At 36.3% G+C, this 72,089-nt stretch overlaps 1 protein-coding gene across 1 annotated transcript; it reads left to right on the top strand.

Moving 5' to 3' along the window:
* Positions 1-42,118: 42,118 nt before the first annotated feature.
* LOC131039416 (phenylalanine ammonia-lyase) lies at positions 42,119-46,637 on the top strand. The gene is made up of 3 exons (XM_057972169.2): positions 42,119-42,273; positions 42,369-43,460; positions 45,286-46,637. Exons 2-3 carry the CDS (start codon positions 42,379-42,381, stop codon positions 46,376-46,378), a joined length of 2,175 nt encoding a protein of 724 aa, XP_057828152.2. The 5' UTR covers positions 42,119-42,273; positions 42,369-42,378; the 3' UTR covers positions 46,379-46,637.
* Positions 46,638-72,089: the final 25,452 nt, after the last annotated feature.

Here is a 72,089-nt window from a genome sequence, read left to right as displayed (position 1 = left end):
TTCCATTTGGCACACGGAAAATGTATTTCACAATATTTTCTCATCTTGGGATGCATAAAGTGTTCTCTCTCTTGGAATATATACATAAAATATAACATTTAAGTTATATTTTATGTATATATTGTCAGGATGTTTGAGAGTGGTTCTAGATCTCTAGGAGTTATAATGTAGATTCTAGTTTTTTGAGTATTCATATAAATTTCAGACAGTCAAATTTTAGTAATCAACATGCTCGTATCAGCATTATATCTCTAGTCTCTTCCTTGCATTCCCCCTCTCACTTCCTTAACCCCTACCTCTCTCTCTCTTAGGTCTCTCCCTCTCTAGTTCCTTCCCTCTCTTAGGTATCTCTCCCTCTCTTTCCCATCTCCCTCACCCTATCTCTCTCTTTAGTATATCCCTCTCTTTCCCTCTTTCACTTGGGCTCTCTCTGTCTCCCTCTCTCAAGTATCTCTATATCTCACTCTCTCCAATTCTCTCTCTCTTCCTCTCCCTCCCTTTCTCTTCCTCTCCCTCTGCATCCCTTTCTCTTCTTCTCTGAAGCCTTTCTTTCCTTCTTTCTCTCCCTCTTTCTCCCTTTCTCTTTATCTCAAGTCTCTCTCCTCTCTATCAAGTCTCTCTCTCTCAACCTTTATCTATCTATATCTCTCTCCTCCTCTCTCATGTGTCTCTCTCTCCCATTCTTTCTCACTCCTTCCCTCTAACTCTTTTTCCCTCTTCATCTTGTTCCCTCTCTCCCTCTCCCTCTCCTGCTCTCTCTAACTCTCTTTCCCTATCTTTCTCTCTCATTCTTTCTCTCTTAAGTATCTCTCCATCTCTACCTCTATCTCTCTATCTCACTCTCCTCCTCTCTCAAGTGTATCTCTTTCTCTCTCTCTCACCCTCTCTCTTTCTCCCTCCCCCCTCTCTCTTTCTCCCTCCCCCATCCTATCTCTTCCCTCTCCCTCTCTCTCTCACACCCTCTCTTTCTCTCTCTCCCTCTCTTCACATCTCTCTCTCTAGTCTATTTTATGAGCTCCTTCCATCCCTTCCTCTCACTCAGGATCTCTCTATCTCTCACTCTATCTTTCTCTCTCTCTCACCATCCCTTTCTCCACCTCTTAGGTATCTCTCTCACATTGCCTCCCTCCACCTCTTAGCTCTCTCTCTCACAATCCCTCCATCCACTTCTCAAGTCTCTCTATATCTCCCATACTCACTATTTCTCTAAAGTATCTCTCCTTTCTATAAAATCTCTTATTCTCAACCTTATCTATCTATATATCTCCTCCTCTCCCAAGTGTCTCTCTCCTGTTATTTCTCTCTTGTTCCCTCTAACTATTTTCCCTCTCTTCATCTCATTCCCTCTCTCCCTCTCTCCCTCTCTCTCTAACTCTTGTTACCTCTCTCTCTCTGATTCTTTCTCATTTATGTCTCTCTCCCTCTCTACCTCTATCTCTCTATCTCACTCTCCTATCTCAATTATATCTCTCTCCCAATCTCTCTCTCTCTCTCTCTCTCTCTCTCTCTCTCTCTCTCTCTCTCTCTCTCTCTCTCTCTCTCTCTCTCTCTCTCTCTCTCTCTCTCTCTCTCTCTCTCTCTCTCTCTCTCTCTCTCTCTCTCTCTCAAGTCTCCCCCACTCAACCTCTATCTCTATATCTCACTCTACTCCCCTCTCAGGTGTGTCTCTCTCCCAACCTCTCCCTCTCTCCTCCCCCTCCCTCTCTCCCTTACTCATTATATCTCCCTCTCTTCCCCCTCCCTCCCTCTCTAGGGTCATATGGTGTCCCAAGGGGCTACGCATAAGTTAGAACACCATATGACCCACTACCACATCAGATTGTCCTAAGGGGTCATATGGTATTCTGAGGGGTCATATGGTGTTGTCAGGGGTCATATGGGGTCCTAAGGGCCCAGGCATCTGTTAGAACACCATATGACCCCTTAGGACACCATATGACCCCTTAAGCCACCATATGACCCATTAGGACATCATATTGTCCTAAGGGGTCACATGGTGTCATAAGGGGTCATGTCATGTACTAGGATATTAAAAGGGGTCATATGGGGTCCTAAGGGCCCAGAAACATGTGTTATAAGAGCATATGACCCCTTGAGACATCATATGACCCCTTAGGACACCATATGGCCCATTAGGACATCATATTATCCTAAAGAGTCATATGATGTTATAAGGGGTCATGTCATGTACTAGGATGTTAAAAAGGGTCATATGGTGTTCCTTGACATATGGTGTCCAAAGGGGTCATATGGGGTCCAAAGGGCCCACACGTGTTATAGCACCATATGACCCATTACAACATCATATTGTCCCAAGGGGTCATGTCATGTAATAGAATGTTAAAAGGGGTCATATGGTGTCCTCCAGAGATTACTTTAGTGGTGAATATTTGCCAATGATGAATTTTTCACATCGGCCATGTCGGAAATGGAAAATATTTTGTACCGTCTGGGGGTGGCCATGTTGCCAGAACATTATCAATTTCCATCAAAGTCATGGCCTGATCACCATATGTTTTATGCAATTAAATATTTATATGCGATGATTTTGCCAATACAATATATGGTGGACACGGTAAATTTAATTGTTTCACCTACACTCTCTGAGGTTGCCTTAATAGATGACCTTAATTCTCCTATAGGCATGTGAAGATTTGTTAGCCACGGGGACCCAATTCACCTGACATCTTGCCGATGTGTGTCTCCATTCACCCCAACTTTCACCAACTATATTGTATTCGACTATTATTTGGATGACCTATAATCGCCTTGAAATTTACATGTCATGTTATAGTTACACGGGATTCGCCAAATATTTTTATACCATATAAAATTCCCATGGAATTTGCCATATAAGGATTGGTATAAATACATGAAAAGATCAGATCTATCTCAACACAATCTGGTGGATTCTAGGCTCTGAATTCTTATCAATAGCAAAGTTTTAGACCAAGGAAAATCATTGTTGTTGACTGTGTTGGTGACTGCTAGTGACCTAAAGCCTAAAGGTGAGCGATCATATTTTTGAAGTGGTATATTATACATTATAGTCTATTATTGCTTCTTCAGCAAATTGATATTTTTTTGGCAGCCTTTATTTTGTTCGAGATGTCGAACAGGAAGAGGGGTAGGAAACCTGAATGTGGGGAAGGCCAGGAGAGGCCAACAAAAAGAAGAATGTTGTCTTCATACTTTGGCATTGGAAAATATTGTGGTACTGGTGAAAATTAGGAAGGTACATCATCACAAGTACAAGTACAAAATTTTCCACCTGAACTCCATGTTGAAGACGGCGGTGAACCGGATATCTCAGATGAGGATGATCTTGAAGAAGATTATCTGGTAGATACCCAAGTTAGCCGGAATGATATAATCGACTTGGGTGATAATGCCATTGATGATAATGCACGGAAGGGGAAAAGAAAAGCCATATCAAAAAAGGGTGAACCACAATCAAAAAAGGATCGGGAGTGGGATATGTCAGTGAGGAATTTTCAAATTAATTGGGCATCAAAGTATCCATTCATTGAACTAGTGGAGAATCCAATTGAAGGCAAGCCTCCAATAGAATGCAGGTGTAAGATTTGCACTTGGAAACATAACAAGGAAATTAGGTTGCAGCTAAAATTTGACACCATAGAAAAGCATATGGGTAAAGTTTATGAAAAACAAATGATAGACGGGGTTGAAAAATCAGTGATAAGATGGAAAACAAAGGATGAATTTAAGCATGTGAGGAATGCTGAAGAATATTATTTTCATGAGAAATTAGAGACGAAGCTTGCTGAAATTAAAGGTTCTATTGAAGCGTGCTATGACAGATTTCCCATCAATTAGTGGTTTATTATAGTTTTTGAAAGTTCCTAACTATCCTAATAACTACTAGTCAGTAAACAGTGGATGGGAATGGGCAAGTTGTCTTGCTGAGGTTGAAAAAGAAGATGTACAAGAAAAAATAAGAGAGTCAAACTTCATTGCATTTTCTTTAGACGATGTTATGGTAGTAGACAATACTTCATGGGTATGCATGCATGTTTATACTGTAGATAATCATACCCGCCAACCTCATCTACTATCTGTTGTTAAAATGAAGGAAAGTGCGACAGCAGAAAATTTATTTCAACTAGTAAAGAGAAGTTTAATTGAATATGAAGGTATGGATGACATGACGGTAGCCAAAAAATTGGTTTTTGTTGGAGCAGATGGAGCTTCAATAATGCAAGGTCACAGGAATGGTCTTTGTACAAAGATTTAAACTTAATTTGCACCGTACATTACTGCAATTCACTGCATGGCTCATAGAATGAATCTAGCTTTTGGAATTGTGAGCAAGTTTGCTCTGGTTAAAAAAATTGAAATTTTAATCAGAGAGCTCTACTCACACTTCTATCAAAGTCCCAAGCGATTTATGGAATTTCAACACTTTATTGATGGATTAACTGATGGGAACAAGCTTCTCAAGGATAATGATACCAAATGAATCTCTTTGGATGGTCCAGCGCATTGAGTGTTTTCAGAATATCCATCCTTGATTGGACTATTTCACACAACTCGCGACGAATCAGATCAACCAAAATTTCCTAAACTTCTTGGCAGGTTAAGTAATTTAGAGACACTCTTAACTTTAGCAGCTCTTCTGCCCATGCTAGAGGAAATGAGGAATATTATGAAGGCTGCCCAAAAAAGAGCTCCGTATATTGCAGAATATGCTACACTGCATAAGATGACATGCATGACCCTCGACAATCTCTATCGAAATCAACCAACACTATCTGATGAAAAATTTGTTAAGTGGCAAACACTCACAGATTTGAACAATCCTGATAACTTTTTACAAATCGGTGCAAACGGGGAGGTATGTGCCAATGTATGGGGAGTTGAGATACCAATGCACTTCTATGCCACGGTCGACCCTGAGGAACCAGGAAAGCGCCCCAGGAAGAAACTAGCAAGAGTTACAAAGGAAGATTTTGACAAGATTGTTGAGACTATAACTACTTCTATGAAGAAAATTGCATATGATCTTTCCTCACAAATTAGAAGTAGATTCCCTCCTGAAAACCTACTCGAAGCCATGTCTATTGTGTTTCCTCATTATTGGAGCCTCAATAGTGCATCTGATTTTCAAAGTAAGCTACTGACTTTGGTAAAACAATTTTGCATATCCAGAGAATTTAATGGAGTAACTATAAATGGAATATTAGATGAAACTCATCTTCGAAAGCAATCATCTCATTTTTCATACACTATGAAAGAAAAATATGCCAAAATAGAGAACCCACGCGAAGAGGGATCAGTAACAAGGCTTTGGAAATATATAGCTAAGAACGCATCCTTGCGTGATTCAATGCCAGAATATGTGAAGCTTGCTGATTTATGTCTTACCATGATATTGGGTTCGGTGGAAGATGAGAGAGTTTTCAATGCTTTGGGGTTCCTAAAATCAAAGCTAAGAAACAAGCTAGACAAAAATTTGGAAAATTGCTTGAGACTCTATACATCTAGGTATGATGCCCACAATTTTCCTTACGATAGGGCACTGCAAATCTGGAGGTCCAAATGTGAAAGAAGAGGTTTGGGAAACACTTCAAACCAAAATGCTAGTGGGACTACTGGACTTACTGGTAGCATTGAGATGCAGTTCAGTGAAGATATGCAGACTCAGACTGAGAGTGAAGAAACCATAGACGAGAATCAAGAAAGCACTGAATTTGATGAGGATGAATGGCAACTGTAAGAGATTGGTATTTATTAATCTTATTATTGATGAATACTAAGAGGGGGGGTGAATTAGTATACCAAAAATCTTTGCACTCAAACACTTAAACAGTCTAGTGATAAACTGGTAAAATAGTTTAACAGACAAACCGGTTAACACACATGCAAACCAAAATGCAAATAAGACATTCACCCACAAAAGCAATACCACCATAACACAAGATATTTGACATGGAAACCCAAATGGGAAAAACCACGGTGAGATGGAACTCACAAGTAACTATCTGCAGAATAGGAACCAGACCGATTAAGGTCTTACAATGTTCTTTACCATAACAGATCCTGTTAGGAATCTCAATCTCTGTTAGGAGATAAGTCCGATTAAAGGCTACCTTGCTAGAGGATTGTAGATCCACAGATGTGAACCACCTTGTTAGAGGATTTAAAAAAGGCCTTTTGGGCCTACCTGGTTAAGGGCTACAGACTTGTCGAAGATGTGAGTAATCAACAAGTGAGTGATCTAGCAAATAGCACTGATTGTTTGGTTAGATCCTTGATAGCTCATTCCTAATGCATTCCAGTATTAATTCAGTCTTCTATACATTCATACTCTCTCTGATTCCTCAACCACCTTAAACCCTAGCAACAACATCAACCTCAACAACAATAATAGCAACAACCTAAAACCCTAGACATGATGTCCTTATAAAGGAATCTGATTTCATGTCGGTCCAATAGGATTGCAATACAATTTCCTAGGTTCAATGCATCTAGACATATTTGGTAACACGACACAAAAAGCACCGTTAAAGTGTCGGCACCGTCAAACAATCAGTAGATGGTAACTCATCACAAAATGTCAGTTGGTAACTCATCACAGAGTATTACTGGTTCATACAAAATACCGGTTCAAGCAAAATGTCGGTTCCTGGTTTGACAAAATGAAGACTAGGAAATATGTGTTATGTCGCTTTGATCCTTTGTACCGCTTGAGATCCTCAAACCCCTTGGGGTTAACATACCGCTTTAGATCAGTAAACACTTTCTGCAAAACACAAATAGTCTAAGGACTATTATGCTTCATACCGGTTGGAACATGTACAAGCTTTAACTAATACATACAAGAATGTTCTCAATGCAAGTGTGTCCATGAATGACAATCACATCATAAACATCAAAAATGCCAACAATCTCCCCCTTTGGCATTGATGGCAACACTTAGGACAATAAAATTTTGACATCTAAGTGTTTTACAACACAATCATGCCATTAGCAAAATTGCTCCCCCTAAGCATATACACTATCCCTTTAACAATACAATGTATAACTATTTTACACATAGAGATATCAGAGCATACATCAAAATTTTAAATACCAGATACTTCTCCCCCTTTGCCAACAATGACACAGTACAGCTGAACAACCCCTGTTTTCATTTGGTATTAAAATAATAAAAGTTTATGACAATAAAGAATAAAACTTGTCAAAAATAGATTTAAAGTCCTGCAAGAATTGTTTCATAGATAAAGACCAGGACTCAAGTAGGGAGGTGGCTACTTCTTTCTCTGTTTGCATCTGGGAGACATGTTCTTCCATGGCATCAATTGTGCTCATCTCCTGTGTCACTATTAACGCATCCAGATTTAGATAGCACTTCTGAAGAAATTGCAGATGTGGGAGTAGAACCAGCTGTAGCTCCTACAAATCTCGTGACCGAGTGCTAATCTCATGCTCCATTTTTGCTGTCTAGATGTGAAACTGGTGAACGGTTTGCCCATAGGCTGTAAAGGAGTCATACAGCGGCTTGAATGTGCTCATGTAGGACTACAAGTTAGATTGAAGCTTTTTCTTCTATGCAAGCACATCATCACAGAACAGATGGGGTTGGAAAATATTGCTAAGTAGAAGATTCCCCTCATCCAGAGCATCCCTTATATCCTTTTGTGCTTTTTGGAGTTCAGTCTGGAGCTCATTTAACTTCTTCACCAGAGCAATATTTAGAGCCTTTTGATGCTCTTTCTTAGCATTTGCCTCTGCTACCTCATCTAAGCTCTACACTTGATCATCTACTACTGTGCATAGGAGCTTCAATTGGGCTAATGATGAGTTAGTACTGGGGAGGTTTGTACCGGGTAATAGACTGGTAAGAGTGTCCACCACCGCTTGGATCACATCTTCCTCCTTCTTCCTCCTTAACACCTCAAGGTGTTCTTGAGCAACCTTGATGCTCTGCAGTAGCTCCATTTCACTTGCAGACTAGAGGTCAATGGGACTAGTGAGGTCAGCCGATTTGGCTTGACTACCGATTGTCTTAGGTGTCTCCATCTGCGTGTTCTTTAATGCTTCTCTTCTCTTTTCCTCTTCCTTCTATTCCTCTTCCCTCTTCCTTTTCTTTGTTTCCTTCTGCTTCTCCTCTTCCTTATCGTCCTCTTCCTTCTGCTTCTCCTCTTCCTTTCTCTTTTTCTCATCCTCTTCCTCTTTCTTCTTCCTTGCATCTTCTTGTTTCCTTTTCTCTTATTCCTCTTCTTTTCTTTTCTTCTCTTCTTCTTTTCTCTTTTATTCATGTTTTTGTTTCTCCTCATCTTCTTCCTTTTTCTTCTTCTCCTCTTAATCCTTCTTCTTCTTCTCCTCTTCATCTTTCTTCTTCTTCTCCTCTTCATCCTTCTTTTTCTTCTCCTCTTCATCTTTCTTCTTCTTCTCCTCTTCATTCTTCTTCTTCTTCTCCTCTTCATCTTTCTTCTTCTTCTCCTCTTCATTCTTCTTCTCCTCCACTTGCTTCTTTGCTTCCTCCTTTTTGTCCTTTGTTTCCTTTTGCTTTACTTCATTTTCTGTCTGCTTCTCTTGACCTGTAGTTTCTGATGGTGTACCTTGAGAAATATCTTCTCCATCCAGAGCATCGACATCAATAGTGTCGATAGGTTCAACAACCAGGTTTCCTTCATCATCAAACACTTCATCCGGTTTTGTTATTTCCAGTTCTTGTTCAGCCTTCCTGTTGGCTTCAGCCACTCTATGCATCTTTAGGGCTTCTAGAGCAAGGGTGTGTGTATTCTTGAGCACTTCTTTACCCTTCCCTTCAAGTAACAGGAGTCTTCTTCTTCTTATGAAGAAGAGGCCTTTGTATTTATTCATTACTTCAAACAGTTCTGAATTTGATACATCAGGAAAGTGTTCAGCAAAAACTTTTTATCTCATTTCTTGTTCCTGCTCTATGGCAATGCGCCGTTTATTGTCTAAGGACTTATACAAAGAATCCAGTGTCTCAGATCTAATTTCTGAAGGTGACCGGTCATTAACACATAAATACTGAATGATTTCTTTTTCAATTGCTTCCTTTTCACTGTCATTAAATTCATCAAAACAATCAATCAAATCATTTAGCACTTTTCTCCTAATGTTTTTGATAGTTCTTTGACAATGTGTCAAAGGTTTGTAGGAGGAGATGTCAATATTTACCAGTGTCGATGATGTCGATTCATTCTTTGTCTTTTTCTTTGCTTGATGTGTCTTCTTAGGTTTTTCTTCAGACACAGTTTCTTCTGAGTCTGGTGAGGCATTCCTTGTCTTCCTCTTTCTCTCGAACAGTTTAGCAGGTTTTTCTTTAGGTTTCTTTTTAGCCAGTGACCGCTTGGTCACTGTAGGACTGGCTGTAGTAGCTGGTGCTGATGTTGAAGGCACTGCTTTTGCCTTCTTCACTGAAGGTTCTTTTCCTTTCTTTGTTGAGGGTTCCTCAACTGGTGTTATCCTTTCTAGGTATGTACTAGTTCTCTTTGCCTTTGGATCAAGTGGTGAGGCAATAAGGGTAGAGGCATATCCTTCCAGCATATCATTCATTACCTCGTAGCCCATAGGCTCCACTTCCTCATGTCTGGGATCAACAGCCTCCATTATGCATTGATCCACTTTAATGGTGAAACAGATATCATCTTCATATTTCTTGACAATATCACCTGATATTCTCACCCTCTGACTCATTTTGCATCTGAACTCATCAAAGTACTTATTCAGAAATTCAAGATAACCGATTCCAACTGCTTGAAGGCTTTCCTTGATTTGCTTGGTTACCGGTTGGTCAATAGACCACTGGACATCACCTGCTCCTGGAAAGTATCCTTGGAAGTAAAAGAACAACCCAACCAATAGTTGTCCAAACTTGAACCTCAATGCATTATCCTGTTTGATCGATTTAAGATTCAACAGGAGTTGCCTTTGCATACCGGTGCATAGGTCGAATGATGCATCTTCCTTGATCATCTGGTAAGTGGCATTTATCACTGCAGCAAATACAGAGTTAATTCTGCTGGCTGAGAACGTCCGGTATCCAATCACCATACATGCATATTTCACCAGATCGTCCTTGATTGAATTGACGGGCATACCTCGTGAGTCACTCACTGAACCGGTGAGCTTGGACATTTTAGTTTTTCTTACCATCCTTAGGGCTGGCACTTCCCATGTATTGCAGAAATCGGGGACGACATGAATTGCTTGTGGTGTTATATCATGTGTTCTTTCTAGGTACATTTTGTCACCATGAACTCTACTCAGAATGATCCTAATGTGATCATCTGTGAAATCCTCCAGGAAATAAACAACATTGTGGAGCTTCTTCTTCTCCAAAATACTATACTCTGGTTTGATCTTTTTATCTTGTCCACAAAATAAACCTAGTTGTGAGTGAATTGTTACAGACCCTAGGTCTTCGATTTTACAATCTATGTAATCTGAGATTCCCTCTTCTACTATCACACCAGCTAGAACTTGTGATAGGGGATTATATCTAGACTTGCATTTAATAAAGCTTGTTGAATCTACAGATGTACTAGAGCTAGTATGGGATGCAAAAGCCATGATAGAAACTGAAAAACTTAAAAAATACCTTTCGAAAATCATGAATTTAGGGCTTTCAGATTCTTCTACACCTCCCACTCTGTTGGATGTAGAATCACTGCTTTGCATTCTTCACTTGACCATTTGCATTTTGAATTTGAATCTCCTTCAAGGTTCCTTAATTTCTCAGAATCGCAGCACAAATCGCTTTTCTTCGCTCTGCACTTGAAAACCTTCTTCGCTCGAAAACTGATAGTGAGAAATGATTTGAAAATTTTCTTTTAAACATATTCTGCACCTACCGCAATTAATGCTCCACCATTAGGGCGTAAACCCTAATTTGCCTTTTACCATTTCTGGTCTTCTGCCAAATGACAGGTATCACATACTAGTTAAGGTCTTTTACCGATGTAAACTGGGGGTTCAAAACATTACGCCGTTTGCTCCCCCTAAGCTTTTTTGAAGCTTAGTTTGCCAGTTCCGTGATTTCCACACTAGGTGTAGAAACCAGTTGCTGTTGTAACATCACTAGTTTCTTCTTCCAGGTCTTGTTCATATCCGCTTGAACAGTGTCAACATCAATCTTTCCTTCCGGAGTGACCGGTATATCATCAGATATGTTCTTTCTTGACCTATAGAATCTGGCAATGTGACCCGGTTTGTTGCAGTGATAGCAAACCAATCCAGGTGCTCTCCAAGGTCCATTGTTCATGTTTCCATTCTTCCTTCTGCATGTTGCAGCAGTGTGACCATGACCATGACAAATCCAACAGTTTTCTCTCCATCTAGTTGCCGCTTGATAGCCATCTCTTCTTGGCTGATGATTGAAGGCATTAAACCGGTTGTGATTCCAGTTCACAAAAAGTTTAGGACCAACTCCTTGGGTCCTCTGAGGATATCTTCCAGTGTTATTCATAACAAACCTACATTCAGATGCTCTATGCCCAAACTTGTTGCATGCATAACAGCTACCATTGAATTTATAGGATCTAGGCTTATCATTTAGAAAATAAGGAAAATTATTGTAAGCCTTACTCCTACACACATTGGCAGTATGTCCTTCTTTGAGACAGTTAAAGCAAACAGGTTTAAAATTTTGCTTACCTTTATCCTTTGATGCCAGTTGATTCTTTGATGTTCCAACATTTGTACCAGAGGTCTCACCTTCCTCATGACCGGAATAACCAAGTCCATTGGTATTCTTTGCTGGTTTGGCAGATTCAAGCTTTTGCTCTAGCTTGACAGTACTCTTGTTGAACTTAGCAAGTATTTCCTTTGACTCAAAGAGTTCTTTGGAAATAGTAGCATTTGTTTCCATCAGGTTTTTATTCTCAGAGATGGCAATGTTCAGTTCTCCTTGCATGTCTTCCTTTTCCGCTTTGCTCACATGGAGTTGAGCAGTTAGGGCACTGATCTCTTGCTTTAGCTTGGATTTTTTATGATCTTTGTCTTTGACCAGACCAGATCTTCACCTTTCCTTTGATTCTCAATCTCTTGACACATTTGAATGGTTAGTCCTTCCAATTCTTTTCTCAGGTTGGAATTGGATTCATTTAGCTTTTCTACTTCTTGAATCAAGGCTTCCATGTTTGCTTCATCAAAGGAACTATTTTCAGATAGCTCCATCAGCTTTTCTGCATGTTCTCTCCTTTTTGCTTGAGATGCCTTGTATTTGACCATAAAATCATCATAGGCTTTCTCAGACTGAGTGAGTCGATGATTAAGTTCCCTCAATGTGTATTCCCCCACATCTCTTTTCAAGTGGTTAAAATTATAGAAAGGTAGGCTCTGATACCAATTGATGAATACTAAGAGGGGGGGTGAATTAGTATACCAAAAATCTTTGCACTCAAACACTTAAATAGTTTAGTGATAAACCGGTAAAACAGTTTAACAGACAAACCGGTTAACACACATGCAAACCAAAATGCAAATAAGACATTCACCCACAAAAGCAATACCACCATAACACAAGATATTTGACGTGGAAACCCAAATGGGAAAAACCACAGTAAGATGGAAATCACAAGTAACTATCCGCAGAATAGGAACCAGACCGGTTAAGGTCTTACAATGTTCTTTACCAGAACAGATCCTGTTAGGAATCTCAATCTTTGTTAGGAGATAAGTCCAATTAAAGACTACCTTGCTAGAGGATTTTAGATCCATAGATGTGAACCACCTTGTTAGAGTATTTATAAAAGGCCTTTTGGGCCTACCCGGTTAAGGGCTACAGACTTGTCGAAGATGTGAGTAATCAACAAGTGAGTGACCTATCAAATAGCACAGATTGCTTGGTTAGATCCTTGATAGCTCATTCCTAATGCATTCCAGCATTACTTCAGTCTTCTATACATTCATACTCTCTCTGATTCCTCAACCACCTTAAACCCTAGCAACAACATCAACCTCAACAACAATAACAACAACAACCTAAAACCCTAGACATGATGTCCTTATAAAGGAATCTGATTTCATGTCGGTCCAATAGGATTACAATACAATTTCCTAGGTTCAATGCATCTAGACATATTTGGTAACATGACATAAAAAGCACTGTTAAAGTGTCAGCACCATCAAACAACCTGTGGATGGTAACTCATCACAAAATGTCAGTTGGTAACTCATCACAGAGTATTACCAGTTCATACAAAATACCAGTTCAAGCAAAATGTCGGTTCCCGGTTTGACAAAATGAAGACTAGGAAATATGTGTTCTGTCACTTTGATCCTTCGTACCACTTGAGATCCTCGAACCGCTTGGGGTTAACATACCGCTTTAGATCGGTAAACACTTTCTGCAAAACACCAATATTCTAAGGACTATAATGCTTCATACCGGTTGGAACATGTACCGGTTGAGCTTTAACTAATACATACAAGAAGGATCTCAATGCAAGTCTGTGTCCATAAATGACAATCACGTCATAAACATCAAAAATGCCAACAATTATTGTATCTCATCATTCATATTACAAAAGCATATTACTTTTTGCAATTAGAATTTAATATTGATTTGTAATTGTATTTTTCAACTTTCTATTTCCAGATTTAAAATAGCATAATAATAAAAAAAGCCATAATGTGTTTATTGATATAGAGATGTTTATTGTTTATTTATACATGTTTGAATCTCAAATCTATGTGATACATTTCAGAACCATATGATACAATTCATTCAATAGTAATACACATGTCAAGAACTTAGATTTTCATTAATTCTTTCAAAATATAACCATACGATACAATTTATTCAATAGTAATACGCCAATCTGTGTGATTCTCCATGCCAATTACAAAATTGAATACAAAGTTTCAGAACCCTTTGCAAAATTGCAAATGACCCTGAATTCCCTTTTATAGAAAAAAGGGAGCAACAACAACTTCAGGTCGAATTGCAAGTTTGCAACATGTGAACACTGAACATCAGAATCACAAACTCAGCACATATTTATATGGCCATCATAGGCCGTATTAGCAATTTAACATCTGCTACATGTTTGATGTCTCCTATTCAAAAAACATAGTTCAAAATTAAATAATAATTCACACCATGACAAATTAAACATAGATAATAGCAGTGCCTAAAACCTACTAATCAAAAATAGAGAAATGCATAAATGTTAAAGCAAGGGAGAATTTGAGAATACAAATTTGCTGGCTGAAGTTTTGCACTGCGCATCATAGATTCATAGGCTGGATTAGCAAAATAGCAATAGCGAGTGCTATTTTTTTCCTATTCATAAAATAGATTCATAGGCTGGATTAGAAAAATAGTAATAGTGAGTGCATCATATATTCATAGGCTGGATTAGCAAAATAGCAAATAGAAAAAACATAAAACCTTGAAATTAAGAATAAAAGAAGAAAATTGTGCAATGCATACTATGATTCTTAAGAATTATGTGCCAGTTTTTGTAGGGTGCTCCACTCTTCGTCTGATGGAAGGTTAAATTCTATAAACTATGGAAAGTCAACTCCAACTTTGTCAACATTCCATATTTAGAATATTTACTTGACATCACTATTTCATCCAATACCGAATTTAGAGTTATAAATGGTTGGATGAATTCCAGAAAGATTTTGGGAGTTGTGTCCTTTGGAAGCAAGTCTAAATCAGACTTCATTTTTATCCCCATGTTTTTTTTGTAAGCTTCTTCTCCAATGAATTTATTTGATGTGTCAACAGGCTTAGGCAAACCAAGTTTAATCAAATTATTTTTCTTTTCTTGTAGCTTCACTATCTTTTTTCCACAACTGTCCATAACTTTTGATGTTTCACTTAGCTTCTGGCATTTTTGAATGATAGATGACGTCTTAACTGTGGCATCAATGCGGCTCTTAATTCCCTTGGAAGCCAAGTAGCTGTCACTGGAACTATAGACTACTTTCAGAATCTTTTTTTCCATTTCCTCTTTTGAATAAACATGTGTGCTCTTCTCATAGTGCCCTTTGATTTTTTTAAAAATTTGTCTCATACTTTCAGTCAATTGAAACCATTCACACAACTTCTCACTCCTCTGCGTTATTTGCCGCCAAATGTTTTCTTGTACACACTACATTGTATTTTTTATATTATCTTTCAATCTATCCTCCAAAGTTTTTATTTTATCATTTGCATTGTGCAGGACTTCTTTCATTTGTGCACATTTTTTTCTTTCTTCCTCTACTTCCTCTTGCAAATGTTTTTCTTTTTCCTTCCCATTATCCAATAGGTCCTGTAATTTTCTCATTTCGGCGGAAGCAGACTCATAACTTTTGTATAATTTTTGAAAACTGTCTTTTTCCTCAACAATTTTTTTACTGCTTTTAGCGAGTTTTTCTGTCAGGTCCTTCAATTCTGCATCCTTCTTCTCCTGCTATGCAATTTCTACTGTAGAACCTGAATTTTTTATCCTTTTCTGTAAATCATTGCACTTGCTATCTGCTCCTTTCCTCCTTGATTTTTTTCATTTTCCAGGTCTGCCTGTAACTTTTCTATCTGTTTCTCCAGTTTATTTTTTTCTCTCTCCACCTTTAGCAGTGAAGTGTAGACCACTTCGTTAGTCCTTTTTGACACACTAATTTTGTCCAAATTATGTACTTTGGAAAAATCCATTTGGAGGGTACTAACTTGAAATTGACAGGGATCTATCTGACTGTGTGGTGGATTTTTATCTTTAGATGGGCCTAGGGGCATAACAACCATGAACTCTATCATATCTTTCTGTGGGTCATATATTGGAAATACCATGTTCCTTGCAGGTTGTTTGTTTACAACTTCAAACATGGAATTCCTATGAAATGCTTTCTTTTTTTCTTTATTTGCTTTTGTTGTGTGTTCATATTTTTCATAGTAATCATGAAATTGAAAATCTTGGCTTGCTAAAGCAATTGAATGTTTGAAAGGTGACATAGGAATACAATAGGCTCCATTTCCACTTATTCATGTGGTTTTAACTAATGCTTGACCAGGATTACCAACAACAGTTCCTAATGTTGTCCCACTCCCACTAACACTTTCATGTGTAGTTTTCATAGTCTTTTGAGGTGTGTGATCTGAAGCTACAAATGATTGATTTGTAGTGTCAGTGGCACTTGATATAGGATTCTCAATAGTATGAGATTGAGTATCTACCTCTAGTGGCCTCTTGTGAGATATATTTTGTTGTTGCCCTTGTCCAACACCAAGACAACTAGTATCAGTAGTAGTACACATGCCAACCCCACCAATCACAGCCTCACTTGACTGAACAATAATAGGAATACTATCCCCAGATTCCCCACCAGTGGCAATGGCACTTGATTCACCACCAATGGGAATACCATGATGTGGTGGTGGTTGTGGATTTAAACCTGAAACAAATGTAGGTGGACCCTAAGGGTAATGAGTAGTACCTATCCTTGATGAATCTGAAGAATCAAGTCCAATGACTAGTTTATAAGGACCTTTTGATTTTGACTGTGATGGTAGTTGTACCTGAAGTGGATACCAAGTGCCCTCTCCTCTAGGACCTAGACCACCACCTTCAAAACCCATTTTTTCTACAAGGTTTGCCCCTTTGCTATATTGTTCTTTGATGGACTCATTGACTCCACCTAATATTTCAAGGACTATAGTAGTTGTTGGAGGGGGCTCAATGGAAACCTCATGCTAATCATCATTTTCAGTCCTACCATGCTCCATATCCCACAATTTGCTAAACTTTGCATCCTAGTCGATGCTCTCAAATTCTGCACTTGTCTTTGGTTCACCGAGATTCCTCCTCATAGTCCAAAAATCATTTATTTTGGTTTGAGTGAAATAATTCTCTTTACAGTCGTGCAAAATTGATTTGGGAATAGATTTGTTAGATTGATTAGCAAATTTTAAGTAGAAATTGTAGGACCTCCTATTTTGGATGCACTGGCCCTCCTCTGTTGTCCTCTCTGTGTGCATTTGCAATGCCATAATTTGTGATGAAATTTCTTTTGTTGAAATGTTTTTGTCAGCTGCAATTTTCTCCATCTCTTTTTTAACCTCATCCCAGGAGTCTGTGTTTCTAAGCTTTTCTAGCAATGGTTTACTGTCATGTTGACATAACGCTGAAGAGTTCCCATTTTTCTTAAGCCTTGCTTGAACTACACCGATTGGATCATACTGCCAGAGACCCTCATCACCAAAGTTAAAAACTATCAAAAAATCATGTGCCACATTGAATGCTTTTCTCTCAAATGTGAACCCTCCACATGAGAAAGGAAATGAGGGAAATATGCTCTTCTTTTGCTAACCATGGAAGTTCCTATCTGTGCTCTCCAATTGTCGTACATACTCTAATACAAATACCTTGTCTACCACATTTATTGGAAGTCTATATGGTTTTACTGTCAATTGCTTTTTATTGACAATTGCTTTTTTATCTTCATCATAATTTTTAGCACAAACCATGACAAAATCAGGGCAAGGGAATACTTTAGGTAACACCATGCTTCCCAATCCAACATCCCACGATGCGATTTTATTTGTTTTTTGTTTTAACATTGGGTTGAAAACAGCAAATTTTGCACTGGATGCATCTGCCGCCTTACTAGACAATGTATATCTAATATCTATGATACGCTTTTCACCATGGATAACAAGGTCATAACTATCATGGTATTCATCAATGAAACCTGGTGTTTTAACCAGTTCGGTTAGGTGCATTTTGTTTTTCACTTGGCTTCTTGTTGAACTACTGCTTCCCATTTTCCCCATTACTATTATTGTTAATAATTTAAAATTATGCTAGATAAAAACCTGAAAATGCTAACCCTCAAATTGGACCACGAGATTACCAAAAGCAAAAAATGCTAACCCTCAAATGTAGGTGTTCTAGATTTTACCCTGAAATTGGAATTTCTAGTTCACTAGATTGGCGTAGACAGTCTCTATTGCAACTTACATTCCTCAATCTAGTAGTTGTTTCTGAATCTCCCTCGATTTACAAGTTTGTCCAAGAAATGAAAGACGATTATGATTTACGAGTCTCTTATTTTGAAAACTCTGAAAAGTAGAAAAGTAAAACCTAAAGGGCAAAATATCTAGAATCATGTTGTAATTTTATTAATTACTATTAATAACTATTCGATGCCGGAGGAAAAAACATTCATTACTTTAGTATAAATTCTGAGGACATTAAGAATCATGTTGTAATTTTATTAATTATTATTAATAACTATTCAATGCCAAAGGACAAAACATTCACTACTTCAGTATAAATTCTGAGGACATTAAATGTAATACGTTCAATTTGGGGCGAAGTTCTCCCAAATGTGTTCACTTCCCACATTCGGGCCAAAATCCACCCCAAGTCGTTGATCTTTGCTCATCCAATAGACGAGGGACCAAGGTACCTATTGTGACTTTACGGATCTGTTTTTTAAGTCTATTTAATAATTTTAAACTTCCGCCCGAAAAAGTGCTTTATAGAGTTACATATATTTAATTAAATTTAAAAAGTTTCAATTCCGAGCGAAGTTCTCCCAAATGTGTTCACTTCCCACATTCAGGCCGAAATCCACCCTAAGTCATTGATCTTTGCTCATCCAATGGACAAGGGACCAAGGTACCTGTTGTGACTTTATAGGTCTATTTTTTAAGTTTGTTTAATAATTTTAAACTTCCACCCGAAAAAGTGCTTTAATGACTTAATTATATTTAATTAAATTTAAAATGATTCAATTCCGGGCGAAGTTCTCCCAAATGTGTTCACTTCCCACATTCGGGCCGAATTCCACCCTAAGTCGTTGATCTTTGCTCATCCAACGGACGATGGTACCTGTTGTCAGTTGTCGTGGGTCCCATGACTTCTGCCAGTTTGCAGGCACGTCACCATACTCGTGTCACTTTTCCGGGAAAAGTTCTCAGAAATTTGTTCACTTCCCACATTCACCCCGAAATCCACCCTAAGTCGTTGATCTTTGTTCATCCGACGGTCGATGGTACCTATTTTAAGATGTAGTGGGTCCCACGACTTCTGCCATTTTTCTGGCATGTCACCATAATCGTGTCACTTTTCAGGTTTGATTTGTAGTCTATTTAATCATTTTAAACCTCTGCCCAAAAAATAATTAAATATAATTTAGTCTATAGACTTAATTATATTTAATTACATTTAAAATTTCCAATTCCAAGTGAAGTTCTCAGAAAGGTGTTCACTTCCCACATTCGGACTGAAATCCACCCTAGTCGTTGATCTTTGTTCATCCAATGGTCGATGGTACATGTTTTAAGATGAAGTGGGTCCCACGACTTTTGCCATTTTCCTAGCACGTCACCATACTCGTGTTACTTTTCGGGTCTATTTTTAAAGTCTATTTAATCATTTTAAAATTCCGCCCGAAAAAGAGATTTATAGTCTATAGACTATAGACTTAATTCTATTTAATTAAATTTAAAATGTTCAATTCCGAGCAATAGTTTGAGATAACTATTAAATATAATGTTAATATTATTTGTAATTAAAGATGTGCAATAGTTTGAGATAACTATTAAATATAATGTTAATATTATTTGTAAAAATTTGAAATTCAAAAATAGTATAAAACATGAAACTTAGTTTCTAGAATAAAACAAATAACTAAATATAAATATAAATTTTGATATACAATTTGAAAGGTAAAAGTTTAATATTAAAAAGAAAACATTCAATATTAAATCTAAAATATTAATTTAAAGTTTAACAAAATTCTTTGAAAATATGTTTACGATATATAATTTTCAAAAATAGTTTAAAAATATATATAGAAGTTCAACATAAATTTAGTGTATTAATTTTAAAAAAATTGGAACTGCGGTCCTCAACCTATTAAGGCGAGCAAATTTGGAAAGTACAAATGCCAAGATGGCGATTAATTGTTGCAGAAGGAGTTGCCTGCGGCATGTCGCATGAACGAAGGAAGAGGAGGATGGCAGGAAATCTTTTTCCTGTTCTCATGGCATTAATGTCTTATTGTGCACATTCATTACCCGGCCTATAAGACGGAGGCAGATTTTTTTACCTTTTGATCTGTGTACCACTTTTTGCTTTGAAGCAGCTGCAGAACAAATCTATAGTTCATAGAATCGTACCTTCTGTAAGACATTTTTTGCAGGAAGTGATTTTGAAATTGCAGGTTACAATGGAGGCCAATTTCACACTTCGAACAGATAAGAAGTTGGTGCCCTTTTTGGGAAAAGTATCTGATAAACGAATGCAAGGAATGTTCAGGTTTAAGGAGGAGAAGTTGTGGGTGGCAGCTCGACTGATGCTTGCGGAGGAGGTGGCACATATCAGTCACTGGTATCGAACTAACATGGAGCTCTACTCTCTGATTATGGCATGGGCCTGTGAATTCGAACCGGAGGTGGAAAAGGTAAAACTCACATTGGTCAAATTGATTAATGGGGAGTTTTTGATTAACCTGGATTCAATCTTGGAGTGGGTGGTGTCGGGAGTTGGCATTCGAATTAAGGAAGGGGACGACCAGGAGGAATTGCTTCCTTTTATTCATGGCCTAGAGGATGAAATCAAATACCAGTGTCATGACCGAGCCCAAGTGGGGTGGGAAGCGATGAAACTCTTTGTGAAATTAAAGAGGGTGGATGAAGTCCTGAAGGCTTTGCATGTGGTGGCAAGGATGGAGGTTGGTAGGGCATTGAGAGATAGGGATGAAGAAGGAAGGGCCATACAGCTACTGGCAAGCTTGGAGGGTAACCCCAACTTCGGGTGCCTAAACTGCATTCCAAAAATGAAAGTTGAAGGGGAAAAAGGGAAAGCCAAAGCATCAACCTCTGAGGAGGGAAGGGGTTGGGTGGAGGCGACCCAGGGGGATAGTGAGACTGAGTGAGCGGCCTATTGGCAATGAACTAGTTTTTTTGTTTGCTTGCTATAAGTTGTGGGCAAATTTTGTATCTTGAAACTTTTGAATTAATAGAATGAAAAAACCTTTACCGATAAACTTTTGTATCTTGATACTTTTGAAATTTTGTATTTTGAATGACTATATAGTATATATTTATAAAATTATAATCAATGTACAAATAATTAATGGAACGAATTGATTTTTTTTTTTTTATAGCATTACATAAAAAAGATCACGGTATTAAATTTATTTCCATTGTTTAACAAATAAATGAAATAACGTAGCTCATATACAAAAAGCATTTGAAAGAAATTAATTAATAAAAATGAAATAGAATTATAGAAAGCATTTTTATATCCATAAGACTGTAAGAGGCAAACTGAAACAAACTGGAATTTGAAAAATTATCATTAATATTTATGCTTTTAAAATTTACAATTTTTTCGTCAGAGACTTGAGTCCCCCAAAAACTTAAAAGCCAAAATGAGTGAGCCATTGGCACTCGGCCTGTTAGGGTTCAAGGACATAGGAAAAAAAAACTACAGGTAGTGGAATTGTTTACAATTTTGCCCTAAGAATATGGCCCTCCTTCCATGTAGAATTCTTCAGACAGCATAAGCTGAGAGAATTCTTCAAGCCACATGTAGTTTAGAAAGTCATCCAAGAGGAACCATTTCTAGAGGAAGTCCCTACCAATCCACGCCCATTTTATGTGACGCATCAGCTGCTCTGCATTCAGGTTTAGGAGAAACGGTTGCCTGGCCACTGGCAGTGTTTGGTCAAGGAGGAGAAGCTTGGATAAATCACTCGCCCAGGGGATCCCCACCCCTACTTCTGCAAGAACGACAAGAGTAATGTCATCTACAAGGAAGTCTTCCTTAAAAGCCTTCCTCAACAGCATCAGCATATCTACCTTGTCTCCTCCTAGGTCTAGAAGAGACGCTAAGAAGCGGGATGTAAGGTCTGTGTTAACATGGTACCTATTTTTGTTTTGCAGAAATTCTCTGCCCAGCACCATCCGTACAGCCTCATTGGTGAATGACCCAACCTCCTTGCAGACTGATTGGAGGGTTGGGTCTCTAATGGAGCCTAGAAAGGCCCTTTGGTCATCTGCAAAAACGCTTCTCAAGCGGATGGGAGTGTCCATCTTGAGAAAATAGGTTAACAAATTAAACAACCTGAGCAATGAACCTATAAACCTGAAATACCGTGAGCTCTAACGATTTATCTACCAAATGGAAAAGGCTAATTGAAGATGAAAGAAATAGAGATCGTATATAAATTGTTGAAGCTCTTGATTGTAATAATTACTTCTTTAACAGTATTAACTGTTATAAAAAAATTTAAATCTTTCGTATCTCTGCAAATCTTTCCCATAAATGCACGAGTGTACGAAATTGGAAACAGCTATGAACCAGTACCAAATTGGCAAGTATCACATTGGAAGTCATGGGGACGGAGTGGATTGTTGTAAGTGAATAGATATATATTAAATGAATGAAATTATCAATTGTGATTCGTGACATTTGATACGTGTCTATTGAATCCAATTCCATTCCAGGCACTTTTTGGTGAGCTATGTTCTCTTCAGAAAATTGGGCCGAAACAAAAATTCAACCATTGATTTACGATCATCGAATGGTTTAAAATCATTGATAGATTTTAGGTATGTGTCACCCTTTATGTGTCAAAGAGGCCACGCTTATTGATACATCATGCAGATTCCTGACTCAATGTATTATGTGATGTGATGTACTAATGTGATGTGATGTGCCTTGTCTATTAATGGCAATGAATTTATGAAATCGCCAATGAATTATATATTGTACCATAAATAACAAAATATTCACCAAAAAAAATTAAATAATTTTCAAGCGGTAGATAAAAATCGCCAATACATTAAAATAATTTTCAAGCGGTGGATAAAAATCGCCAATACATTAAAATAATTTTCAAGTGGTGGATAAAAATCGCCAATACATTTAAATAATTTTTCCTTCGGAGTAAAATTTTTCGCTCATACAATTATATATTTGTTCCTTTTAACAATAATTATTCACCTCCCACAATAAATATTTTCCTCATAGAACAAGGTATTATTCGCCAGAAATTTATGGCATTTTCGTACCCAAGAAAAAAAATTGCCAATACAAAATAACTTTTTCCTCATTTAAAAAAAAAAAATTCTGATTTACCCCCCCGAAAATAATGTCTGATTTGCCAGGATTTTACACAGTTGCCTGGGGGGGGTTTCTTAAAGTTATCCCTGGTGTCCTCAAGAGTCATATGGTGTTCTAAGGGGTCATATGGTGTTTTTAGGGGTCATATGGGGTCATAAGTGCCCACGCATGTGTTCTAACACCATATAACTCCTTAGGACACCATATGACCCCTTAGGACACCATATGACCTATTAGGACATCATATTGTCCTAAGGGGTCATCTAGTGCCATAAGGGGTCATCTAGTGTCATAAGGGGTCATATGATTTTCTAAGGGGTCACATGGTGTCGTTATTGGTCAAATCGGGTTCTAAGGGGCCCACACGTGTTAGAATGCCATATGACCCCTTAGGACACCATATGGACATCATATGGTCCTAAGGGGTCATATGGTGTCCCAAGCGGTCATATGGTGTCATTGATGGTCATATGGGGTCCTAAGGGCCCACACATGTGTTAGAACACCATATGACCCCTTACAACACCATATGCCCCTTAGGACATCATATTGTTCTAAGGGGTCATATGGTGTCTCGTGGGGTCACATGGTGTTGTTAGGGGTCATATGGGGTCTGAAGGGGCCACACATGTGTTAGAACACCATATGACCCCTCGGGACACCATATGGACATCATATGGTCCTAAGGGATCATATGGTGTCCTAAGGGGTCATATGGTATCGTTAGAGGTCATGTGGCATCCTAAGGGCCCACACATATGTTAGAACACCATATGACCCCTTACAACACCATATGACCCCTTAGGATATCATATTGTCCTAAGGGGTCATATGGTGTAATAAGGGGTCATATAGTGTCTCGTGGGCTCACATGGTGTCGTTAGGGATCATATGAGGTCCTAAGGGGCCACACATGTGTTAGAACACCATATGACCCCTCATGACACCATATGGACATCATATGATCCCTTAGGATCATATGGTGTCCTAAGGGGTCATATGGTGTCGTTAAGTGTCTTATGGGGTCCTTAGGGCCCACATATGTGTTAGAACACCATATGACCCCTTAAGACACCATATTTTCCTAAGGGTTCATATGGCATCATGAGTGGTTATGTCATGTACTTTAATGTTAAAAGGGGTCATATGGTGTCCTCCAGAGTCATATATTGTCCTAAGGGGTCATATGGTGTTGTTAGGGGTCTTTATGTCTCCCCCACTCCCTCTCTCTCACTCTCCCCCTCAAGTGTCTCTAACCCATTCTTTCCCTCTCTCCCTCCCCATCCCTTTCTCTTTCTCTCTCAATTTTCTCTCTCTTTCCCTCTCTCCCTCCTAGTCTCTCTCTTTGTCTCTCAGGTTTGTTTGTCCCAATTTGTCCATTCTCTTTGTCTCTCTCTCTCTCCCCTTGTTTCTCAGGTGTCTTTGTTCCATTTTGTCCATTCTCATCCTCCCCCTCCCTTTCTCTTTCTCTCTCAAGTCTATCTCTCTTTCCCTCTAAATACTTTTCTCTCTCAAGTCTCACTCTCTTTTCCTCTAACACTTTTTACCTCTCTCCTTCCCAGTCCCCTTTTCCCTATTGCCCTCTATCTCTATCTCTCTCCCATTCTCTCCATTCTTTCCCTATCTCCTTCCCCATCCCTTTCTCTTTCTCTCTCAAGTCTCTTTCCCTCTCTCTTTCCCTCTCTCCCTCCCAATCCCCCTCTCTCTCCCTCCCAATCCCCCCCGCTCTCTCTCATCAACCCCCCTTTCTCTCCTCTCTCTCTTTCTCTCTCTTAGGTCTCTCCCTCTCATTTCATCAACCCCTACCTCCCTCCATCCATCTCTCTCAATTGGTCTCTCTCTTTGCCTCAACCCCTCCCTCCCTATCTCACTTAATCTCTCTCTCCCTATGATATGTCTCTCTCTTTCCATCCCTTCCTCCCTCTCTCCCTGATATATTCCTCTCTTTCCATCAACCCCTTCCTCCTTCCATCTCTCCCACTTGATCTCTCTCTCTCTCTTAGGTCTATCCCTCAACCCATTCCTATCTCTCTCCACACCCCTCCCTCCCTCAAACCCTATCTTCCTCCCTCCTCTCTTTCTTGGGCTCTCTCTTTGGTCTCTCCCTTTATTTTCATCAACCCCCCCTCTCTCTCTCTCGGGTATCTCCCTCTCTTTTCATCAACCCCTACCTCCCTCCCTCCATCTCTCTCACTTGGTCTCTCTCTTTGCCTCAACCCCTCCCTCTCTCTCCCACTTAATCTCTCTCGCTCTAATATCTCACTCTCTTTCCAACCCTTCCTCCCTATCTTTCCATCAACCTCTCCCTTTCTCCCTCCATCTCTCCCACTTGATCTCTCTCTCTCTGGTCTCTCCCTCAACCCATCCCTCTCTCTTTTAATTTGTTTCTCACTTAAGATCTCTCTATCCTTGATATTTTCCTTTCTATCCATCAACCACTCCCTTCCTCCCTCCATGTCTCTCACTTTCTCTCTAGTCTCTCTCCCTCTCTCCCTGGTATTTTCTTTTCCTTCCATCAACCATAGAGAGGGAGAGATGGAGAGGTTAAGAGAGAGAGAGGGGGGGTGGAAGGTGGGGGTTGAGGGAGAGACTAGAGGGAGAGAAAGCCCAATTGCAAGAGAGGGAGGGAGGGAAAGAGAGGGAAAAACTTGAGAAAGAGAAAGAGAGAGGGGGGTTGAGGAAGAGAGAGAGGGGGAGTGCAAGGAAGAAGAGGGAGAGACCAGAGAGAGAATGTTGATGCGAGCATGTTGATTACTGAAATTTGACTAAGTTTGAAATTCATATGAATACTCTAAAAACTAGAATTTACATCATAACTCCTAGACATCTGAAACCACTCTCAAACATCCTGCCAATATATAGATAAAATATAACTTAAAGTATAAATGTTATATTTTATGTATATATTCTGAGATAGAGAATGAAAGGAAAAGACAAATTGTGCTTTTCAAAATGAAAATGCACTTGTCAAAATGCAACACCATATGGCACACGCCAAATTTGGCGCTCACCTTATTTGGTGCACACCAAATAGGGCTCTCACTTTATTTGGCGCACACCAAATAGGGCGCACATGCTTGATGGGGGCCAAAAATGTTTTTGGCATCTTTTTGGTCCCCCATCTTTGTGCACTTACCCTTGTGACAAATGCATCATCATCATCTTGAGAAGTTTTGTCTAAATCTAAATCAAAGGGTCTCTTCTTCTTCTTTTTCTCCTCACAATATTTATGAAAGTGATCGATTTTGTCATAATTCCAACATTTTGCCTTGGACTTTCCAAGACACTTGGAGCTACCTCTTTCATCTTTCTTGTCCTTCTTCTTGCCTTTCTCTTTTGATCTACCACGAACAATAAGAGCCTCCTTAGTTGACTCAAAAGTCTTCCTCTGCATCTCTTCAGACAATAACGATGTTATATCTTGAACTTGGTGGCAGAGATTACTTTAGTGGTGAATATTCACCAATGGCGAATTTTTCACATCGGCCATGTCGGAAATGGCGAATATTTTGTACCGACTGGGGGTGGCCATGTCGCCAGAACATTATCAATTTCAATCAAAGTCACGGCCCGATCGCCATATGTTTAATGCAATTAAATGTTTCTATGTGATGATTTCACCAATACAATATATGGTGGACACATGGTAAATTTAATTGTTTTGCCTACACTCTCCGAGGTTGCCTTAATAGATGACCTTAATTCACCTATAGGCATGTGAAGATTTGTTAGCCAGGGGAACCCAATTCGCACGACATCTTGCCGACGTGTGTCTCCATTCACCCCAACTTTCGCCAACTATATTGTATTTGCCTATTATTTGGACGACCTATAATTGCCTCGAAAATTACATAAGTCATGTTATAGTAACATGGGATTTGCCAAATATTTGTATACCATATAAAATTCTCACAAAATTTTCCATATAAGGATTGGTATAAATACATGCAAAGATCAGATCTATCTCAACACAATCTGGTGGGTTCTAGGCTCTGAATACTAATCAATAGAAAAGTTTCAAACAAAGGAAAATCGTTGTTGTTGACTGCATTGGCGGCTGCTAGTGACCTAAAGCCTAAAGGTGAGCGGTCATATTTTTGAAGTGGTATATTATACATTATAGTCTATTATTGCTTCTTCAACAAATTGATATTTTTCGGTAGCCTTTATTTCGTTGGAGATGTCAAACAGGAAGAGGGGTAGGAAACCTGAATGTGGGAAGGCCAGGAGAGGCCAACAAAAAGTAGAACGTTGTCTTCATACTTTGGCATTCGAAAAGATTGTGGTGAAAATCAGGAAGGTACATCATCTTGCCACCTGCACTGCATGTTCAAGACAGCAGCGAACCTAATATCTCAGACCAGGATGATCTTGAAGAAGATTATCTGGTAGATACCCAAGTTAGCCGGAATGATATAATTGACTTGGGTGATAATGCCATTGATGATAATGCACAGAAGAGGAAAAGAAAAGCCATATCAAAAAAGGGTGAACCACAATCAAAAAAGGATCGGGAGTGGGATATGTCAGTGAGGAATTTTCAAATTAATTGGGCATCAAAGTATCCATTCATTGAACCAATGGAGAATCCAATTGAAGGCGAGCCTCCAATAGAATGCAGGTGTAAGATTTGCACTTGGAAACATAGCAAGGAAATTAGGTTGCAGCTAAAATAGAAAAGCATATGGGTAAAGTTTATGAAAAACAAATGATAGACTGGGTAGAAAAATCAGTGATAAGATGGAAAACAAAGGAGGAATGCCAAAGAGTATTATTTTCATGAGAAATTACACACGAAGCCTGTTGAAGTTAAAGGTTCTATTGAAGTTGTTTTTGGAAAAGCAATACAAATAGAAGAACTAGGAAAAGTTGTTCAGTTAAGCGTTGTTTTTCATATTTGGAGCAGAGGGCGTGCTATGACAGATTTCCCATCAATTAGTGGTTTATTATAGTTTTTGAAAGTTCCTAACTATCCTAATAGACACTGGTCAGTAAACAGTGGATGGGAATGGGCAAGTTGTCTTGTTGAGATTGAAAAAGAAGATGTATAGGAAAAAATAAGAGGGACAAACTTCATTGCATTTTCTTTAGACAAAGTTACGGTAGTAGACAATACTTCATGGGTATGCATGCATGTTTATACTGTAGAGAATCATACCCGCCAACCTCATCTACTATCTGATGCTAAAATGAAGGAGAGTGCGATAGGGGAAAATTTATTTCAACTAGTAAAGAGAAGTTTAATTGAATATGGAGGTATGGATGACATGACGCTAGCCAAAAAATGGTTTGTGTTGGAGCAGATGGAGCTTCAGTAATGCAAGGTCACAGGAACAATCTTTGTACAAAGATTTAAACTTCATTTACATCGTACATTACTGCAATTCACTGCATGGCTCACAGAATGAATCTAGCTTTTGGAATTGTGAGCAAGTTTGCTTTGGTTAAAAAAATTGAAATCTTAATCAAAGAGCTCTACTCACACTTCTGTCGAATTCCCAAGCGATTTATGGAATTTCAACACTTTGCTAATGGATTAACTAGTGGGAAAAAGCTTCTCAAGGATAATGATACCAGATGGATCTCTTTGGATGGTCCAGTGCATCGAATGTTTTCAGAATATCCATCCTTTATTGGACTATTTCACACAACTTGCGACGAATCAGATCAACCAAAATTTCCTGAACTTCTTGGTACGTTAAGTAATTTAGAGACACTCTTAACTTTAGCATCTCTTCTGCCCATGCTAGAGGAAATGAGGAATATTATGAAGGCTGCCCAAAAAAGAGCTATGTATATTGTAGAATATGCTACGCTACGTAAGATGACATGCATGACCCTCGACAATCTCTATCGTAATTAACCAACACTATCTGATGAAAAATTTGTTAAGTGGCGGACACTCGCAGATTTGAACAATCCTGATAAATTTTTACAAATCGATGCAAACGGGGAGGTATGTGCCAATGTACAGGGAGTTGAGATATTAATGCACCTCTATGCCACGGTTGACCCCGAGGAACCAGGAAAGCGCCCCAGGAAGCACAAAGCAAGAGTTACAAGGGAAGATTTCGACAAGATTGTTGAAACTGTAACTACTTTTGTGAAGAAAATTGCATGTGATCTTTCCTCACAAATTAGAAGCAGATTCCCTCCTGACAACCTACTCGAAGCCATGTCTATTGTGTTTCCTCATTATTGGAGCTTCAATAATGCAATTGATTTTCGAAGTAAGCTACTGACTTTGATAAAACAATTTTGCATATCCAGAGAATTGAATGGAGAAACTATAAATGGAATATTAGATGAAAACCATCTTCGAGAGCAATCATCTCATTTTGCATACACTATGAAATCACAATATGCCAAAATGGAGAACCCCGGCGAAGAGGGATCAGTAACAAGGCTTTGGAAATCTATAGCTGAGAACTCAACATTGCATGATTCAATGCCAGAATATGTGAAACTTGCTGATTTATGTATTACCATGATATTGGGTTCTGTGGAAGATGAAAGAGTTTTTAGTGCTTTGGGGTTCCTAAAATCAAAGTTAAGAAACAAACTAGGCAAAAATTTAGAAAATTGCTTGAGGCTTTATACATCTAGGTATGATGTCCACACTTTTCCTTACGATAGGGATCTGCAAATCTGGAGTTCCAAATGTGAAAGAAGAGGTTTGAGCAACACTTCAAACCAAAGTGGGACTATTGACTCATGTACTGGACCTACTGGTAGCATTGAGATGCAATTCAGCAAAGGTATGCAGACTCGGAGTGAAGAAACCACAGACAAGAATCAAGAAAGAACTGGATTTGATGAGGATGAATGGCAACTATAAGAGATTGGTATTTATTAATCTTATTACTGTATCTCATCATTCATATTACAAAAGCATATTACTTTTTGCAATTAGAATTTAATATTGATTTGTAATTGTATTTTTCAACTTTCTATTTCCATATTTTAAATAACATAATAAAAAAAAACATAATGTGTTTATTGATACAGAGATATTTATTATTTATTTATACATGTTTGAGTCTCAAATCTGTGTGATACATTTCAGAACCATATGATACAATTCATTCAATAGTAATACACATGTCGAGAACTTAGATTTTCATTGGTTCTTTCAAAATATAGCCATATGATACAATTCATTCAATAGTAATACACCAATCTGTGTGATTCTTCATGCCAATTGCAAAAGTGAATACAAAGTTTCAGAACCCTTTGCAAATGACCTCGAATTCCCTTTTATAGAAACAAGGGAGCAACAACAGCTTCAGGTCGAATTTCAAGTTTGTAACATGTGAAGACTGAACATCAAAATCACAAACTCAGCACAAATTTATATGGGCATCATAGGCCGTATTAGCAATTTAACATCTGCTACATGTTTGATGTCTCCTGTTCAAAAAATAGAGTTCAAAATTAAATATTAATTCACGCCATGACAAATTAAACATAGATAATAGCAGTGCCTAAAACCTACTAATCAGAAATAGAGAAATGCATAAATGTTAAAGCAAGGGAGAATTTGAGAATACAAATTTACTGGCTGAAGTTTTGCACTGTGCATCATAGATTCATAGGTTGGATTAGCAAAATAGCAATAGCAAGTGCTATTTTTTTCCTATTCATAAAATAGATTAATAGGGTGGATTAGCAAAATAGCAATAGCGAGTGCATCATAGATTCATAGGCTGGATTAGCAAAATAGAAAATAGAAAAAACATGAAACCTTGAAATTAAGAATAAAAGAAGAAAATTGTGCAATACATACTATGATTCTTAAGAATTTTGTGCCAGTTTTTGTAGGGTGCTCCACTCTTCGTCTGATGGAAGGTCAATATTCTGTAAACTATGGAAAGTCAACTCCAAATTCGTCAACATTCCATATTTAGAAGATTTACTTGACATCACTATTTCATCCAATACCGAATTTAGAGTTGGAAATGGTTGGATGAATTCCATAAATCTTTTGAGAGTTGTGTCCTTTGGAAGCAAATCTAAATCAGACTTCATTTTTATCTCCATGCTTTTTTTGTAAGCTTCTTCTCCAATGAATTTATTTGATGTGTCAAAAGACTTAGGCAAACCAACTTTAATCAAATTATTTTTCTTTTCTTGTAGCTTCAATATCTTTTTTCCACAACTTTCCATAACTTCTGTTGTTTCCCTTAGCTTCTGCAATTTTTGAATGATAGATGATGTCTTAACTGTGGCATCAATGCGGCTCTTAATTCCCTTGGATGCCAAGTAGCTGTCACTGGAACTGTAGACTACTTTCAGAATCTTTTTTGCCTTTTCCTCTTTTGAATAAAAATTTGTGCTCTTCTCAAAGTGCCCTTTGATTTTTACAAAAAATAGTCTCATACTTTCAGTCAATTGAAACCATTCACACAACTTCTCACTCCTCTACATTATTTGCCGCCAAATGTTTTCTTGTATATACTTCGTTGTATTTTTCATATTATCTTTCAATCTATCCTCCAAAGTTTTTATTTTATCATTTGCATTGTGCAGGTCTTCATTCATTTGTGCACATTTTTTTCTTTCTTCCTCTACTTCCTCTTGCAAATGTTTTTCTTTTTCCTTCCCATGATCCAATAGGTCCTGTAATTTTTTCATTTCGGCAGCAGCAAACTCATAACTTTTGTATAATTTTTAAAAACTGTCTTTTTCCTCAACAATTTTTTTACTGCTTTTAGCGAGTTTTTCTGTCAGGTCCTTCAATTTTGCATCCTTCTTCACCTGCTCTGCAAATTCTACTACAGAGCCCAAATTTTTTATCCTTTTCTGTAAATCATTGCACTTGCTATCTGCTGCATTCCTCCTTGATTTTTCATTTTCCAGGCCTACCTGTAACTTTTCTATTTGTTTCTCCAATTTATTTTTTTCTCTCTCCACCTTTAGCAATGAAGTGTAGACCACTTCGTTAGTCCTTTTTGACACACTAATTTTGTCCACATTATGTACTTTGGAAAAAATCCATTTGGAGGGTGCTAACTTGAAATTGAGAGGGATCTAACTGACTGTGTGGTGGATTTTTATCTTTAGATGGGCCCAGGGGCATAACAACCATGAACTCCATCATATCTTTTTGTGGGTCATATGTTGGAAATACCCTGTTCCTTGCAGGTTGTTCGTTTACAACTTCAGACATGGAAACCCTATGAAATGTTTTTTTTTTCTTTATTTGCTTTTGTTGTGTGTTCATATTTTTCATAGTAATCACGAAATTGAAAATTTTGGCTTGTTGAAGCAATTGAATGTTTGAAAGGTGACATAGGAATACCATAGGCTCCAGTTCCACTTATTCTTGTGGTTTTAACTAATACTTGACGAGGATTACCAACAATAGTTCCTGATGTTGTCCCACTCCCACTGACACTTTCATGTGTTGTTTTCATAGTCTTTTGAGGTGTGTGATCTGAAGCTGCAAATGATTGATTTGTAGTGTCAGTGGCACTTGATATAGGATTCTCAATAGTATGAGATTGAGTATCTACCTCTAGTGGCCTCTTGCGAGATATATTTTGTTGTTGCCCTTGTCCAACACCAAGACAACTAGTATCAGTAGTAGTACCCATGCCAACCCCACCAATCACAGCAGCACTTGACTGAACAATAATAGGAATCCCTGAGGGTAATGAGTAGTACCTATCCCTGATGAATGTAGGTGGACCCTGAGGGTAATGACTAGTACCTATCATTGATGAATCTAAAAAATCAAGTCCAATGACTGGTTTATAAGGACCTTTTGATTTTGACTGTGATGGTAGTTGTACCTGAAGTGGATACCAAATGCCCTCTCCTCTGGGACCTAGACCACCACCTTCAAAACCCATTTTTTCCACAAGGTTTGCCCCTTTGCTATATTTTTCTTTCATGGACTCATTGACTCCACCTATTATTTTAGGGACTATAGTAGTTGTTGGAGGGGGCTCAACGGCAACCTCATGCTCATCATCATCTTCAGTCTTGCCATGCTCCATATCCCACAATTTGCTAAACTTTGCATCCTCGTCGATGCTCTCAAATTATGCACTTGTCTTTGGTTCACTGAGATTCCTCCTCATATTCCAAAAATCATTTATTTTGGTTTGTGTGAAATAATTCTCTTTACATTCGTGCAGAATTGATTTGGGAATAGATTTGTTAGATGGATTAGCAGATTTTAGGTAGAATTGTAGGACCTCCTACTTTCGATGCCCTGGCTCTCCTCTGTTGTCCTCTCTGTGTGCATTTGCAATGCCATAATTTGTGATGAAATTTCTTCTGTTGAAATGTTATTGTCAGCTGCAATTTTCTCCATCTCTTTTTTAACCTCATCCTAGGAGTCCATGTTTCTAAGCTTTTCTAGCAATGGTTTACTTTCATGTTGACATAACACTGAAGAGTTCCCATTTTTCTTAAGCCTTGCTTGAACTACACCGATTGGATCATACTGCCAGAGACCCTCATCACCAAAGTTAAAAACTGTCAAAAAATCATTTGCCACATTGAATGCTTTTCTCTCAAATGTGAACCCTCCACATGAGAAAGGAAAGGAAGGAAATATGCTCTTCTTTTGCCGACCATGGAAGTGCCTATCTGTGCTCTCCAATTGTTGTACATACTCATATGCAAATACCCTCTCTGTCACATGTATTGGAAGTCTGTATGGTTTTACTGCCGATCCGTAAAACCTTAACACAGTGGATTATTCCATGAAGAACCAGTCAGCCAATTCTATTTGACTTCCGAGTTGAATGCAATCTCTACAAGACACAGGCAACCTAGGCATTAGAGTGCTTGTAATTTCATTATACATTGGTGCCAAAAAGAAGTCTACAAAATGGTTGTAGTTCTTTATGATATCATGCATCCTTATCTTTGGTGTCCAATCATATATTGGACACTCTGTTCTCTTCCCAGTCTTCTCATCAATCTTATAGCTCACAATTTGAAGCTTGTTGGTCTCGAATATTGCACGATACTTGGATAGAAGGAGATAGCACAAGTAGGATAAGAACCTAAATGTCTTACAGGAACCTTTTTTATCATTAATAATTTATTTTGCATGGATTTTACAATGTACTCAATAAAATTATATCTTACTGGCTGACCTACACAATGGATATTATAAATCATTTCAAGAAGGCTTGCACCCACTTCCCTGTCATTTTCCAATCCCAGGAAAAACGATAGCAAGGAAATACTATCCCCAACCCATGGAACAAAAATGTTAGAATCATAAGGAGGCTTACGATTCTGATCCAACACAATACCAGTACCACTACCACTCTTTATTAGAGTTTTGACAAATGAATCTCTGTGACTTGGATCAAGACTCTCATAATTCCCTGCCAGCTTTTCAAGGTCAATTTGGACGTTTGAGTTTTGGGCTTCAAATCCTAGGTTCAACAAACGAGCAAATTCTCCCTCGTTTATGGGTAGAATTTCCTCTTTTGTATTTTTATTGACAATTTCTTTTTTATCTTCATCATAATTTTCGGCACAGACCATGACAAAATCAGGGCAAGGGAATACTTCAGGTAACACCATGCTTCCCAATCCAACATCCCACGATGTGATTTTATTTGTTTTTTGTTGTAACATTGGGTTGAAAACAATAAAAAAATTTCCTGGATGCATCTCCCGCCTTACTAGACAATGTATATCTAATATCTATGATATGCTTTTCACCATGGATAGCAGGGTCATAAATATCATGGTATTCATCAGTGAAACCTGGTGTTTTAACCAGTTCAGTTAGGTACATTTTATTTTTCACTTGGCTTCTTGTTGAACTACTGTTTCCCGTTTTCCCCATCACTATTATTGTTAATAATTCAAAATAATGCTAGACAAAAACCTGAAAATGCTAACCCTCAAATTGGACCACGAGATTACCAAAAGCAAAAATGGCGAGATGTAGGTGTTCTAGATTTTACCGAGAAATTGGAATTTCTATTTCACTAGATTGGTGCAGACAGTTTCTGTTGCAACTTGCATTCCTCAATCTAGTAGTTGTTTTTGAATCTCCCTCGATTTACAGGTTTGTCCATGAAATGAAAGACGATTATGATTTACGAGTCTCTTATTTTGAAAAATCTGAAAAGTAGAAAAGTAAAACCTAAAGGGAAAAATATCTAGAATCGTGTTGTAATTTTATTAATAACTATTTGATGCCGAAGGACAAAACATTCATTACTTCAGTATAAATTCTGAGGAAATTATGAATCATGTTGTATAAATTCTGAGGACATTAAATGTAATACGTTCAGTTCCGGGCGAAGTTCTCCCAAATGTGTTCACTTCCCACATTCGGGCAGAAATCCACCCTAAGTCGTTGATATTTGCTCATCCAATGGATGAGGGACCCCAAGGTACCTGTTGTGACTTTACGGGTCTATTTTTTAAGTCTGTTTAATAATTTTAAACTTCCGCTCGAAAAAGTTCTTTATAGACTTAATTATATTTAATTAAATTTAAAACGTTTCAATTCCAAGCGAAGTTCTCCCAAATGTGTTCACTTCCCACATTCGAGCCGAAATCCACCCTAAGTCGTTGATCTTTGCTCATCCAACGGATGATGGTACTTGTTGTCAATTGTCGTGGGTCCCATGACTTCTGCTAGTTTTCGGGCACGTCACTATACTCGTGTCACTTTTTTAGGCAAAGTTCTCAAAAAGTTGTTCACTTCCCACATTCACCCCAAAATCCACCCTAAGTCGTTGATCTTTATTCATCCAACGGTCGATGGTACCTATTTTCAGATGTAGTGGGTCCCACGACTTCTGCCATTTTTTTGGCAAGTCACCATACTCGAACACGTGTCACTTTTCGGGTTTGATTTTTAAGTTTATTTAATCATTTTAAACCTCCGCCCAAAAAAAAGCTTTATAGACTTAATTATATTTAATCAAATTTAAAATATCCAATTCCGAGCGAAGTTCTCATAAAGGTGTTCACTTCCCACATTCGGGCCAAAATCCACCCTAAGTCGTCGATCTTTGTTCATCCAACAGTCGATGGTACCTGTTTTCAGATGTAGTGAGTCCCACGACTTCTGCCATTTTTTTGGCACGTCACCATACTCAGACACGTGTCACTTTTCGGGTTTGATTTTTAAGTCTATTTAATCATTTTAAACCTTCGCCCGAAAAAAATCTTTATAGACTTAATTATATTTAATTAAATTTAAAATGTTCAATTCTGGGTGAAGTTCTCAGAAAGGTGTTCACTTCCCACATTCGGGCCGAAATCCACCCTAAGTCATTGATCTTTGTTCATCCAACGGTCGTCTAGTCGATGGTACCTGTTTTTCAGATGAAGTGGGTTCCATGACTTTTGCCATTTTTCTGGCACGTCACCATACTCGTGTCACTTTTTGTGTCTGTTTTTAAAGTCTATTTAATCATTTTAAAATTCCGCCTGAAAAAGAGATTTATAGCCTATAGACTATAGACTTAATTATATTTAATTAAATTTACAATGTTCAATTTCGGGCGAAGTTCTCACAAATATGTTCAATACCCACATTTGGGCTGAAATCCACCCTAAGCCGTTGATCTTTTCTCATCCGATGGATGATGATACATGTTGAGAACTTGAGTGTTGTCAGATGTCGTCGGTCCCATAATAAGAGACATTTAAATTTTAAAGATGTGCAAACTGTAATAGTTTGAGATAACTATTAAATATAATGTTAATATTATTTGTAATTAAAGATGTGCAATAGTTTGAGATAACTATTAAATATAATGTTAATATTATTTGTAAAAATTTGAAATTCAAAAATAGTATAAAACATGAAACTTAGATTCTAGAATAAAACAAATAACTAAATATAAATATAAATTTTGATATACAATTTGAAAGGTAAAAGTTTAATATAAAAAAGAAAACATTCAATATTAAATCTAAAATATTAATTTAAAGTTTAACAAAATTCTTTGAAAATATGTTTACGATATATAATTTTAAAAAATAGTTTAAAAATATATATAAATGTTCAACATAAATTTAGTGTATTAATTTAAAAAAAGGTGCAATCCTCAACCTGTTAAGGTGAGCAAATTTGGAAAGTACAAATGCTAAGGTGGCGATTAATGATTGCAGAAGGAGCTGTTTGCGACATGTCGCACGAACGGAGGAAGGGGAGGATGGCAGGAAATCTTTTTCTTGATCTCATGGCATTAATGCCTTATCGTGCACATTCATTACCTGACCTATAAGAGTTAAGACGGAGGCAGAATTTATTACCTTATGATCTGTGTACCAGTTTTTGCTTTGAAGCAGAACAAATTTGTAGTTCGTAGAATCGTAGCTTCCAGTTTTTGCTTTGAAGCAGAACAAATCTGTAGTTCATAGAATCGTGGCTTCTGTAAGACATTTTTTGCAAGAAGTGCTTTTGAAATTGTAAGTGACCATGGAGGCCAATTTCACACTTCGAACGGACAAGAAGTTGGTGCCCTTTTTGGGCAAAGTATCTGATAAACGAATGCAAGGACTGTTCAAGTTTAAGGAGGAGAAGTTGTGGGTAGCAGCTTGACTAATGCTTGCGGAGGAGGTGGCACATATCAATCACCAGTATCGAACTAACATGGAGGTTTACTCTTTGATTCTGGCGTGGGCCTATGAATTCGAACCGGAGGTGGAAAAGGTAAAACTCACATTAGTCAAATTGATTGATGGGGATTTTTTGATTAACCTGGATTCAATCTTGGAGTGGGTGGTGCCGGGAGTTGGCATTCGAATTAAGGAAGGGGACGACCAGGATGAATTACGTCCTTTTATTCATGGCCCAGAGGATGAAATCAAATACCAGTACCGTGAACGTGCCCGAGTGGGGTGGGAAGCGATGAAACTCTTTGTGAAATTAACCAGGGTGGATGAAGTCCTGAAGGCTTTGCATGTGGTGGCAAGGATGGAGGTTGGTAGGGAATTGAGAGATAGGGCTCAAGAAGGAAGGGCCATACAGCTACTGGCAAGCTTGGAGGGCGACCCCGACTTCAGGTGCCTAAACTGCATTCCAAAAATGAAAGTTGAAGCGGCAAAAGGGAAAGCCAAAGCATTGATCTCTGAGGAGGGAAGGGATTGGGAGGAGGCGACCCAGGGGGATAGTGAGACTGAGTGAGCGGCCTATCGGCAATGAACTGGTTTTTTTGTCTGCTTGTTATAAGCTGTGGGCAGTATGGTTTTCTCTATGTCTGTGTTTATGCATGATTGACTGCAAATTTTGTATCTTGAAACTTTTGAATTAATAGAATGAAAAAACCTTTACCGATAAACTTTTGTATCTTGAAACTTTTGAAATTTTGTATTTTGAATGACTATATATTTATAAAATTATAATCAACCATATTCAATGTACAAATAATTAATGGAACGAACTGAATTTTTTTTTTATAGCATTACATAAAAAAGATCACACTATTAAATTTATTTCCATTGTTTAACAAATAATTGAAATAACGTAGCTCATATACAAAAATCATTTGAAAGAAATTAATTAATAAAAATGAAATAGAATCATAGAAAGCATTTTTATATCCATAAGACTGTAAGAGGCAAACTGAAACAAACTGGAATTTGAAAAATTATCATTAATATTTATGCTTTTGAAATTTACAATTTTTTCATTTGAGACTTAAGTCCCCCAAAAACTTAAAAGCCAAAATGAGTGAGCCATTGTCACTCAGCCTATTAGGGTTCAAGGACGTAGGACAAAAAAACTATAGGCAGGCAAGGCTAGGGAATAGGTAGTGGAATTGTTTAAAATTTTGGCCTAAGAATTTGGCCCTCCTTCCATGTAGAATTCTTCAGACATGATAAGCTAAGAGAATTCTTCAAGCCACATGTAGTTTGGAAAGTGGTCCAGGAGGAACCATTTCTGGAGGAAGGCCCTGCCAATCCGTGCCCATTTTCTGTGGCGAGTTAGCTGCTCTGCATTCAGGTTTAGGAGAAACCGTTGCCTGACCATTGGCACTACTTGGTCAGGGAGGAGAAGCTTGGATAATTCACTCACCCAAGGGATCCCCACCCCTACTTCTGCAAGGATGATAAGAGTAATGTCTTCTCCAAGGAAGTCTTCCTTAAAAACCTTCCTCAACAACATCAGCATATCCACCTTGTCTCCTCTCAGGTCTAGAAGAGACGCTAAGAAGCGGGATGTAATGTTCGTGTAACATGGTACCTATTTTCGTTTTGCAGAAACTCTCTGCCTAGCACCATTTGCACAGCCTCATTGATGAACGACCCAACCTCATTGCAAACTAATTCGAGGGTTGGGTCTCTAACGGAGCCTAGAAAGGCCCTCTGGTCCTCTGCAGAAATGCTTCTCAAGAGGATGGGAGTGTCCATCTTGAGAAAATAGATTAACAAATTAAACAACCTGAGCCTATAAACCTAAAATATCGTGAGCTGAAGCTCCGACAATTTGTCTACCAAATGGCAAAGGCTAATTGAAGATGAAAGAAGAAGAGATCGTATATAAATTGTTGAAGCTCTTGATTGTAATAATTACTTCTTTAACCGTATTAACTGCTATAAAAAAATTTAAATCTTTCGTATCTCTGCAAATCTTTCCCATAAATGCACTATTGTGCGAAAATGGAAACAACTATGAACCAATACCAAATTGTCAAGTATCACATTGGAAGTCGTGGGGACAGAGTGGATTTCCGTAAGTGAATAGATATTTATTAAATGAACAAAATTATCGATCGTGATTCGTGACATTTGATACGTGTCTATTGAATCCAATTCCATTCTGGGCACTTTCTGGTGAGCTATGTTCTCTTCAGAAAATTGGGCTGAAATAAAACTTCAGCCATTGATCTACGATCATCGAACGGTTTAAAATCATTGATAGATTTTAGGTATGTGTCACCCTTCACGTGTCAAAGAGGCTGCGCTTATTGATACATCGTGCTGAGTCCGGACTCATTGTATTATGAATTTATGTGATGTGATGTGATGTGCCTTGTCTATTAATGGCAATGAATTCATGAAATCACCAATAAATTATATATTTTTCCATAAATAACAAAATATTCGCCAATACATTTAAATAATTTTCAAGCGGTGGATAAAAATCGCCAATACATTTAAATAATTTTTCCTTCGGAGTAAAAATTTCCGCTCATACAATTATATATTTGTTCCTTTTAACAAAAATTATTCGTCTCCCACAATAAATATTTCCCCATAGAACAAGGTATTATTCGCCAAAAATTTATGGAATTATCGTACCCTAGAAAAAATCGCCAATACAAAATAATTTTTTTTCCCATTTTAAAAAAAAAATTCGCCATTGATATGAAAAGTTCCCCCCGAAAATAAAGTCCGATTCGCCAAGATTTTACACAGTTGCCCGGGGGGTGGTTTCTTAAAGTTATCCCTGCTTGGTGGTTGTACTCCCAATAGCCATAACAAGGTGGTCTCAGGAGTCAAGCAAATAACACAACAAAAGCATGCAATAATCCTCCTCCTCTATCTTGTAACCAACGAAATCCAACTAAGCAACGATCATATAGAATGCATTTAGCCTAATAAATATCTCCAAGCTTCTTCCAAAGATCTTTCACAGTCTTCTCTTCATGGACATTGAACAAAATAAACTCTGCTAAACAAAGCCTTATGAGGCCTGTAGCTTTTTGATCCATCGTATCCCAAACATCTTGTGTTGTGTTCTAAGGTTTTGTTCGAGACATTATCACCCATAGATTTCGATCCACAAGTATATCCTCCATTTTCAACTTCTAAAGGATTCTAGATATTTCTTATGTAAGCAAAGCATAAACTAATAACATTGTACAAATGAATAGTCTAATATATGTTTTAAGATAATAAATGAGTTCACACATACCACATTCAATTCATTCATCAATTTGACAAAGTTATCATTGATTGTAAACCTTGAAAGTGCTCAAAATTAAATTTTTTCCATGATCTCAGTTTAACTAAGGTCATCCAATTTTTGAGCTTTATACATAGACTTAGTTACAAAGTCTTAAATAGTTTACAACATTATTAATATATATCATATATATAATTGTAACTGAAACTTCAATAAAACGTGTTTGACATATTATGTTATTTTTTCTTACTCAATTGATTGTATACATTTTTGAAAAATAAAAAGGAATAAAAGAGTTTTGGCATTAGATGCAAGACATTAATTAGTATTGCAGCTATGTTGTATTGTTTGTGATTTGAACTTTCTTTCTTTCCCTGTGTTGTTTTCTTTTGGTCACTAAGCATCTATTCTCTCCATATAGATATTGACTTCATAAAAAATTATAACCAAAAAACAATGATAATATACCATCCATTGAGCTTTAGCTAATGGCTACTTAGAGGGAAATTTTCTATAGTTGACTTTTGTTTGGCAATAACTTTTTATGTAGGCTTTTTTAATTTAAATTTTTCAGATTTGATGAGTATAATTTTATTATAAATTTAAATTATTTTTTAATAAATAGTTATTATATTGTTCTCATATTTCAAGTATAATGATAATTTTTTTAGTATATATTTTTGTTGCATTTCAATTATTCTTTCAAAAATTACTTGGACATTTTAAATGACTTAAAAATTTGAGCATTTTAGTTGATAAATTTGTAAGTAAATCTATGTATTTAGGTTAGAATAACAAATATATTATGGTGACAATATCAACTTTGTCACATAAGACAAGTAACAAGTAAATTAAAATTTGCAATCATTGGTTCAAATGATAAATGTAAACTTTCAAGTTACGTGTCACGTGCAGCTGAAAACTTCGTTGTTTTGCATGCACTGCATCCAATATAGGTATATGAGATGAGACGGTACCCCGCTTTGAAGGGTAGCTTCACACACGAAGCCGTCACCCGTCCTTCTAACGGGGAGTAGACGAAGAACATTAGATGGAAGTTATTTTTTATCTTTTCAAAAAAATGGAAGGCGAAGATTAGATGAAGCACGCGGGGATTGAGTCCAATGGTAGGGCATCTACTTTGTTCTAAGTAGTTGGCTTTTATACGCACCAAGCTTATCATATATATAATGTCTTAAGCCAAGTTTTTCTTAAACGCGGACAGTTCTGTGTGCACTGGTACACAAACAAAACCGGCACCGGACCTCTCTGCGCAGCTGCTTAATCGTCCAAGGAGAACTCCACTCATCAACCCAATTCCCCCTTCTCGACGCTCAGCTACTCTTTCAGGCATATATTTCAGTTCTGTTTTCCTCTGTAGATTTTCATAAGTAGATAGTTAAATGTTCTGTTTTTTTAACACATATAAATATATGGTGCAACAGGGGATCAAAAATGGTTGCAGGCGTGGATCTATCGGGCATTCAGATGAGGAATGGAAATGGAGTAAGTAGCCATGTGAATTCGAGCGAGCGGTTGTGTGTGGACCTCCAGAATGGCGGGTCAGTGGACCCCTTGAACTGGGTGAAGGCCGCCAGGGCTTTACAGGGGAGCCACTTTGAGGAAGTGAAAAGAATGGTGGAGTCCTTCTTCGGAGCCAAGGAGGTGTCCATTGAAGGGAAATCGTTGTCTATTGCTGACGTGGCGGCCGTGGCGAGGAGAGCAGACGTTAAGGTGAAACTAGACGCGGCCACGGCCAAGTCCAGAGTAGAGGAGAGCTCCAACTGGGTGATGAACAACATGGTGAAGGGTACCGACACGTATGGGGTCACCACCGGATTTGGGGCCACCTCTCATAGGAGAACCGACCGGGGGGCGGATCTTCAGAAGGAGCTCATCCGGTTTCTTAACGCCGGTGTTTTTGGTAAGGAGGAGAACGTTCTCCCCACTGATACGACCCGCGCCGCCATGCTTGTCCGTACAAATACTCTGATGCAAGGCTTCTCCGGTATCCGGTGGGAGATTTTGGCGGCCATTCAGGACTTTCTGAATGCAGGGATCACGCCCAAGATGCCCCTGAGGGGCTCCATCACGGCATCCGGTGACCTTGTTCCTTTGTCTTACATTGCTGGCCTGGTGACCGGCCGCCCCAATTCCAGAGCCGTGACCCAGGACGGGAAAGAGCTTACTGCACTTGAGGCTCTTAACCGGATCGGACTGGAGAAACCGTTTGAACTCCAGCCTAAGGAAGGATTGGCCATTGTTAATGGGACCTCCGTTGGGGCTGCCCTGGCTTCTATTGTTTGCTTTGATGCTAATGTGCTGTGCCTCTTGGCTGAGACCACTTCTGCCATGTTCTGTGAGGTCATGCAGGGGAAGCCCGAGTTTACAGACCCGCTGACCCACCGGCTTAAGCACCACCCTGGACAAATGGAAGCTGCGGCTATCATGGAGTATATTCTTGATGGCTCCTCTTACATGAAAGCTGCTGCTAAGAAGCACGACACCAACCCGCTGCAGAAGCCCAAGCAGGATAGGTAATTTTGCAAATTTCAGACCCGATCTTTTCTCTTCTTTTTTTTGGGAAAATTTGGTGCATTTAATGGTGTTAGTTGTGAATAGAAATGGAAATAGAAATAGACTGACTAGCCTTAAATAGAAATAGGTGAATTACAAGTTTAGGAATATCAGAATTATGAATATACAATTGGGCATAGTATGTTTGACAAAGTCACAAGACAAGTAAAGTATATTCAGAATTATGGTTTTACTTTAAAAAGAAGAAAAATATTACTATGCTAGGAATTTTATAGGCATAAAAGCAAGAGTAGATTTTGAGCTGCTAATGGTCAATCAGAGCTAGATCGCATAAGAGTTCTAAATGGTCTTCCCTCCAACCATTCAATCTTGTTCTCTTCATCCATTTGAAGCTAGTTTCATCTTTATCTAAATTTTATACGAATTTAAGCATAATATTATGAATTAATATATATTTAGTGAAATTGGTATGAATAAGAGAATTAATTAGTCAAAGTTATCAAGTTGTCACTAATAGAAAAAGAATTATGTCAAAGTTTTTTAAGATTTTCATTTGGTCCAATCCCATGTTCATGAAATTTAAACTTAGGTAGGTGGCTTAATAAAAGAAAATACCACAATCCTCACCAATTAAACTATAATTTTTTAATATTTACTTACTAATAGTTTAAGTTTACACAAGATTCTTAGTATCTTAAAACATTAAAGTTAATAAGGATTAAGGATTGAGTCAAACTAGTTTAAATATCTCAAATACATCTATATCAACAATATAACTACTTATTATTTTATCTAATAATTTTTTTATTCTACATAAAATTATTAAAAAAATAGTTCAAATCTTAAGCTTGAATTTTTTATTACTATTGAAATATGACCAATTCTTATATTTTCTTTCACTAAAAAAATTAATTGTTGTATGTGATGGTGTGCACCCATGCCAAAATATCTGAAATGCATTTTTATATTATTAAACAATATAAAGTGCATATTCATTCCAAAGATTTTGGAGTGTGCACACCATCACACAATAATATTTGAGCTTTTTTTTAAAAAACTTTCAAAAACATTTTTAATTAAGAAGTTTTAAGTTTGTTTAGAATGCTTGTAAAAATTTAGTTAACTTATTAAAAAATATTATTCTCTAATACCATTTAATTCAATAAACAAAAATTAATTTTAGCCAATAAAAACAAGAGAAATAAGTACAATTTTTTACTATAAATAAAATATAAAATTATTATTAACAAACTAACTATAAAATCAAATGGCATTTAAATTAAATAATCTAAAATTATATAAATTTAAAGTAAAAAAATCCATACTTTAAATCTACAATCTAATTTGAACTTAAATAATTTATAATATTATTAAAAAAATATAAAATTATCATTGAGTGTTAAGCCATTAGACAATTTAATTAAAATAAAATGTCACATGAATCATAACAATCATGCTAATAACTCTAGATTGTGACACTATTTTACAATAATAAAAAAGTGAACAACAATTGTACCAAAAATTTGGCTTTCACAATTAGGACATCACAAATAACAAGTGAAATAAAATAAAAGAATTTAATAACATCCACTAGATTAAAACAGCTTATAGAACCCAAAAATAATTTGGACCATTCTCTGCTTCAATTACTCATGGGACCAGAGCAGTAATTGTATGAAAAATCTCTCACACAAAAATAACGTGTCAATTACTCACGATCGTCCACCACTTAAATACACATTCTAGATTTTGACATCTTGAATCACACAAAAATAAAGTTTTGCCCATTTTCTGATAATTGACAACATGTCTTTTGTTTTGCAGGTACGCTCTGCGCACATCCCCACAATGGCTGGGCCCACAGGTGGAGAGCGTACGGGCAGCGACGCGCATGATAGAGCGCGAGATAAACTCAGTGAACGACAACCCAGTGATCGACGTAGCCCGCGACAAGGCACTTCACGGCGGCAACTTCCAGGGCACCCCCATCGGAGTCTCAATGGACAACCTCCGCTTGGCCATCTCCGCAATTGGAAAGCTCATGTTCGCCCAGTTTTCAGAGCTTGTCAACGACTTCTACAACAACGGCCTCCCTTCCAACCTCAGCGGCGGACCCAACCCCAGCCTAGACTACGGCCTCAAGGGCGCCGAAATCGCCATGGCCTCCTACACATCGGAGCTTCTCTACCTCGCCTCCCCCGTCACTTCCCACGTCCAGAGCGCCGAGCAGCACAACCAGGACGTCAACTCTCTCGGCCTCATCTCCGCCCGCAAATCCGCCGAGGCGGTGGACATCCTGAAGCTGATGAGCGCCACGTACCTAACGGCTCTCTGCCAGGCCGTGGATCTCCGCCACCTGGAAGAAAACATGCTGGCAACCGTCAAAACCGTGGTCTCCACCGTGGCCAAAAAGACGCTCATGAGCGCCCACAATGGCGAGCTCCTCGACAGCCGCTTCTGCGAAAAAGAGCTCCTCCAGGTGGTCGAAAGTGTACCGGTTTTCGCTTATATCGATGATCCAACAAGTCCCCAGTACCCGTTAATGCAGAATCTCAGGCAAGTTCTTGTTCGCCGGGCTATAGATGACTCGAATTCTTTCGTTTTCAACAAGATCCCCGTTTTCGAGAAAGAGCTGAACGAGGCGCTGGAGTCTGAAGTGGCTCGGGTTCGCCATGAGTTTTACGAAAAGGAAGCCCCCGCCTTGGGAAACAGAATCCATGACTGCAGATCTTATCCGCTATATCATTTCGTGAGGAATGAGGTGGGCACCCGTTTGTTGTGCGGTGAAAGGGCTGCTTCCCCTGGTGAGTACATTGAAAAGGTTTATGCTGGCATCTGCGCAGGGAAAGTGATCGATCCTTTGATTAAGTGCTTGGATGGATGGAATGGAACCCCTGGCCCTTTCCCCACAGCTTGATCATCATGTATACTTACCTATCTACCTTTACTTGAATGAGGGAGTAATAATGTACTAGGTGACCATGTTGAATAATGTGAGGGGAATGAATGGTTCAATATGTTTTGAAATTTTCTAAATAGGAGACAAAATTCCCTGCTTTGCCTTCCCCACTTGGGTCTTGGTAAGTGGCTGACCCTCTTGTACAGTTTTGTTTTTGAGTTTGAAAGGTGTGATTCCAATGACACGAGATTCTAAAAATAAAGTTGGGTTTTTTTCATTGAGTTTTTCTCTTTTTCAAGTGGGAGTTTTTGTTTTATTGGTACTATAGAAGATTTTGTATCAATATCATTTAGGTATTTAGGTACTTACAACAAACAGCTTTTGTCTTTAGATCAGAAGTCTTTTAAGTCGAAGTGGGAGTTTTCTTATCACCACCATACACATAAATCTTAAGGCTAGAAGTGTTGAGGTACAAAAAGAAAATTATGAAGTAGATTGATTTGACTTTGTTGGGTGGGGTATAATTTTGTTGGCTTGTTTGAAAACGATTGATTTGGAGATTGGTATGATCCAATTAGCAAATCATTAATATAACTTACAATTGAAAGGATAATGAAGCAATTCCAAAGAACAATGTCATAGTAAAGCCTTGTAATTACAATTCCAAAGAACAATGTCATTTACACTAACAGTCTTTGGGCTGAAGTGGGAGTTTTCTTATCAACAAACATAAAGATTTTTACACTGTAAATATTAAAGCTAAAAGTGTTAAGATACAAAATAAATTATGAAGAAGTATGAGTGATTTGACTTTGTTGTTGAGGGTATAAATTTGTTGGTTAGTATGAAAACGATTGACTTTGAGATTCTTATGATCCAATTATTAAGTCATTAACATAACTTGCAATTCAAAGGATAATGAAGCAATTCCAAAGAACAATGTCATAGTAAATCCTTGTAATTACAATTCCAAAGAACAATGTCATTTGCACTAAGAGTCTTTGGGCTGAAGTGGGAGTTTTCTTATCACCAAACATAAATATTTTTACACTATAAATATTAAAGCCAACACTGTTAACATACAAAAAAAAAAGTTATGAAGAAGTATGAGTGATTGATTTTATTGTCGAGTGTATAAGTTTTTTGGTTAGTTTAAAGATAATTGATTTTGAGATTGACATGATCCAGTTAGTAATTCATCAACATGACTTGCAATTTGAAGGATAATGGAGCAATTCCAATGAAGAATGTCATACTAAAGCCTTGTAATTACAATTCACCTAGAAAACAATTTTGACTATCTAGATTTTCATAAATATAAAAGGATAACATGTCTAATTAAATTACCAATAACATTAGTCCTGAAATGAATTCCATATAAAGCATGTTGACCAAATAAAACAAGTTACTTAAAACAAATAATTTTTTTGTTTTTTTAGCAAACATGAATCTTCAAAATAAATGCTTTATTTTTCATCAACATGACATCAAACGCACCTAATTGGTTGAGTAAATAGACATCTTAACCTTTCACCAGAAGATAATTTGTAATGTGATATTTTCCAAGCAAGCACTTGAGCATATATACCAACCTCGAAGTTTAAGATTCGAGCAATCAACTTGATTCAACATTTATAGCTAAAATTACATTTCCACTTAATTTTTAAGATAGGGAATGATGTTTTGGGAAAAGGATGGAGATATTTTTGTTTTGAGGGAAAGAGTGAGAAATATTGAGAAGAAAGTTAGTATCAATATTTGAAGAAACTGCAAGACAATGAAGTGAATAATTTAATTGGGATTAGGGATTGCATAAAACAATGATTTATTAGGAATTATTATTTAAGTCAAATCGAGCTTCAATTTTTAACAACGAAAATCATTACAAAGAGAGGTCCCATATATTGCTAAATTGTTTAAACATGTTATAAAAGTGATATATTGTTTAAAAAAAAATCATGAACAATGGTTTTTGTTGAAACCATATATGTCTATTGCACTAAATGAAAGAAACAAAGTTAAAATCAAGTTGTAGTGAAAATTCCATTTATACAAAATTTGATATACTTTTTTGTCATTCTTTCCAAATAAATTGAATAGGAAAGAAGAATCTCATCTAAAATTATGGTACAAAGAAAAAATTATCCACCAATCAATATTTTAAAAAAAAAACATATAAAAGAAATATGCAAAAATTGTTACAAAAATTTTTAACATTAAAACTATCTTTTTAAAATTATATCATGTAATTTATTAAATATGATTTATCTACTACAATATGTATAAAATAAAATTAATTAAATTACAAGTGAAATCTTTTTATATAAAAACTACTTATATCTACTTATACTAATTGATTAATCTACCTATCTTTAAAAATTAATTCTAAAATATTTTAAATCTATTGTTAATTAGTGAAAATATATTAGAAATTTTAAATATAGGAAAATAAAAGGGAAGATAAATTTAACTTATAAATGAATCAAGACATTCTATTTTTCAGATAATATTCATTATAAATATATATTTTCAAAATTATTTATATTGTAACTATTTTTTAAATATATTGTTAATAAATAAATAAATGTTATTTATGTTTCAAAAATGGAGATGAAGAATATTTAATGTATTTTTAATTTTTTGGATGGGTAATGTGGCAATTTTAAGCCTACTTTAAGTCAATTGAGGTCACAAATGAAGGACCTCATCTGAAACATGAATGAACAAAATTAAGACATATAGTACAAACTCACAAGCTTATCTGTCTAGCATGGGTACAAATCTCGTATGCACATCTACTCAATGAGAGTTTGGAGAATGAAGTCACTAACATGGATGCCAACAACATGTGAGCACAATAGATCAATGAAGGCACAATGTTTGTGATAACAATGACCTAGAGAAAGTTTGAACCATGCTAACAACAACAAAAATGTCTTGATACAATTAACATAGGTAGTTGTCTCCTCTCTCGTGATGGCTTCTGCCAGTGATTGTTCAAATGCTCTCGCTTGTCCTCGTTTGAATGCCCAAACCACCGCTTTCTCTGGTTTGGACGGTGCTCCCCCAATGTTCTCGCCCTCTGTGTTGGGTGATTTAAGTCATCCTTGTGCCTCTGTGGTGATCATTATTGCTCCAGTTGTGGGTGATCTGTCCCCCCCCAGTGGATTCTCATCCTGGGGATGTTGCTATTGTGAATGCTCCATCTAATGGTATTGCTCTTCTATCTGGTGATGTTTCTACTGATGGCGACCCTGTTGTGGGTACTATGGCCATACCGAGACCTCACTCTTTCATTGGCAAGCGCAACTTTTCTCGTGTGGCTAGATCTACTGCCCACCCCCCCAAGGGGGTTCATCCTCTTCCTTGTGCCAAGTCCTCCCCTGTGGTGGTTTGTGGACATGATAATGTGAAAAACATTGGTTTCTATCAACATTGTGCATTGGTATGCAGATTCTTTGGGCTTTGGCCTTTGTTATCGGACCTTCATCATTAACTGAGTGATTCCTGGAAGCCTTTGGTTGCTCATGATATTGAGTTTTTCCCTTGTGCTAAAGGATTTTTCATTTCTTCCTTTACTTCTTCATCTAGAATTGTGATTTGATTTTGCACAAGTTGTGGGCTTGGGGAGTTCACCCTCTCTCTATTAAGCCCTGGACAACTTCTTTTAACCCTCTTACTGAACCACTTTTTGTGTGTCTGGTTTGCGTTCACGTCTCAAATCTTCCCCTCCATTTTTTGGTGCATCCTACTATGAGGCCATTAGTAACTCTATTGGCCGCTTTTTGAAGGTGGATGATGTCACGTCCTCTATGGGTCATTCCATCTTTTCCCCCATGTTAGTTGATATTGACATCTCTTCGCCTCTCCCAAGGGATGTGGTTCTTATGGTTGCGGATAGGCCTTGGACTCAACCATTGGATTTTGAGGGCCTCCCCTTTCATTGTCGGAAATGCTTCTCTATGTGTCACTTAGCTTCAAATTTCTCTATTCTACGTCACAAAGGTGTTGCTACTTGGTGGAAGGATGCTACAGTTGATCGCTTGACTATATATGTGTCTAATTCTGATTTAGTTTGCTCTTCCTAGGAGGATGATGTGCCTCTTATTAATGTTGTTGATGCTATTAACGTGGCCTCTTCCATACCTGAGGATTCAACTCTCGTTGCTCCTATTTTGCAGTTCCCTTCTACTCCTACTATTTCTGCTCTTGATGTTGTTCCTTTGTAGCAGTCGAATGTTGTTCAGCAGCAACCTGCTTCTATTCTACAACATCACTTTGTTGGTGATACCTATTGTAACCCTGTGGGGTCTTCCCTACTTGACCTCTCTCTTGACGATCCTAATGACAGTATTGCTTGGATTGTGATTTGTCATAGGCAGAAGGGGAAGTCCTCCCTCCTTTCCAAACCCCTCCTTGTCATGGCTTGGATGTCTATCCCCTTCCCTGACTTGGATTTGGGTTATTGTTGGTTTGATATGTTTCCTTTTGCCTATTCGACCTTGTTGTTTTTCGGGGCTTGCCCCCTGTTTTATTATTTCTCTTACTGCCCGAAGTGTTCTTGTACGGGCTGGCTTAACCAGCACACACTAAGCGTTGACTGCTTAGGTGGTGTATGGTGGGCCCACTTAACTTTCCGTTCTCCGTTTAGTTTTCTGTTGCATCCTTCTAACTCTCCGGGTGACAGTCACTGCGATGGTTAAGTTTGATTTTCAATTTTAAACTTTAATCTCCCGCCCGCGTACCTCTTCCCGCACATTTTTACGTCCTACGGCTACCTACAAACCAAAGCAAGGAGAGCATATGGAAGTATAACGCAGATATTTGGAGTGGGTGGATGCATTGGCGGTGTCCTCCATTAGAAGACCATCTGATGAAATTTGTCTGGGGTGTTTGGAGGCGAGCAAGCAGCCCTTCCTATGGGCCATTCGCTGAGATCTGCTGCACAGTAAATCTGCCCGTTTATCACAAGAGTTTTTATAGCATGTGAAGGAGGGGAGTTGTTTTCTAAGCTAGATGCTGCAGAGGAAAGTGGTGGCTCACCTCGCCGTGGGAGGGTTTTTAACCCTGGAAAGCATAGCAGAGGACATCAGTTTGATCTGCTACTCGAATATCGAGCTTGCTTTTGCTAAATCTCTCCGACCAAGTTGCCCTAGAAACAATAGCATTGACAATATCAACTTCTCTACTTTAGACATTCATGGGCCCAATATACTTGACAATAACTGTCTCAAATATATGTTGGAGCAGAAGGGCATTCTACACTCGTATCAGGCATTATTTAGTCTTTTAAACACTAGGATTGTTGCATTTAGTAATGCTCAGGTTACTCTCTACAGAGATGATCAAACTTGCTTTGCATTTTTTTATTTTGAAGTTTCTGTTCTAAACATGGGAAACATTAAGCCTCTTGCTAGGGGGAATGGAGAGATTAAAAAATTCGCATGAAACCAAACCAATGGAGAAAGTTGTAGCAAATCCTGCTTGATGTATGTGCTAATAAGTTGTTTGTCCTAGTTGGAGCTTAGTTTTTTAGTCCATAAATAATGCATCAATTTTCAATTTTTTCGAACTCATTATAGTTTAAAGCCAAAGGATAACAGACTAAAAAGGAGGCTTTTGCCATTTGATTATTTCATGCCAACCAATCCTTTTATTTTAAACTTGTCATATCTATCACATTTAGATTAACAACTTCTTTAATCCTATCGGACAAATAGTTTGCTATTTTCTATCTTGCATAAATTTTGCAGTTTCTCCAAGTCATTACTCTATCAAGCAAAGATGTGAAAGAAAAGTAAATTGCTTCAACAAGTTCTTTTATTTTTAACCTGTCATATCGTGCTTAGTTATTTCTATCATGAAAATAAAGATTTTCCCGTTGATTATTGGTTTCTTCTTAGTATCTTGCAATTTAGCGAGTATTATTTTATAATTTTTTCAATTCAAAAACTACTTATATTAAAGTAGTAGTGTGACATTGTTAAAGTAAGAAAAAAATTCAAGGATGTCTATCATTATCTTAGTCTCAATAGAAACTAGAAATTAAATGATTATGATTTCTTTTGTCTCTTATTCTTATTTAATTTGATCATTACCAACAAATTGGAGAAGCTCTAAAAATTTATGAGATGACCTCAACTCAAAAGCATTTCAATTTTGATTGTCTTCTAAGACACATTTAAATTTCAATAAGGATTGGACTTTATATATGAAAAAACTTTAAAAGCATATCGCTATAGATAATATTTCTCTAAAGTAATTAACCTATGACTTTACTTCATCAACATGTTTGTTATAAATTATAAATTACAAATTACAAATTTATCACTATTTAGATTGGTCCAAGTTGATTCTCTTACTTCCTTTCTTGCTTGGTTCTCTAAAATTACACTAGTCCATATTGTGCATACACTTTACCTATTGTCAAGTAATGAAGGAGGTTAAGGATATAAGGTAGCCCATTACTCAAAATTAAGTCATTAATTACTAGAATACTCATAATTTTTAATGCATATTAATTTTAACCATACACTAAAATAAGCATTCATAAATAAAAAATATCTTCAAACAAAATAATTTTAGTTATTATTTCTCAAAGGTATTAGATTGTTTTTGACACTTAAAGACATTCTAGGCATCCAAAGGAAAATTATCTTACTTTTCATGGCTTTATTTTTATTAGTATCTTCTTATGGTTATTGAACTACCTAATTAATTTATTTCTAAGATACATCTCCTATTGTTTCAAGATTCGTGCACATACATAATATTTTTTGTCATAGTGATCTACTAGAATAAATCAATTAATTTAAGTAAAATAGTAGTAGTTAGTTTTTTGTAAGGTTTCATAGTTCTAAGTACAAGAGAAAGAGATGACTATAGTTAATAAGAATAGTCATCATAGATAGAGAATTTCATGTAAAGACATGAATGACTTATACATCTAGGGATTGAATTGGAGAAGGGTCCAAAAATATCTTAAAAAATCTTATCCATGCCCAAGCCATTCAAGCGTATGAAAAGAATAAGAATATAGTAGCCAACCTATATCTTTAATAGGTTAATAATAACAATTGAATTGATTGCACACATTGGATAAACTATACCATATTATAAAAAAAAATAAAATAATAAGATCTTTGATAATGAATCAGTTGAAAGTGTGATATGAAGGTATAATCAACAAAAGAAGTTTGAAATGAGGTTTAAAAAAACTTATGATAGAAGAAAACTTAGATGAAATAGAAGTGCACGAGGTAAGTAATAATCTAGATATATCCCCTTGTCCTTTCAAGGATAACTCATAGTATAAAGAGGTGGCCCATTCTACCTAAATAGTACAAATACTTTAGTATTAGTTACAAAAATGTATGTTTCTCAATGTGAATTATTGTGATGAAACTACGATAGGATGCTTGTCAAGTTTTTAAATAAAGAACAATCCTTCAAAATAATTATTGAGTGTCCCCAAGACATTTGTGGTGGTAGTTTCATGGTCAAAACCACCAAATGCAAAATTTTTCAAGCATATTATCAGTGGCCAACATTAAACATCGATTTGGAAATCATGATAATGAGATATGATGTATTCAAGATCAATGAATGATACTGAATAGCCCAATCACACAACCAATGCAATAATCAACAATAAAATAATATTCATAAAATAAACAAATTCAAATTCTTATTATTTGGTAGCTAAAATTAGTTATATGACTACAAATGGACCAATTCTTATCACAATCACTCTTTCACAAACTTTCCAAAGATCTTTTCTATGTGTATGTCAACCTCCTTTATCCCTCAAGTAACCAAGAAGTTGAACTAAATTGATATCTAATGGTTATAACAATTGAATTGTTGTAGAAATAAAAATTCTAGTAGCATGGACAAGTTTCACAAACAAGAAATTTGAAGGATGAATTCTACATGTTTAGTTGACTAATGAGAGTTCACAAATATTCAATTCAAAAAGAAAAACTTTGCAACTTGTAGCTCACTAGCAAAATTCTACAAAGAGTCAGTTCACATGGAAAACCCCACACTCCATACCTTGTGGATATGATTATTATATCATGTTGTCCTTTTTGGGGAAATTTTGTAATTTATTGAACTGAACCTTTTAATTTGTGCATACATGTAATTGAATAACATTTTCTCACAAATCGTATAATGTTGATATTAGACTAACATCATCATATCAAATTTAGCAACATTCATACACAATCATACAATGTTGACATCATGCTTACATAATTAGTGGATGAGTGACCCTTCATATTGTTGGCATCATGCTCACATCGTGGTGGCTGTGTAGTCTTCTTCTTATGCCATGCTAATGCCATCATTGAAATTGTTCATATGAAGTGGTCCTTTAAATTAAATTTTGGCTCACCTGGCTTTAACTACAATTTCACTTGGCTAGGTGATTCAGAAAAATGTAGAAAATCTCATTTGAACTAGTTATTGCTAGACTTTTTTTGCATTTATAATTAAAAGTACAATAATTCAATAATTAGTTGTACATTTCAAAGTAGGAAAGGAAGAAATACTTTAGAAATATATGTGTATTTTTTTCGAAGGAAAGCATACCTAGATAGGAGCTTGGTAACTCACATGTATGTAAAATTTGAAGATTTGTTGTATGTTTATATATTCCTTCATGTTCCTTTAGGAATAAAATCCTTGATATGTTTAGATTAATATATTTTTAGTTACTTTTTCATAGATATCTTGGATTTTCTTGGTAACTCTAGCCTCCATTTCTAAGGTTTCCCTAAAAAAGGGTGTGTCATGGACAAATTGGATATTAGTGACATTAAATCTAATTTTGAAGATATTTATAACCCCTTAATATTCTTGCAAAATATTTTATTCTGTAATGCCTTCCTAACACATTAAAGTTGTAATAAGAAACAAAAAAGGGGATAGTGAATCTCCTTTCCTATTTCCCCTTTTGATAGTGAATAAATTCATCTATGTCTCATTAATAAGGATGGAGTAAGGTGCTAAGGAAGTACAACTTGAAACCCACTTGCACTAATCCTAACAAAACTTGCATTCATTTATGGTTTGAAGTAAGAATACCGATGACATTTTTGTATGCCTTATTCATATCGAGTTTAAGAATCATCATGTATTTCAACTAATATGTTTGATAGAATTCACTATTTCACTGATAATGATAATCTCATTAATGGATGTCTTTCTTCAAGGAACCCACTTGATTTCTTATATATAATAAAAAGATTGAAGTATTCTAGATTTATAACTTTAGGGATGAGTGCTAAGAATGTAAAATCTCATCCCTTAATAATAGATTTTTTAGAGTGGCACTCCTCGACAACTTTCTACACATAAAATCCCACAATGTCCTTTAAATTCTAATAAATAATATCTATTGAAAACTCTTTGGACCTCAAGCCTTTATGGACCCAAGTGAGAAGGTAGCCACCTTGATTTTCTCCATGTAGTGAAGGTTTTTATTAGCTCATCATTTTTATTCTACTTGATTGGTTATGGGATATTACAAAGAAAGACATTTTGGGCATCTTGGTTATTCTCTAGTTCTTTTTCCCAACTCCTTCATGTACTACACTCATTTGTTCCACATGGTTTCTATGTTAATTGCCTCACTTTTAAAGTGGAGAACCATTCTCTCAATTTCTTTGACTTAACTTTTAATGTTTGTGGAGAGGTTGAAATATTTGGTATTTGGATCACCCTCCTTCAACTATTTCGTGCCCTATACTTTTGTATCCAATATATCTCTTCCATACTGATAATGGTGTTCAATTCTACCATCAAGCTACTCTTCTTATGTCTATTTTCAATTTTGAGGCCACACAACATCTACTCTAAGGTTCCCGGTTTCTCTTCCACCTTCTACTCTAATTATTGTTAGCTAACATAACTTTATTGCAAAGTGTCATCTTGCCCTTAATATCTCTTAACATTCTTTAAACAATGCCTATAACACCATTTAAATTTGGCCTTCCATCAATCTTTTAGCATGGAAGGAAACTCTAAATGTTTAAACCAAAGAAACTGAATCTTATAGTAACCTTTGGGCATAACATTTTTAATCATTTCTAACCAAATTAACTAGTGATTTGAATTAGCATAGTGATTCAGTGAATCACCCTAGAAAAGAAAGAGATTTGCTCAAAAGTCAACTCTAAATCCAAAAAAAATTATCCAAATGGATTTAAGCTTTGCCCATCCTCACGTTGCTTTACAAAAATCACCCATATTTAAGTTTCTTACATATTAATAACAAGTAACAACAAAGTGCCCTAGAGGCCTTGGAGCCTAATGCAAAAAGAGAATTGCCACCTATTTTATCCCTTAAGACTAAAATAATATTGAAATATATTTTAATGACGTCAACTTAATTTGACATTTTGGATTATGAGATCTTTGAAATTTTGACAACACTTTTAACCTCTCACTTTTCATTTTCAAACCATATATGTTCCAAATAATAATTTTGAAATTCACCTAAACTTCAATAATAATAAAAATTAATATAATATATATTAAATAATTAAACTATATAAAATTTATAAAAAATTTATATAAAATAATCTCAATCTACATTAAACAATTTATAGACTAACTATACCATAATTAACCATTTACACCAAACTTTTTCAAAAGAATTTTTTAAAATTGTAAATTTAAAAAAAAATTAGATATCTATATAGATTTACAACAACATATCCAAACAATTACAAACAATTTGAAACAATATAATTTTGAAAATTTTAAATTATTAAAGAAAATTAATACAAAATAAATTTATAGGTCAATCTAAAATAGGATAGATGTATTGTTATGGTACATCCACTCAGCAGTTCACAAGCATGTTTGCTACATTATAATAGCAAAACTGAATTTTGGGTTTTCTTTTTTATCACCACTTATTTGGATGTTTCTTTTTTTTTTCTAATCTTACCTTATTGAAAGGAAGAAAGATTTTTGTGCAAGCTTCCCCATTATATTATTCATGGGATTCCCAAAAATTATTCTGACTTGAAGTCAATGCAGATCAATCGTGGTTGACTGCAAACTTTATTGACCAAAATCTCTGAACTTAGCTAAGGATTTATTACCTGAGCATATTTAGCTGAACTTTCACCTGTTACTATCTGCTTTGATAGTCAGGGAGTCATTGTCAATGGACATCTTCACATCCTCCTCCAATAATTTGAACAAATCGATCATCATTTTCTATACTTCCTTGCTTGCGTGGTCTTTGCTCTCTCCCCTCACGAATAGAGAATTTACAGAGCGATGTGTTTATTTTTTTAATGGATCAATCGATTGGACAGTAGGCGGGAAGTAGATTCAAAATATATCAAATTTGATGTATGACTGTGACTGCTGGTTGGGTGGGAGATAGATTTTTTAAAATGTTAATACTTAATTGGACAGTGGTAACCATGATAGTGACGCGAGAAAACGGAAACGGAAATGAAAACGGAAATAGAACTTTTTGACCGGAAATCAGAGCTTAGTGTGTGCTCTTTAAGGGTGGCCTTCTTGTACTAGGGTCAACACCCTATTTTTGTTGCTTTATTAATCAAAAACAAAAATGTCTTGATTTAACCATGTCACTTTATACCATGAATGACAAGAATCTTAATGTATCTTTAAATATAAAAAAAATTAAAATAATAAATATTTAATAAAAAATTTAATTAAATTATATTCTTTTTTATAATTATATTTAAGATTCATGGTTTTAAAATAGGTTTAACTCAAATAGTACTCAAATAACTATGAATGAAATTAGAACTATTTTATTAAATATTTTGATCTTTAAGGTGGTTTTTTAAGTTTTTATTTATCTTAATGATATTTTTTATATGTTGATGATAATTATAGAGTAGGGTTCCATTTGTACTAAAACCTTTCTAAGAAATTTTAGATATATATATTGAACCAATCTAGATTTTTTTTTTGTTCTTTAGTCTAATTTCTATTATAGAAGTCTTTATATTTAATAATATTGTATATGTAATGTATGTATGTATGTTTTACATACATACATACATACATTTATATTTATATTTATATTTTTGAGATGTATATATATATATGGGTGAACTCACAATAATGGTTCCCACTTTTTTGCCACTTTTGACACTGAGATGTATATTTTTAAAATAATCTTCAACTTCCGAGAACTATAACTTTTAAACTATTAAAAATTTGAAGATGATGTAAATTAGTGATTTCTAGCATTTTGTTTGTAGATTCTATATACATTTTTTTCAAATTTTTTTGAAGGATTTGTTAAAAAAATTTCCATCTCCCTCGAAAAGTAGTTTTTTACAACAAACTACATTTTTTAAGAGTGAAGTGCCTCCCGAAATGCATAACTTTTTTTCTATAAATGATAAAAACTCAATTCTTTCGAATTTTGGTTTGTAACATCAATATCCAGGGCTTACATTTGGTTTTATAGTGATATGTTCAATATTTTTCATTTTATAAAGTTTTGAAGTCCGACTAGTGATAATTCAAACATAGGTTTACTTTTGAACACATAACTTGTTCTATATAAATCGAAATTCAATTTTATTTTTTTTGTTAGCAAGAAGACATCAATACCAGGGGCATAGATATTTTTCAGAATTTTTTTGAATTAGTTTCTTATTTTTCCCAATGCGTTGAACAAAGAAGTTCATATTCGATGAAAAACCAATTTTCCATAAAATTAAAAAAACAAGAACATAATAAATTCAAAGTATAACAAAATTATACTCGTTAGAAAGCTTGCTTCGAGTACTACCATCTAATATTTTTGGGTTATCAAGATTATTTCATTCATGTATTGATCCAGAGCTCCGAAGTCATTAATTCTTCAGAACTCTGAAATTTTTTGGGGGAAACCCTTAGTTTGCGGTTTCAAACGAACACGAGTTCGAGCGAATTGGGTTCGCTTGAACCCAAAATGGTTCGAGCGAACCCCCATTCGTTCAAACCAATGAGCTCAATTTTGGCACACACATTTTTGTAACTGTCATGTTCGAGCGAACCCAACAATTTTTAACTGTTGGCTTTCGTTCGAACTCTGGCCGACGCATTTTTTGTTTTTTTGTTTCATTTGTGGAATCGTATAAATATCCAAATTTTTTTTTGTTTTTTATCACCCAAATGATTAAAATAATTCGCATTTTTGGATGAAAGAAGACATTTGAAAATTATTTTGAAGGCAATAATTTGAAGGTTTTTTGTAAAAGCATGGGAAACAAGAAGAGAAGGCAAAATAAGTCTTCAAGGAATTATTCTCCCAAAACAGAAGAAAGATATCGAGAACAAAGAAGACAAAGATATCATGATGCAAGTATGTATTTTTAATTTAATATGTATTACGTATCAATTAATTAGAATTCAATATTTTTTATCTAATATTTTTAATAGGATTAAAAATAATTTTGTTTTAATTGGAAAGCATAATTAATTTGAGATAATACATGTGTATTTGCAAATTTCAAATTCCATCAACTTGCTTGTTGTGTAATTGTATTTTTCTCCTATATAATTAAGTTCATTTATAATAGATAAGACCTATTAAGTCATAAAATTCATAAGACCTATTATGTCATAATTTCTAGGTTCTAAATTATATATATTGAATATTTAATCTACATGTACAAGTAATTTCATGTGATAGGTCCTTTAATATCACATAATATATCTATCTTAAGGGTAGTTAAGTATATTAATTGTGAAATGTTTTTTCAAATGTGGTCATATTGATTTTAATAATAAGGCCTATTAGGACTATTACATTGATTATAGGTCTTAAATGTGACATAACTTTATAACCTATTAAACATGTTGAATAATTTAGGTGAACTATTTATATTCAACTTCACGTACATGCAAAAACATTTCAGATTAGGAGGTCTATTATGCAATAATAGGTCTTAAATATACACACATGTGACAAATTATAGTCCACTTACATTATGGTCCATAACAAATTAATATGAGGTCACCTAAGTTATCGTATGCATGCATCAAAAACTTTGTACTTTTAATTTTCAAAATTGGAATTTCTAATTTATCAAAATTTTATTTTATGTGTTAAATTAGTGCTCAAAATTAGAGATTGAACTTTAATCCTAACCTGAGAACAAATTGAACTTTAAACCTAAACAGGTAATTTAATTAGAGTTATAACAATAAGGTCCTGAAAGTAATTAAATTTAATAAACCAAATTGAATGGGCTAATTTTAACATGTAAAGCTTTAAGCCAAATTCATCCCTATTCTTAATCCTAATTGAATAATCTCTGATTAATTCAAGAACCTTACACAAACTCTTAAATTATGTGCAGAACGGGCAAACGAACCTGTTGAAGAACACAATATAGTTGATGAACATAGGGAGGAGATTGTCCAAGTTGAACCAATGGAGATCTTTGAAGGAGAGGGGTCAGGCTCCTTACCTCCTACCACTGATATGGATGAGCATATTGTGGATCTAGCTAAACAGGTGAAGAGAAATATTTCTTATAAAAATTTAGATCATTTACTTGAAATGGATGTGGATGAGTTGAAACGTCTCAGTGAAGAACCTAGACATACTAAAAGGAGGTCAATGAATAAAAGTGGAAAAGAAATAATGTCGCATTTCAACAATCTTGATACTACACTAGAAAAAGCTCAATTGTTATCAATTGTACTTACTCATAAAGACTTAATAGATCCAATGAAATTGTTGGGTATAGATACAACAAGTCAAAAGAGGAAATCTTCTCAACTACAAAAATCTATTGTTGATAATGTTAAGAAAGGTTTGGTGAACATTGGTAAAAAATCTCGAAAACTAGATAAGACCATTTCAAGAAGAGTGATGTTGACATCTTTAGTAAATGAAAGATTGCCTCAAAAAAGACAAATATCTTCACTGTCATCTGAGTTTGGTTTTAGTAGAAGGACAATATCTAAATATGTTAAAAGGAGAAAGATTTTGGATGATACTACCTCAGAAGGGAATTGGGCAATTATGTGTAAAGCTCCTCGTTCTGATAGAATTGAAGATGTTGTTAGGAACTTTGTGACAAGTTTTTGGAATGATAATACTCGCCCTTCATCAAATAGTAGAGATGTTATCAAGCAAAGGATTGGTCCTGATCGTTATGATCTCCATGTAAAACATTGGATAGACACAACAAAACATGAATTGTAGGTATTGTTTACTAAAACAAACCCTCATATAAAGATTGGACAAACCATGTTTGAACGGTTAAGGCCATATTATGTGAAGTTAAACAAAGTTTTCGAAACTTGTTGTTGTCGTTATCACATCGAATTTGACTTTTACTATCAGGTGTTTTGAAAGATTAGAGAAGATAATGATGGTTATGAAAATGCTCCTCCTAAACGAACAAGTCAATTCATAGCATCCATCTTATGTGATAAATCAGATGATAATGCAACCGGTCAAATAAATTGCATAAGAGGAATTTGTGGAACATGCGGGGACTTGGCTAAATTGCCTTTGAGAGATGAAGATACTGACATGAGGAAGATGGTAAATTGCAAGAGTTACAAGTACCAAAAATTTGAAACAAAATTTGGAAAGGAATCTACAAGACTAGATTATGTAGAAGAGGAAATACCTATTGGAACATTTATGGAAAATTTTCATAAGTTGATAAAACCATACATATGCCATGGTTTTTTTGCCAAGTGGCAAGCAGAACAATTTAAAAGATTAAGAGACACTTGCCCACTTGGAACTATTCTATCTATAGTTGACTTCGTAGAGAATTACTCTTTTGCACATCAAAAAGAGATTCAATCAAAGTATTACTTTTTAAAGCAAATCACTATTTTCGTGCATGTGTGTTATCGACATGCACAAATGAATTTGGATGGTGTTGATAGTACATTTGAAAATCGTGTCATTAAGAAAGAGTACCACTTCTATATCAGTGATGATAAGGAGCATGACACTCTTTTTGTACAACATTGCTTTAAGAAGTTTTTTGAATATTTGAAAGATAGAGGCATAACAATAGTTAAACATTTTGTTTGGTCTAATGGATGTGCGGCACAATTTAAATCTTCGAGGCCATTTTATGCACTATGTAGATATCATCGAAATGACAAAATACCACATGTTTGGAGTTTTTTTTAGAGTGGTCATGGAAAGGGTGAACATGATGGTGCAGGAGCTTGTATCAAACGTGCTCTAAGAAAGCATCAAATAAAGTACACAGGAGAACGTATAGAAAATGCACATGATGTTGTTGAATGGTGTAAGAAACACTTTGAGCAACCGAATTATCCTGGGGAATCATCATCGAGAACATATAAGCCCATTCCATATAGAGTGTTTTGGGAGATAACTGGTACGTGTTCTCTTTTAGTATTTTATTTAATTTTTTTTAATTTAACAACTTGATCTACATGTACATTCTTGTACACATGTACATTTTGCAGATGTGGATAGAAAATCAATGCATGGATGCAAGAGTGTGGAGAGGACAAGATCTTTGCATTGTGTCATGAGTACAGATAATCGCCCATGGACATTATACACTAGGGATTATTCATGTTTTTGTTCTGAATGCATTTTCGAAAACTATGTTGATTGCAAGAACCAAGAGCTTGGATATGCTAGTGAATGGAAAATGGTGCCACTAGATGTTTCTGACACATACGAGGATTCAAATGAGGATGAAAACTTTGAAGACATTCCTTTGATTTCTGTTGATTACGATCATATTTCAGGATTGATTAAAAAAGGTACATACATGACGTACACATGTAAACATTTCCTTAAAAATGACATATAACTTAGAATTTATTTAACTTGTGTCAAATTGCAGGAGATATTTTTGCAGTCATAGCAGAAGATGGAAATATAGAAGGTGTTAGTTATTATTTATTGTGTTGCACAGAAGAGAGAAAGAAGTTATCAAAATCTGAGATGAGTGATGGAATGTCATTTCCCACAGGTTTGAGTTCTGATTTGAATATGTACATGTACATGTACAAATCGCTTATGTGAAATTTTTTAATTTCTCACGTTTCTTATATACATGTGCATGCAAGATCAGTTGTAGTGCAAGGGACATATTTCACACAAGTTAAAATTGTTCAACATGGGATTCATTTCACTGAATACCAAATTGACAACAAGGTATATCAGTATAGTCACTTGGTCATTGTTGTTGGCCTAATTCTTCAAACAGTTCCACATCGAGGGCGGTCTCAAAAGTGGAGACTAGATAGTGAAGATCATGACAAAATATTAAGTGTTATTGAAGAGCATTGTGAACCACTTGATGTGGTATGAACTATATATACATTTAGTAATCCACATGAATTGAATTTTAATGTAAGTTCAAGATAAATTCTAGATCTCAAGTAACTTGTTTTGAAACTAAAGGATAATTTTTTTTTAAGTTTATTTATACATTATATCAAATTAGAATGTATTTAAATGTGCATGTATAATTGTATGTAATTGTATTTGTATTTAATTAAAAAATGCATATTTAAATTAGAATGTAATATGTACATTTGTAAAATTGATATTTAATATGGAATTAGGACATGCACATGTTGTGAACTATCTAACTACAATATACATACCTAGAAGCTCACATACCTACAATATACATACCTATGTAATATACATGTACTGGATGTGAACTATTCAATACTTGACCTATTAAGTTTAGTTTGTTCATTTCATACATACTCTTTTGTTTGAAAATCTTGAAACATGTATAATCATACATACTCTTTTACATTTGAAAATCATTTCATGTATTTAAATCTAATAGATAATCAAACATGTATAAATATAATTAATACAATCAAGATAAATTCTAGATCTCAAGCAACTTGAACATTTGAAACTAAAGGATAAATATTTTTTAAGTTTATTTATACATTATATCAAATTAGGATGTATTTAAATGTACATGTTTAATTGTATTTAATTGTATTTGTATTTAATTAAAAAATGCATATTTAAATTAAAATGTAATATGTACATTTGTAAAATTGATATTTAATATGGAATTAGGACATGCACATGTTGTGAACTATTTAACTACAATATACATACCTAGAAGCTCACATACCTACAATATACATACCTAGATGTAATATACATGTACTGGATGTGAACTATTCAATACATGACCTATTAAGTTTAGTTTGTTCATTTCATACATACTCTTTTGTTTGAAAATCTTGAAACATGTATAATCATACATACTCTTTTACATTTGAAAATCATTTCATGTATTTAAATCTAATCTAATCAAACATGTATAAATCTAATTAATACAATCAAGATAAATTCTAGATCTCAAGTAACTTGAACATTTGAAACTAAAGGATAAATACTTTTTAAGTTTATTTATACATTATATCAAATTAGGATGTATTTAAATGTACATGTTTGTAAAGCGGAAAATCGCGATCGAACCCTAGTTGTTCTCCCCTCTTCCAACTCCGAGGAGAGAGAAGGGAGGTTCGCTAGGATTCGATGGTTTTCACTTAGGGGAGAGACTTTACATTCAAAAGAGGGGTTGAAACCCACAAGCTCCAATCCCACGCAATGCAAGATTGGATGCTAAATGTGTTTCAAGGGTTAAGACAGCAAGGCTACCCTCTTTCGTAAAGAATGTTGATAGGAGAATTAAGCTAAGCATGCATAGAAAGTGATAAAGATTCGCTTATAAACTGAGATAGGAATACAGTATGAAGCTGCGGACCTGGAATTAGCAGTAAAATGTCGATACGGCGCTGTCCTGCAAATTTGAGCAAAAGTTGTCGGGACGATGGCGCCTGGCGCCACGGTCCTCCGAAAAATCCACGAAACGAAGGGGGATCTGTTCGTCTCTGCACAAGGATTCCAGATCTTCAATTTCAGCTGCGTACCTGCAACCTACACACAGAAAAGCGAAGACGATTGGGGGGTTAGGGATTAGGGGTTTGCCTTTAGGTCAAACCCCGGTTTTGGAATTAACCAAGAAATGAGCAAGAGCTGTAAATGTAAATGACTGTAAAACAAGTACTAATACCTTGTTCTAAGGATGTTTGTATCCTTATGTGCGAAGGTTTAGATGTTGTATGTTGTATGTTGTAGTAGTATGTTGTATGTAGCATGTAGTATGTGATCTCCTCTTCAATGGTTGAATCCTTGTCTTGAATGCAACACTTAGCCTTGAATGGAGACTTAGAAGGAATGCTTGAATGCTTGAATGCTTGAGTATAGTTTCCACGCCTTTTTCATCATGTATGTGTTGTGTCCAAATGAGAGAGAAAAATGTAGTTTATATAGTTGTCATTTAGGGCTGATAGACTGATTTTCCCGACCTTAGGCCGACCAGGAAAGTTAATTTCCAATTTGCAAACAAAAAGACCCGAGACCCCTTAGGAGACCGGGCCCAAAATAGGACCCAGGGACCAGGGCGCTGGGCGCCATGGTCCTGGAGACCAGTGCGCTGGGCACCCTGGTCCTGAAGGACCAGGGCGCTGGGCGCTCTGGTCCCACCTCCCGGGACAGCAGGGTGCAAGGAGGTTCAGGCCAAGGTGCTTGAAAAATGCAGTTTTCAGTGTCGTGAGCAAGTTTCAGGGTCTCCATTCAGGTTGCTTGTTGCGTCGCCATCGTGAAGACCGAAATGCAGTCGAAATTGCAAGTGTCGCAATTTTAGGACGCTACATTTAGCCCCCACTTTAGCGGGAGTATGTATGCTCATACTTCCGGTAAAGTACAAGGAAACAACATTGAAAGACTTTCACCACGTCAAGGAGGCAAGATACACCAAGCCCCCAGTGGACTAAGGATCTTACGACTTCGATTGACAAAGTAAAAGGGAAGATCGCGAGGAAGAACCATGACTGTCAGTAGTAAGGCTCCCTCACTATGAGTCATGCAAGAAAGATATCAAAAATTTTCAAGGCAAGGCTAAATTTGCCAAGAAATTTTCAAGTATCTTGAAAAGATATGAACGGGATGTATGCCCCCCTACGTTAAAGCGATCGCACATGCCTCACCAGGGGTGATTGTTTTAACGTAGTGATACATATAAGAAATGAGAAAGGAAAGGAGCACGTTATCGCAAGGATTTAGCCCCCAAGTGTGAGATAAACCCAAGGATAATAGACACAAAACACAAAGCACAAGGTGACTTCGCTTTCCTCGGGGTCAGTATGCTGTATGATAATTCATGTATATATATCATATGTATGTATGCATAATTGTTCTTCATTCCCCAATCAAGGAAGGTCACCTAGAAGAAGGGAACACATGTGTCTTTTGAGTCAACATGAGAGAGATCGAGAGATCTCAATACTTTGCATCGTCCTCAAGTAGACAACACTAAGGACAACAAATAGAAGAATGAGAATAACATATAGAAGAAGTAACACAAGAGAGGAGGAGAGAATCTGCTATGCTAATGTAACTAGTCTAGCATGTCATCTACCCCCCGATCTTGTTGATCAATGTTTCGGGAAGGCAGGAAACACGCTAGAGGAGGAACATCCAACACAGCAGATGGAGCTATCACAAGATCCAAACAAGGGCTATGTTCATGTTCCGAGCCACGTTGTTCTTGTCTAGGAGCTAGGATAAGTGCTTTAGAAAATTCATTAGATAAATGGTTATCGACATCAACAAGTTCATATTCACTATCAGAAGCAAGAGGAGTAACATTTTCATCATGAATAACATTTTCATCTATATCATCATCAAGATTTATAAAAATAGGATCTTTAACTCGCACCGGATCAAGACCATCATGCATCTTATGTTTAGGAGATTTCGGCTCAATTTCCGGCTGAGGAGAAAATGGAATAATGCTTGTTGAAGGTGTTTTTGGAGATTGCAAAGTTTGAGAAGCAGCTGTTTGAGCTCTAAGATGACGCTTTCGTCGGCGTTCACGTGCAGAACGATTTCGTCTAGTCTTAGTAGGAAGTGGAGAAGACTGAGGAGGAGGAATGTTCTCATCCTTAGCACTTGGGTGTTTAGGTTGTGGTCTCTTAGGCTGGATAATAGGAGAAGAAGAAGGTCTCTTCTCTCTATAAAAAGAAGGAGGAGGAACTGCTCCATATAAAGGAGGAATTTTTGGTTTAGGGAGAAGACCAAGTCCATCATGACGAGGAGGTATAGGTCTACTCTTAGGAAGTTTATTAGGTATAGACATAGTCACATCCATAGGGATGGGTTGAGAATCTTCTTGAGGAAAGACATTAGTTTTATCTTTCAAAGGAAGAACTTCCTTCTCAAGAATGATAGGAATATCAAGTTTAGGTGCTCTAGGTTCACTTAGAGATAGGATCATATCTGCTTTCCACTTTTGATAAGATTTGAAAAGATGATCACTTCGCAGAGGAAGAGATTGGAATTGTTTAGGCCAAAAGTAATCAAGAGGAACGCTAGAAGTTCTTTCAGCTGGTTTAAAGAGACTATGATTGACAGTAACAACTTCACCATTATGGGGAAATTTCAAACACTTGTGGATAGGAGAAGCAATAGCTTTCATGGAAGATAGCCAAGGATAGCCAAGCTTCACACGAAATTGTTCGGAAGATGGAATAATAGCAAAGTTCACATCAAGAGATTTGTTATGGACCTCAATAGGCAATGTAATAGAACCAATTGCAGGAGAAGAAAATGCATCAAATAGTTTCACAATCATATCTGTTTTGTCATATATCACTTGATTCAATTGCAAAGTAAAAAGAAATTCTTCAGTAATAACATTAACCATGCACGAAGGATCAATAAGCACTCCACGGCAAGGTGTATTCTTAACTTTTGCAACTATGTATAAAGGACCATCAGGTGCCCTAATGGTTTCACTGGAATCAAATGTGATGGAAGGTTCTTTAGGGATTTCTTGTTGCTCTACAAAGTTAATCACATTTGGAGTCATAGACACAAGACCATCAGATGAGAGAGAGGAATCATTAGCCTCAATTGCATTAGAGGTATGAGAAGGTAATGGATCAGTGAAAATCTAAAGATTTTGATTAGGAGGAGCTACAGATGTGTTGCCTTTATCATTCACTCCAAAAATAGAGATAGTATTGTTATCAATCAAATCTTGAATTTTACCCTTTAAAGAAAAACATTTTTCAGTATCATGCTCAGGCTGACGGTGAAATTGACAAAAAGCTTTGTTATCAAAATAAGGTGAAGTAATCTTTGCAGGATCAATTTGTCTTATAGGAGGAAGAGTAAGCACATTTTGTTCCAATAACTTATTCATAATACTATGCAATGATTCATTCAAAGGAGTATACTTTCTTTCTTTCTTGAAAAATTTAGAAATAGGAGGCACACCTGATGCTGCATTCACATTGTTGTTGATGATGTTTTCATTGAATTTGATGGAATCTCTGTTCGGTTTAAACTTCCCAAATGGTTGTTGACTGCTATCACCCTTATCACTCGGAGCCATAGGATGTGATTGTTCCATTTGACTCACAGTCAGTTGATAATTGTGAAGAGTGGCGTACAACTGTTGGAAAGAAGTAAACTCAAAAAATAGAAGTTTGTCTCGAATATCTTTTTGTAAATTAGAAATAAAGATTCTTTGAATATCATTGTCAGGCATTGGAAAAGAAATTTGAGCATACAAATGCTTATATCTACCAATGAAATCAGTCACTTTTTCTTTAACACCTTGTTGACAATGCATTAAATCAATCAGAGTAACCTTAGGACTTATATTGTTTTGAAATTGTTGAATGAAAGCATTTGCAAGTTGTTCGAAAGAAGTAATAGAATACAAAGGCAACGAGCAATACCATTGTAGGGCTTTGTCTCTTAATGTTCTCGTGAATAGTTTTGCAAGCAACCTTTGGTCATAAGCAAAATCAGTACAAATTGTTTGAAAAGTCTTAACATGTGTTAGAGGATCTCCTTTACCATTATAAAGTTCCAAATGCGGGATTTCAACATGTTTAGGAGGGATAGCTCGAACAATGTCAAGAGAAAGTGGGCTCGCAACATCAAATGTGGGCACACTAAACTTAGATTGATTCATAGAGGCAATTTGTTGCTGTAAAGAAGAGACAGTTTGTGCAAGATTGTTAATGGTCGCTTCAGTCGAAGAATTCATATTAGATGTGTTAGATTGAGATGGAGGTGTTATGTTATTGAAAGAAGGTAAAGAGTAAGGTGGTGGGACTCTATGATAATTAGTCATAGGAGATGATTGGACAGGAGGAATACTACAAGGAGGAATGGAATGGTTAAATGAATTGCCCCCTTGAATCATGTTCATTTGTGGAGATATAATAGGGACACTCATTGAAGGAATGAATGAAGAAGTCGGATTGAATGAAGGAAGAGGGTTAATTGAAGAAGAAGGGTTGCCCCCATGACTAGTAATCACAGGAGGAATGTCTTGTATAGAAGTAGCCATGATGTTTGATGTAAAGGTAGGTATACTAGCAATAGGAGTTGTCAAAGGAATAGAATGATTGACTTGAGTAGGAGGTTGTGTATAACCTAAATTTTCAGCACAACTCTTCATAGGCATCACATTCAAATCCACAATGTGTGCAATACCACGCAAAATATCAATTCCATTCTTATCACTTTGAAGCATACGTTTTAGACCCTCAATTAAAGGAAGAGCTTGACTATCAGGGTATTCTTGAGACATCCATTGTCGAAAATCGTCAAATTGGTTATCCAATTTCGAAAGTTGTTCTACAGAAACCTCATGGAGAGCTTCTTCATCATTAGGAGGATTAGAGGAATTACCCATGTCCTCGTTAAAAAGGCTATTCAAATTAGGTTCCATCTCCTCAGTAGTTAAACCTTGGAAAGACTTAATTCTACGGCTTCGTCTAACGGGAATAGTGTAAGTAGGGCTTATTGTTGTAAAACTCATGCACTAGAAAGAGAGAGAAGATTTTGAATTTAGAGGTAGCAATTTTCAGTAAAATCAGCCAATCTTCTGGATTTAAGCTGTTAAATGCAATCACAACAGTCTCCCGAAATTTCGGAAAAAATGCCCGGGACCGTGGCGCCCGGAGTGCAACACGGTCCTTGCAACTTTTTTCGAAATTTGCAGGGATGAAAGGTATGATGATTTTAGAGCTAATCTGAAAAAATTGAGTGATTTTACGATCTGTAGATAGGCCAAATTAAAGTTGTAATCTCAAAATTGAACCCTATCAAGATTGTCGAAAAATGCAAAATTTGAATTTTTGAAAAAGAGAGGGAAACTGAAATTTTGAATGTTATGATTTTAGAGGGAATGTCAAGAGCAATGCAAATTTTGAAATTCAAAAATTGACTCAATTTCACGCAAAATTCAATTTTGAAAGCGGAAATCAAAGTTGTTGTAATTAAGCACTTAATTTCAAAAGTCACAAAATGCAAGAATTTGAATAAAGCACTGAAATTTTTAATGAATGCAAACACACTTTTCAGATTTAGGACAGTAAGAACACAATTTTGACACAAAATTTCAGTTTCAATGATTTTTGAATGTTTAAAAGCCTTAATCCAAGCAATCACAAGACCAACTTTGACTGTTATTTTGAAGGTGTTAAAATTGATAAAATCAGCCAAAATTCTGGATTTTAGCAGGAAAATACAGTAAGATCTCGCTCCTGAAATTTCGGGAAAAATGTCAGGGACGATGGCGCTCGGCGCCACGGTCCTCGCAACTTTTTTCCAAATTTTCAGGGATGAAAGATATTGTGATTTTATTGCGGAATCCAAAGTTACAACTGATTTGGAGATGTTTTGATCAGTGAAATTGTCGGACAAAGGTTGAATCAAGAGGGTTTCAAAAATTAGGGTTTTGACATTTAACCACTTAATTTTCAGAATTAAAGCACAAATATGAATTGAAAATTTGTAATAGAAGGGCAGATCTGAAACAGGCATTAACATTTAGACATTTCGTAGGTTCAATTACTAAAAAGAAAATTTAGGGTTTTTATGCAATCACCTCTAAAATTTTGCAAAAGATCAATCATGGAAATGTAATCAATTTTTTCAGATCTAAGCATGAAAAATCAGAAAGGATGTTCACGTCGGGTTCACCAAAATGTAAAGCGGAAAATCGCGATCGAACCCTAGTTGTTCTCCCCTCTTCCAACTCCGAGGAGAGAGAAGGGAGGTTCGCTAGGATTCGATGGTTTTCACTTAGGGGAGAGACTTTACATTCAAAAGAGGGGTTGAAACACACAAGATCCAATCCCACACAATGCAAGATTGGATGCTAAATGTGTTTCAAGGGTTAAGACAGCAAGGCTACCCTCTTTCATAAAGAATGTTGATAGGAGAATTAAGCTAAGCATGCATAGAAAGTGATAAAGATTCGCTTATAAACTGAGATAGGAATACAGTATGAAGCTGCGGACCTGGAATTAGCAGTAAAATGTCGATACGGCGCTGTCCTGCAAATTTGAGCAAAAGTTGTCGGGACGATGGCGCCCGGCGCCACGGTCCTCCGAAAAATCCGCGAAACAAAGGGGGATCTGTTCGTCTCTGCACAAGGATTCCAGATCTTCAATTTTAGTCGCGTACCTGCAACCTACACACAGAAAAGCGAAGACGATTGGGGGGTTAGGGATTAGGGGTTTGCCTTTAGGTCAAACCCCGGTTTTGGAATTAACCAAGAAATGAGCAAGAGCTGTAAATGTAAATGACTATAAAACAAGTACTAATACCTTGTTCTAAGGATGTTTGTATCCTTATGTG

The sequence above is a fragment of the Cryptomeria japonica genome, chromosome 10 (assembly GCF_030272615.1).
Source record: "Cryptomeria japonica chromosome 10, Sugi_1.0, whole genome shotgun sequence".
NCBI classification, from domain to species: domain Eukaryota; kingdom Viridiplantae; phylum Streptophyta; class Pinopsida; order Cupressales; family Cupressaceae; genus Cryptomeria; species Cryptomeria japonica.
This window is presented reverse-complemented; position numbering and strand designations above follow the sequence as displayed.

Coding starts and splice junctions, on each gene's coding strand:
- LOC131039416 (XM_057972169.2), top strand. CDS start 42,379: ATGGTTGCAGGCGTGGATCTATCGGGCATTCAGATGAGGAATGGAAAT. Junction 43,461..45,285: donor CAGAAGCCCAAGCAGGATAG/GTAATTTTGCAA, acceptor TTTGTTTTGCAG/GTACGCTCTGCGCACATCCC.